The sequence below is a fragment of the Pristiophorus japonicus genome, chromosome 8 (genome assembly GCF_044704955.1).
Source record: "Pristiophorus japonicus isolate sPriJap1 chromosome 8, sPriJap1.hap1, whole genome shotgun sequence".
Taxonomy (NCBI): Eukaryota; Metazoa; Chordata; class Chondrichthyes; family Pristiophoridae; genus Pristiophorus; species Pristiophorus japonicus.
The window spans coordinates 190608024-190668971 of record NC_091984.1 but is presented as its reverse complement, the minus strand read 5'-3'; the positions used below and the strand labels follow the sequence as shown (position 1 = coordinate 190668971).

The window sequence follows — 60948 nt, the reverse complement described above, 5'->3', positions numbered from 1 at the left end:
GAGACCCAAATAGCTTACATTGTAAAATATATTAGAGGCACCCTGAAACCACGGAGACTGGCAAATTACAAACTACGGACAGCCTTCAATGCACCAAGCTCTTTTACGACTTTAACCATGGGACACATCCTCTGGTCACTCTTTAAAATGCTCAAAGTATGTACTGTAACTGAGTCTGAAGATCGTGATGATTGATGGATTGTTCCTGGATTCCTTTTTCTCCATTGCCGGTGTCGGGGTTTGAGTCACCCCCTGCAGGCACTGTCTCTGCTTCCAAAAGCAACATTGTTGACAAAGCACACCAAAAGACGTACCCCAACCCCACGTGAACCCAGAAGCTGCGCACACACCTGACCCCAGCCGGTACGGTTTTCGGTCGTCTTGGAATGTTGTTCGGAACAGGTTCTGCTGACAGATACAGTACTTAGCACTTCAGGTTTTTTTTATCACATCTGCTTCCAAACTTAATTTCTTAGCATTATTTGCAGCTGACTAGGTGGTGATTATAATCTCAGCTTGTTCTTCAAGATTGTTGGGAACATTTTTACAGTACGTGTAATGACTATTTTAAAAATAAACATAGCTGCAAAAAAAAGCACAGCTGATGTCAGTCGCTTAGATGTCCGCAATTGACCAGAAAAGTAGTATTTGTCACATGCACTTGTAAAATCAGTCGGTAAAGTTGTAAATAGATTACAGTTGCAAACAGGTATTAATATAGTCTTGAGCATTGGTGTGTAATATGATTTATCTAGAACAGAGTGGTATAAAATCACATTGTTTTACTACATTAGACATGTGTAAGATGTGCATTTGGAAACATTGATATTTATTCAGTGGGTTTTGGCTGTGAGACCACCTGTTTAGTATTTCATCGAGTTACAAAGAATATTAACAATGTAATTTGAGCTATCGTGGTTTAATTGATAATAGTTTAATATTCAGTGCGATAATATTAATAAAAGACAGAGGAAGAAGATTTCCTTTCTGTGCTAATTGAAGCAAAATCTGTTTATAGAGCAAAGGTTTGGGATTCCAATACACAAAGAGCCGAGAAGAAACCAGCCCTCAGTGTGATGAAGAATGAACTGAATTATAAACTGCTTTGGAATCTGGGTTGCCAGTTACCCATGTGTTTCCAGGATAGTTAAGCAGAGTCATAAAGAGGACTCTGCTTTGCATCTACTTCAAGTGAAGAAGAAATGAGTTCACAAATTTGCTGAGGTATATAATTTTTATTGCGTACGCTTAAATTATTATGATAATCAATCAAATTGAACACTGAATTGGTAGGTATAATTATTAGTAGCCATTTAAATAAACCATAATCGGTGATTATATTAATTACTGCTATAAAACTCAAAGGTTTTGTTAAATGTTTCAACTTCCATGGACTAGAACCTCCACATTTTTGCATGCTTATCGCCCACTTAATGCCCATTTTACCGCTGAAATGACGTATAATGCCCGGATGGCACAAAATGGAAACTGACGGGCATTCTTAGGACACTTATCATGGAGTGTTACTTTCCCAATGGGCTTAACGGCGGGAAAAAATATTACCGACTGCCCACTTTTTTGGGGCGGAATCAGTAGAATGGGCGAAATCAACGCCCATAATATCGCCCAGCGTTACTTTCTGCATGGAATTAACGCCGAGATTCAATATTAACACCCGTCCACTGTTTTTTGTCGTAAAGAGCGTATTTACCCAAACTAGCGGCCATGGAGATCGGCCATCGTCAATTTCAACACCTCGCAAACATATCGCCCACAATATCGATCGCCCATAAAACCGCCCACAAAAAGGGAAACTAACCGTAATGAACACCATCGGTGTGGCTGGCATTTGTTAAATCCCACTCTTATGTGAGGAGCTGATATCTGAAGGATTTGCCTGAAAGAGCGCTGATGTGAGTGACAACGCTGACACACTGCTGTGTGTGTGCAGCTCAGACATCAATGGTGCCCATCATCTTGGTGCCAGTTAAAGTTTACGTTGATTGATGTTAAGTTGTATTTAACCCTTTCATAGTAAGGAATCACCAGTGTAACGGTCCAGCTATCTCAGACAATGCGCAACAAAGTTATGTTCAATAACAAAAATTTAATACCAACGTTGGTCTGAAATCATAAGTATCACAGCCAATAACACCCAACCCCCGCCCACACCCCACTTTTCCCACTATTGACATAAATAACATGTTCAACATGTCCAGCAACACAGAATACAAAGGCAAAGTAGGAGTGTGGTCCCCAGCCCCCATACATTACAACAAATTGCATACACCCAAATGGAGATATAACACAGCCATCACCTGCGCACATGCACCTCACTTTCCTTCCGCCCTCCCCTTATTCTCCCCACATCTACCCCTTCCCCTCCTTGCTCCACGGTGCCTGGCCGAGGAGCTCCTCAGGCGGTGCCTCATTCGGGGGGTGGGGGGGGGAATGAAGGCAGATGTGGTGGTTGCACGGGTACGGGTGCGGGGGCTGCCGAGGGGGCAACATTCTCTGATGCAGATGCAGGATCTTGGTCCTTGCTCTCATCTGTCATCTGCAGTGGTGGGGTGGAACCTAGGGGTGGAGTGCCGCACTCGGGGACCATTGGGAGGCCTGTGGCAGCAGCGTTCCTGGCTATCGCATCCAGGGCCTCCGCCATGCGTGGAATGTACTCAGTCAGGATGGCCAGGTGTCGGGATATGCCCCCCAATGCTTCGATGAGCTGGTCACCAATATCTATAGTCCTCGTGGACAACTGTACCATCTCTCCACTGTCATGTCGCGCTTGTGGAACAGACCTGCCACGTCCACGAGGCCTCTGCGGGGTCGGCGCTGCCCTGGGTACCCTGTGGCGAGGTGCTTGGGGCCAGTACCTCCAGAGTGGAGGCGGGAATGACTGGAGAACCACTAGATGACCTTGGAGCGTGGCGATGCAGGTTCTTCCGTGGAGAACAGACCCAGCGGATTGACGGGCAAGAATCGGAGCTCCATAGCACCAGATGTAGAAGGATCATCTGCTGACTCCTGCCCCGCTCCCCCACCTTCTGGCCTCTGTGGTCTTGCCTGGGGCCGCGCTGTTGGCTGAGCTGCAAAACACAAATGAGGTTATTAGAGGAGAAGGGGGTGCTAGGGTCACAAGGTGAGTCCAGCGCTACACACAGCATATGCACGACAAAAGCACTACCGCTATCAAAATCATCGCAGACATCACATTTCATGACCATTAACACATTGTGCATTGCAATGATTTTCATTAGGCCAGCATTATTTCTATGACAATTTTAGAAATCATCTATCATATATGATTGTTCGGATATGAGTGGGTGTGGCATCTATAGACTTTGCATGACGCAATGGTGTAAGCTTTACTCACGTGGCATCACTTCAGGGTCTGCAGATGCATCCGTGGCTGTCCAGGTGTGCTTCCCCACGAGTGCGAGCACACGCTCCTCCATGTCAGTGATGTCGCTGGGGACTGGTGGCCCTCCACCCGTTCGCCTCTGCATGGACCTCATCGTCGATAGCTTCTTCTGTAAAAGGTGACAGGTCGACATGGCATGAGATCATTGCATGATATCATTGCTAGGTACTGTCACAGAGATTGATACAACCCATAACCGACAGATGTAATCATGATTATTATGATAATTATCATTCTTTACCGAAAGGCGTACACCATGACCGCAGGCTTTGAGTGAAACATTCCCGGTAAAAATGCAAGACCTCACATCTGCTGATAGTCACTCATGACTGTTACAAATCAAATTATATAAATACATAAGGTACATGTAAAGCAATGTAATACTTACTCTTGCGGATCCCACAAGGTCGTTCCATCGCTTGCTGCATTGGTTGCCTTCACGAAACTCATTGGTCGCCGACGAGACCACCTCTGCTATCTCCGTCCATATCTTCTGGTAGACCTTTGGGGTGGGCTTCCCACGCCCTCCCTGTGTCAAATCACACCAGCGTAACCTGACCTCCTGCAGGAGGGAGGCATTTGCCTCGTCCGAGAACTTCCTGGCTCTTTTGCGTCTTCCAATGTGCTCCTCTCCCACCTCACTGCTCTCTCCAGCGTCAGTCTCCACAGTGTGCTGTGATGCCTCCTCCTCTCTCTCCATTATAGGCTAAATTCGGTCAAATATGTGGCTGGTAACACCTACTTTTTGTTTGCCTTTTTGATGTGAAGCTCTTAAGTCTCCATCCTTCCTCCCAAAGCAGCCACACCACACCCAGCCACGCCTTCAGTCCCCCTGAGCTCCCTTTCTGCTTCCTCTCCTGCGCACGTCATGGTGACCCTTGACCTCCAGAATCGCGGGAATCAAGCGTTGCCATGCCGTTGCTAAGGACGGCCACACTTTACGGCAGAAGGTCAGAAAAACTTAACGCTACCAGCCATTTTATATCGCTCACTGTAACGCCCATTTTCAAAATTGGAGACTAAGTGGTTTGAGAATGGGTGAGAAGCCGGCGATCTGAAAACCCTTTTTTACCGCCCATGCCGGAAATATCGCCCATTTTTGGGCGATGACCACAAAAGTGGAGGTTCTAGCCCTATGTGTTGTTGCACTGATTTAAATTTCTGTCATCTAGTTAATCAAAGATGACAATCTGTGGTAGATACTGGAGTTAAACATGCACGATCTGTATTTTAGCACTAAAATTCTGATAAATTAGGTGAATGCCAGTATTTTACTTTCATGTAAATGAGACAGTAATTTTAATTGATGTTTTCTTTCATATGTTAAGCATACGTAAGAGTTTCAGGATTGCAATAATCCTGGAATAAGTATCAATGTAATCCTGTTCCACATGTACTTCTCATCCAGAGAATAACAATGTACTATTCAAATTCATTCCTGTGATATAGATATCCTCCTACGCCGTTCCTTGGCAAGATAATGGACTGGATTTTGCTGTAGAAATAACAGTGAGGCTAACAATGCTCACCGTTATTTACATGGAAATCGGACAGTAACTTGCGGCGACTGCACACGCTCAGTTAAATGTGGAAATCCAGAGGTTGCTGTGCGAAATGAGATGTTCCTCCAAAAGCTTCACAAAAGCGTCATCTCGCTGTCTAACTCACCATTCAAATACATTGGCTGCCATGAAGTTGCTGTACTTACCTCATAGATGTGGACTATACTTGCCAGAAAAAGTTAGGGCTTGTCCATTCCAGTGTAAGTACCATTTTAACAGTGTGGTAAGTCTTAATTACTGCCTGGCACTGAAAATTAACTTTTACAAGTGTGGAGTCTCATTCCTTCAGATTTTAATTATTGTTGGAGATTTAACTGTTTCTTTCTATCTTTTTTATCTCTCTTAATCCCACCTTTTTTCACTCTCTGTATTTAGCTTTCTGTACCTGATTTGACATTGAATTCAATAGTCTAACTGACACTTCCTGGTTCAGATTCTTCATTGCTCAAAAACAATTCTTCAATCTGATTGGTTAAGGAGATGTACAGTTGCTTCCTCTGTTCACACAGGTCCAGATGCCCTGTAGAGGGCGCTACCCTTTTTGGATGGTTGGTTGACGGGAACTTCCAATGCTAAAGCCGATAAAAGTCTATGGAAAAAGTCAAGTCTCACTGAACAAAACATAAACCGGTCGAAATCTACGTGGACCCTGGACCACGGTTTGGAGAGCCATGACCACAGACTCAGTGGGGGCTCCCTTGGTGCATTGCTCAACTGTGAGCAAGTGTTGCATTGGTGTACGCATGACTCCAATTCCGAGTCAATGCCAGGCCACCAAACGTGCGACCTGGCAATAGCCTTCATCATGACTATGCCTGGGCGGGTACTGTGAAGGTCGCGTATAAACGTTTCCCAGCCTTTTTTTGGCAAAATTACATGATTCCCCCATAGGAGACAGTCCGAATGGATGGACATTTCAACCTTGCGTCAGTGGAACGGCTTTATTTCGTCTTGCATTTCCCCTGGGACCGCCGACCAGCTCCCATTGAGGACACAGCTTTTTACTAGTGATAGCACCGGATCCTGGCTAGTCCAGGTCCTGATCTGGCGAGCCGTGACGGGTGACCCCTCACTCTCAAAAACATCCATTACAAGAAGCAAGTTTGCGGGTTGCGCCATTTCCACCCCGGTGGTGGGCAATGGTAGCCGAATGAGGGCATCAGCACAGTACTCAGTGCCTGGTCTGTGGTGGATTATATAATCATACGCAGATAACGTTAGTACCCATCTTTGGATGCAGGATGAAGCATTGGTGTTAATACCTTTGCTTTCTAAGAACAATGAAACGAGCAGCTTGTGGTCGGTTTCGAGCTCAAATCCGAGTCCAAATAGGTATTGGTGCATTTTCTTAACCCCGTATATGCATGCCAATGCTTCTTTCCCAACCATACTGTAGGCTCTTTCAGCCTTAGATAAGCTTCTGGATGCATATCAACCGGTTATAGTTTGCCTGACCCATTGTCTTGCTGTAACACACAACCGACCCCATACGAAGATGCATCACAAGTTAGTATTAAACATTCACATGGGTTAATACAATACAAGTAACTTGTTAGAACATAGCAGATTTCTGGCCTTGTTAAAGGCTGTCTCTTGAGATTTACCCCAAACCCAGTCGTCACCCTTGCGTAGCAATAAATGCAAAGGTTCCAGCAAAGTGCTCAACCTCGGTAGAAAGTTACCAAAATAGTTGAGGAGTCCCAGGAACGAACGCAGCTCCGTCACATCCTGTGGTCTGGGTGCATTCTTGATGGCCTCTGTCTTGGAGTCCATGGGTCTGATGCCGTCCGCTGTGAACTTTCTCCTCAGAAATTCGACCTCTGGCGCCAGGAAAACATACTTGGAGCGTTTCAGCCTGAGTCCCACTCTGTCCAGTCACTTGAGAACCTCTTCCAGGTTGTGCAAGTGTTCGGTGGTGTTGCGACCAGTGATCAAAACACCACGGTGCGCGGAACTGATTTCAGCACTCTCTCCATGTTCCTCTGGAAGATGGCCGCAGCCAAGTGAATCCCAAAGGGGCATCTGTGGTATATAAACAGTCCTTTGTGTATGTTGATGCACGTCAATTTTTTTGAAGGTTCAGCCAGCTCCTGTGTCATATAAGCAGAGGTCCAGCTTGGTGAATGACTTCCCCCCTGCCAGCATTGCAAACAGGTCATCCGCTTTGGGTAGTGGGTACTGGTCCTGTTACGAGACTCGGTTGATCGTTACCTTGTAGTCCCCGCAGATTCTGACCGTCCCATCACTTTTCAACACTGGAACAATTGGACTGGCCCACTCGTTAAACTTGACTGGCGATATGATCCACTGTCGTTGAAGACTGTCCAGCTCGATCTCAACTTTCTCTCGCATCATATATGGAACCGCTCGGGCCTTGTGATGAACGGATCATGGATCAGGGACTAGATGGACCTGCACTTTGGCGCCTATGAAGTTGCCGATGCCTGGCTTGAATAACGACGGGAATTTGTTTAGCACTTGGGCGCACGAGGCGTCATCCACCGAAGACAGTGCTTTGATGTTGTCCCAGTTCCATCGGATCTTTCTTAGCCAGCTTCTGCCGAACAGTGTTGGGCCATCGCCTGGTACAATCCATAGTGGTAAATCATGCACAGCTCCATCGTACGATACCTTCACTGCTGCACTGCCAATGACTGGTATGAGCTCTTTGGTGTAAGTGCGCAGCTTGGTGTGGATTGGGCTTAGTTTTGGCCTTTGTGTCATGTTGCCCCACAGTTTCTCAAAAGCCTTCTGGCTCATAATTGACTGACTCGCCCCATGGAAATTGGAATGCCGTTTAATTTGATTTTTAACATTATCGGCGGGCTTTTGGTGGTGAAGATGTGTACCCCATACACTTCGTCTTCAGCCTCGGGTTGAGTTGCCTCCCTTACTTGTTCAGTGTGATCCGCGCTGGATCGGTCATCTTCTGCTGACTCTGCCACGTGGTGAGTCGCAGCACGTCTGCACGTTCGCTGGAGATGCTCCATTGTTCCACAGCCCTTGCACACGTAGTGCTTGTGTAAAGTCCTGACCCTGCAGTACAGACTTACACGAGGTATATGCTGAAGTCAAGGTCACTCTGGACCTGCACCTTTATTTCACAGCTCTCGAGTACCACACTTGCCTGAGACCTGCCTTTATATACCTGTGTGAAATAGGTATGCAGTGTCTCCTGCAAGTGCACCCCTGGTGGTAAAGTATGCTTGTGGTTACAGGTCACATCTAGTTACAGTCATGTATAGCATGGTAAGATACAGTTATATACAGTAGTGTGAGATACATGACATCACCCTCCCCCAAGGTTTTTTGTCTTTATAGATTCAGTCTCTCAGGTGGTCTACATGTCTCCGGCAGGTTTGGCCATTGTCCATTTGTACAACCAGTAGCCTGTTTCCTTCCTTGCCTGTTACTGTCCCTGCAAGTCATTTGGGACCCCTGCCATAGTTTAGCACAGACACTTTGTCCCCTATCTCATTCCACCTCCCCCTTGAATTTCGGTCATGGTACTCAGCTAGCTTCTGGTGCTTTGCCTCAACAATTTCATGCATGTCTGGGAGGATTAACGAGAGCCTCATCTTTACGGTCCGTTTCATCAATAGTTGCACGGGGGGAACCCCAGTCAGCGAATGCAGACGAGATCTGTATGCCAGTAGCAGTCGCAACAGGTGGCTCTGCAGCGTGGGACCTTGGATTTTTAGCATGCCTTATTTAACGATTTGCACTGCTCGCTCCGCCTGGCCATTGGAGGCCGGCTTGAACGGTGCCGTCTTAACGTGATTTATGCCGTGGTCAACTATAAAATCTTGAAATATCTGTGCTGGTGAAGCACGGACCATTATCACTGACCAATATGTCAGGAATTTCGTGCGTTGCAAACATGGTTCTAAGGCTCTCCATAGTGGTGGAGGTGGTGCTCGAGTTTAAAATGGTGCACTCGATCCACTTTGAAAATGCATCGATGACTACGAAGAACATTTTGTTCATGAATGGGTCCGCATAGTCTACATGCACCTGCGACCACGGTTTGGTGGACCAGGGCCAGGGGCTTAGGGGGGCCACCCTGGGGGCATTACTGAGTTGGGCACAAATGGTGCACCGCCAGACGCAGAGCTCCAAGTCCGCGTCAATGCCAGGCCACCAGACTTGGGATCTGGCTATGGCCTTCATAAGGACGATCCCTGGGTGCTCGCGGTAGAGCTCCCGGACAAACGCCTCTCTGCCTCGCAAGGGCATAACTACTCAGCTGCCCCACATCAGGCAGTCTGCCTGTAGTGATAGTTCATGCATCTGCCTATGGAAAGGTTTTGATCTCCTCAGGGCAGGCATCACGAGCCTCTGCCCAGTCACCAGTTAAAACACATCTTTTGACGAAGGATAACGTGGGGTCGCTGGTCGTCCAGGTTCTGATTTGGCGAGCCGTCATGGGTGAACCTGTGGATATAAAGGCATTGATTGCCATGACCATCTCACAGTCCTGTTCGTTGGACCCTTCCGTGGTCGCCAGGGGTAGCCTGCTAAGCGCGTCGGCACAGTTGTCTCTGCCTGGTCTGTGCCTTATTGTGTAGTCGTAGGATGCCAGCATGAGTGCCCACCGCTGAATGCGCGCCGAGGCGTTGGCGTTTATTGCCTTGCACTTGGAAAGCAGGGACATGAGGGGTTTGTGGTTGGTTTCTAATGCGAACTTGGCCCCGAAAAGGTATTGGTGCATCTTTTTGACACCGTACACGCACGCAAGCACCTCCTTCTCAACCATACCGTATCCGCGCTCCACCCGCGAAAGTGACCTGGAGGCATAAGCAATGGGTTGTAATTTACCCGCATCATTGACATGCTGTAAAACGCACCCGACCCCGTATGCTGACGCAGCACATGTAAGAACTAGCTTTTTACCTGGGTCAAAAAAGGTTAAAACACTGTTGGAACATAGAAGGTATCGTGCCTTATTGAAGGTGCGTTCTTGGGCGTCCCCCCAAAACCAATCGCACACCTTTCTGAGTAGCACGTGGAGAGGCTCCAGCAGCGTGCTCAAGTTCTGCATAAAGTTCCCAAAGTAATTGAGTAGCCCGAGAAAGGCGCGCAGTTCCGAGAAATTCCGGGGTCTGGGTGCCAGACGAATTGCTTTGGTTTTGGATTCTGTTGGGCAGATTCCATCAGCGGCAATCCTTCTGCCCAAAAATTCAACCTCGGGCATGAGAAACAGACACTTGGATTTCTTAACTCTTAGGCCTATCCGATCCAATTGACTTAGTACTTCCTCCAAATTGCGGAGATGGGAGTCGGTGTCCCTGCCCGTGATGAGTATGTCATCTTGATACACAACCGTCCCCGGGATGGACTTGAGCAAACTCTCCATGTTGCGCTGGAATATAGCAGCTGCCGACCTGATGCCAAATGGGCATCGATTGTACATAAAAAGGCCTCAATGTGTGTTGATGGTGGTGAGTAGCTTAGACTCTTCGGTCAGTTCTTGCGTCATATACGCAGATGTGAGATCTAGTTACGAGAAAAGTTTTCCTCCAGCCAACGTGGCAAATAGGTCCTCCGCTCTGGGCAGTGGTTATTGGTCCTGTAGGGAGACTCTGTTTATGGTAGACTTGTAATTTCCACAGATTCGTACAGATCCATCAGGCTTCATGACGGGGACGATGGGACTTGCCCAGTCACTAAATTCCACGGGTGAGATAATGCCTTCTCGCAGAAACCGGTCCAGTTCGTGTTCAATCTTTTCCCTCATCACATAGGGCACAACTCTAGCCTTGTGATGGACCAGTTTAGCATCCTGTGTGATGTAGATTTTAACTTTAGCCCCTTTGAAGGTGCCCACACCTGGCTGAAAGAGATGTTCAAAACGACTTAGAACTGTTGAGCAGGAGGTCAGTTTCTGACGACATGGCGTAAACATCATCCCATTTCCAATTTAGTTTTGCCAGCCAGCTTCTCCCCAACAGTGCTGGGAGATCTCCGGGGACAATCCACAGGGGACGTCGGTTCACCGTCCCTTTGTGTGTGACTGAGAGCATGGCGCTGCCAAGGACTGGGACAATTTCTTTGGTACAAGTCCTTAGTTTGGTGTCGATCCTTGTGAGTTTTGGTCTGTTGCTTTTGTGCGGCCACAGCTGTTCAAATTGTTGGACGCTCATGAGAGATTGACTAGCCCCCGTGTCCAATTCCATGTTGACAGGTATCCTGTTGAGTAGAACCCTCATCATTATTGGAGACATCTTGTTGTAAGAACAGTGGACATTGATCGCGTTGACCCGCTGTACCTCGCCGTCCCGGGCACTGTCCCCACCGTCTTCTGGTCCGCTTTCCGACCCTTCCGATTCGTATACCAGCCGAGCTGCTGTTTTTCTGCACATGCGAGCCAGATGCCCTGTATAGTTGCAGTTTCTGCAAACAGCATGCTGAAATCGACACCCCCTTGTTGAGTGCCTTTCCCCACATCTCCAGCACAGACCGCTTCCATTGTTTCCGAAGGATGAGCTGCGTCTGGCTGATCTCTCTTGAGCTCCTCTCAGTCTGTAGTTGATTGCTCGCATTGTGGATTGATGAGGTGTGAACAGCCGTTCATGTGTCCCTTGATGGCTTCTGGCGCCACTGCCTGCTGTTGAAGGCCTGCTCTCCTGCCTTTGTCTGTGTGTGGGGGTAGCGGCTTGTTTCACGCTGTGAACCCCTTGTTCCGATGTTTCGTTAGTTATCGTACCCGCAGTATAGATCAATCTCGTTTCTTCTTCTCCTGCCAAGAATGTCTGTGCGACCAGTGCTGCTGCCTCTAGGGTCAAGTTCTTGGTCTCTATAAGCTTTCGGAATATGCCTGCGTGGCCTATTCCTTCAATAAAAAAGTCTCTCAGTATTTCTCTCCTTAGTTCTTCGGAGAACTCACATAAACTAGCCAGCCTCCGAAGTTCCGCCACAAAGTCGGGTATGCTCTGGCCCACACAGCGTCTGTAGTTGTAGAACCTGTGTCTGGCCATGTGTAGGCTGCTCGCTGGCTTCAGGTGGTCTCTCACCAGTGTGCTCAACTCCTCAAACGACTTGCTTGCTGGTTTCTCCGGTGCCAGCAGGTCCTTCACTAAGGTGTATGTTTTCGAGCCACAGCTGGTCAAGAGATGGGCTCTTCTCTTATCTGCCTTATCGTCGCCCAACCAGTCTTTGGTTGCAAAGCTTTGATGGAGCCTTTCTATTAAGTCCTCCCAATTGTCTCCAGCATTGTATTTCTCATCTGAGCCGTTGGTAGCCATTCTGTGGATTCTGTGATCCTGTAACTCGTCACCACTGTAAAGTCCTGATGATGCAGTACAGACTTACACGAGGTATATGCTGAAGTCAAGATCACTCTGGACCTGCACCTTTATTTCACAGCTCTCGAGTGCCACACTTGCCTGAGACCTGCCTTTATATACCTGTGTGAAACAGGTATGCAGTGTCTCCTGCAAGTGCACCCCTGATGGTAAAGTATGCTTGTGGTTACAGGCCATATCTAGTTACAGTCATGTATAGCATGGTAAGATACAGTTATATACAATAGTGTGAGATACATGACAGCTTGAATCAACATTGATGGGCTCGATGATTATCCCCGCAACGCCAACATGGTGCTAATGGATTCGCATTCACACCCCACGGCAGACTCTGAGTCATCCTAGGTCTGGCCTTTGCGGGTGTGTAGGCCCTGCCATGTATAGTTCTGCTTGCTGAAGGCATTATTTTATGCACAGTACTTGCCGGTGAGTTTTGATGCTGCAATGACATCTGTTTAGTATTATCTTTCATGGACATAAACCCCTGGGCTATCGTGATGGCCTTGCTCAGATCTAGGGATTCGGCAGGCAGCAGTTTGCGAAGAATGACCTCGTGGCCAATTTCAAGCACAAAAAAGTCCCGCAACACTTGCCCCAAAAATCCAGCAAATACGCACGGTCCCACAAGGCGTCTTAGGTCGGTGACATAGCTCGCCACGTCCTGGCCCTCGGAGCGGTGATGCGTATAAAAGCGACACCTGGCCATCAAGATGCTCTCCTTCGGCTTGAGGTGTTCCCGAACCAGCGTGCACAACTCTTCATATCTGTTCCACGTTGGTTTCGTTGGTGCTAGCAGATTTTTGATAAGGCCATATATCGTCGACCCACAAACGGTGAGGAGAATCGCCCTGCGCTTGACCGCGGTTTCTTCCTTTTCCAGCTCGTTGGCCACGAAGTACTGGTCAAGACGCTCTACTAAGGCTTCCCAATCATCACCCTCAACAAATCCCTCAAAAATACCAACGACAGCCATAACCGCGTGAAAGTTCGTGATCTGTCACTCGTCACTAATTGTTATGTTCAGAATAACTTCACAAGACTGTATATCTTAAGCTCAAACTGTTGTGACCTTGGTCTCTTTATTGTAACTCCAGAGTGGGGAAGCAGCATGGTAGACTGCCTTTTATACCTGCTTGCCCAGGGTGTACAGGTGACCCTTGGGTCTCCCACAGGTGCGCCCCCTGGTGGCAAGGCTTACCACATTGGTAATGTTTACATACATAACATGAGCAATGCCAATGATATCAGGATCGCTAGTAGCACTTGCATGAAGATGGGTGGGAGCACATAACCATCCAGATTCTCTAATGGCAAGATGAAAGGTCACCAACCTGAAATGTTAAGTCTGTTTTTCTCTCCACAGATGCTGCCTGACATTCTGTTTTCCAGCATTTCCTGTTTTTCATTCAGATTTACAGCATTCGCAGTATTTTGCTTTCAGTTTCGTGTTTTTACTGTTGTTTGGAGTGCAGTGGCATAAGAAGTGTAGGTTTATACCTTCTGTTTTGCAGTCTGTGCTACTTCCTAAGGGAGGAGCACCACTTTATTTGCCAAATTCAGAAATGCTACGGAAAGAGAAAAAAGTCTTATTTATTATTATATCCCACCTCTCTGAGATTTCTCAATGCACTTTAAATGCAATGAGTTACTTTGAAATGCGGTGACTGTTATGTGGACAAACAAGGCAACTCTTTTGCATACAGCAATGAGATGAATTAATGTTTTTGGTAATGTTGGTCCGAATACTAGGAAGATAAGTATACGGGATCCTGAGCTGTGCTACAATGGTCTCAGACTAACATCTCATCTGTAGGACAACACTTCTGACAAGGCAGCACTCCCTGAGTACTGCAGTAGACAGTCCAACTAGTTCACGGGTTCAAGATCTAAGGATAAGGGGGAAGCCATTTAGGACCGAGATGAGGAGGAATTTCTTCACCCAGAGAGTGGTGAACCTGTGGAATTCTCTACCACAGAAAGTTGTTGAGGCCAATTCACTAAATATATTCAAAAAGGAGTTAGATGAAATCCTTACTACTAGGGGAATCAAGGGGTATGGTGAGAAAGCAGGAATGGGGTACTGAAGTTGCATGTTCAGCCATGAACTCATTGAATGGCGGTGCAGGCTAGAAGGGCCGAATGGCCTACTCCTGCACCTATTTTCTATGTTTCTATGTTTCTAAGATTTGTAATGGGACATAAATCAACAATCATCTGTCTCAGAGGGAAGAGTGATACAAAATGAGCCAAGCTGACACCTGACTGGCAAACTGTGAGTATAAATGGGTGCTCAGAGGCCTATTTAAATCTTAATTGGGGTGGAATTTCTCCCGCATTCATAGTTAGTGGAGGAAATTCTGGCTTTATGAATGTTGAAAACCATTGCATGTTTGCTATTATATCTAGACCCTAAAATTGGAGACTCTGGGTATATTTCTTTTACTTGCTTGTGTAAGTAATTAAGTCAGTGTGAGAAACCCACTTTATAATCATGTCAAATTGTTCACTAACCTTAGCAAATGATAGAAAGTATACTCCTAGGTCTTCTGTACTTTGGTTGATTGTGCACCAGTTGAAGAGGTGACTAAAGGGGAATGTCCATGGATATTATTTATATGGATTTTCAGAAGGCATTCAATAAAGTTCTTATTAAGAGACTGTGAGCTAAAGTTAAAGCTCATCGAATTAAAGGCAAATTATTGATCTGGTTAAGAAATTGGCTGAGCGGCAGGTGACAGAGAGGAGGGATAATAAGCAGGTACTCTAATTGGCAGGATGTGACTAGTGCTGTCCTGCAGGGATCTGTGTTGGGGCATCAGCTATTCACCATATTTATTAACGACTCAGATGATGGAATGCAAAGCCACATATCCAAGTTTGCTGATGAGACAAAGATAGGCAGCATTGTAAACAGTGTAGATGGAAGCATAAAATTACAAAGAGATAGTAATAGATTAAGCGAATGGGAAAAACTGTGGTAAATGGATTTCAATGTAAACAAATTGTGAGGTCATCCACTTTGGACCTAAAAAGGATAGAAAACAGAATACTTTCTAAATATTGAAAAGCTAGAAATAGTGGTGGTCTAAAGAAACTTGGGGATCCATGTACATAGATCATTAAAATGTCATGGACATATGCAGAAAATAATCAAAAAGGCTAATGGAATGCTGGCCATTATATCTAGAGGACCAGAATACAAGGGGCTAGAAGTTATACGAGAATGATACAAAGCCCGAGTTGGACCACATTTGGTACAGTGAGCAGTTCTGGGCACCACACCTTAAGAAGAATTTTTTGGCCTTGGAGGGAGTGCAGCGTAGATTTACCAGAATGATACTTGGACTCAAGGATTAAATTACGAAGAGAGGTTACACAAACTAGAGTTGTATTTCCTGGAATTTAAAAGGTTGAGGAGTTATTGGATTGAAGTTTTCAAGATATTAGCGGAACTGATAGAGCAGATAGAGAGAAACTATTTCTGCTGGTTGGGGAGTCTAGGACTAGGGGGCATAGTCTAAAAATCGAGCCAGATCTTTCAGGAACTGTCTTCTGCAAATGGCAGTTGATGCTTGGTCAATTGTTAATTTTAAATCTGAGATTGCTAGATTTTTGTTAACCAAGGGTATTAAGGGATTTGGGGCAAAGGCGGGTATATGGAGTTAGGTCACAGATCAGCCATGAACCTATAAACGGTTTAGGAGCAGCGGTAGTCGGAGAGGAGCCAGCTGCTGCAGCAAGGTCAAAAGTAAAAAAAAGAAGTTAAAAGGGATCGAAGTGTGACATCACAATCAAGAGCGTAAGTGATTGGCTGGTTGATTGGTGAGTGTCTTTTTTCTTTTTCTTTGTCAGTAAGAAATCTTTGACATTGTTGCCAAATTAAGTTAATTTAAGGGTTAAGCCATGGCAGGGGAGCCCAGACCCGTGTCATGCTCCTCCTGTGCTATGTGGGAAATCAGGGACACTTCCAGTGTCCCTGACTACTATGTGTGCGGGAAGTGTATCCAGCTGCAGCTCCTGTCAGACCGCATGACGGCACTGGAGCTGCGCATGGATTCACTCTGGAACATCCGCGATGCTAAGGATGTTGTGAATAGCATGTTTAGTGAGTTGGTCACACTGCAGGTAAAGGTTACAAAGGAGGGTGAACAGCCAGTTGTCATGGTGCATATAGGTACCAACGATATAAGTAAAAAATGAGATGAGGTCCTACAGGCTGAATTTAGGGAGCTAGGAGTTAAATTAAAAAGTAGGACCTCAAAGGTAATAATCTCAGGATTGCTACCAGTGCCACATGCTAGTCAGAGTAGAAATAGCAGTAAAGTTAAGATATTACGTGGCTTGAGGAATAGTGCAAGAGGGAGGGATTCAAATTCCTGGGAAATTGGAACCGGTTCTGGGGGAGGTGGAACCAGTACAAACCAGACGGTCTGCACCTGGGCAGGACTGGAACCGATGTCTTGGGGGAGTGTTTGCTAGTGCTGTTGAGGAGGGGTTAAATTAATATGGCAGGGGGATGGGAATCTATGCAGGGAGACAGAGGGAAATAAAATGGGGGCAGAAGCAAAAGGTTGAAAGAAGATAAGTATAAGTGGAGGGCAGAGAAATCAAAGGCAAAAATCAAAAAGGGCCACATTACAACATAATTCTAAAAAGACAAAGAGTGTTAAAAAAACAAGTCTGAAGGCTCTGTGCCTCAATGAGAGGAGCATTCATAATAAGGTGGATGAATTAACTGCGCAGACAGCTGTTAATGGATATGATGTAATTGGGGTTATGGAGACATGGCTCCAGGGTGATCAAGGCTGGAAGGCTGGGAACTCAACATCCAGGGGTATTCAGTATTCAGGAAGGACAGACAAAAAGGAAAAGGAGGTGGGGTAGCTTTGCTGGTTAAAGAGGAGATTAACGCAATAGTAAGGAAGGACATTAGTTTGGATGATGTGGAATCTGTATGGGTTCAGCTGCGGAACACCAAAGGGCAGAAAACTCTAGTGGGAGTTGTGTACAGACCACCAAACAATAGTAGTGAGGTTGGGGATGGCATCAAACAGGAAATTAGGGATGCGTGCAATAAAGGTACAGCAGTTATCATGGGTGACTTTAATCTACATATAGATTGGGCGAACCAAACTGATAGCAATACGGTGGAGGAGGATGTCCTGGAGTGTATAAGGGATGGTTTTCTAGACCAATACATCAAGGAACCAACTAGAGAGCAGGCCATCCTAGACTGGGTATTGTGTAATGAGAGATGATTAATTAGAAGTCTTGTTGTGCGAGGCCCCTTGAGGAAGAATGACCATAATATGGTAGAATTCTTCATTAAGATGGAGAGTGACACAGTTAATTCAGAGACTAGGGTCCTGAACTTAAAGAAAGGTAACTTTGATGGTATGAAACGTGAATTAGAAACATAGAAACATTAAAAAATAGGTGCAGGGGTAGGCCATTCAGCCCCTCGAGCCCGTACCACCATTCAATATGATCATGGCTGATCATTCCCTCAATACCCCTTTCCTGCTTTCTCTCCATACGCCTTGATCCCCTTAGCCGTAAGGGCCATATCTAACTCCCTCTTGAATATATCCAATGATCTGGCATCAACAACTCTCTGCTGTAGGGAATTCCACAGGTTAACAACTCTCTGAGTGAAGATGTTTCTCCTCATCGCAGTCCTAAATGGCCTACCCCTTATCCTTAGACTATGTCCCCTGGTTCTGGATTTCCCCAACATCGGGAACATTCTACCCTCATCTAACCTGTCCCATCCTGTCAGAATCTTATATGTTTTTATGAGATCTCCTCTCATCCTTCTAAACTCCAATGTATAAAGGCCCAGTTGATCCAGTCTCTCCTCATATGTCAGTCCAGCCATCCCAGGAATCAGTCTGGTGAACCTTCGCTGCACTCCCTCATTAGCAAGAACGTCCTTCCTTAGATTAGGAGACCAAAACTGAACACAATATTCCAGGTGAGGTCTTACCAAGGCCCTGTACAACTGCAGTAAGACTCTCTGCTCCTATACTCAAATCCCCTAGCTATGAAGGCCAACATACCATTTTCCTTCTTCACCGCCTGCTGTACCTGTATGCCAACTTTCAATGACTGATGAACCATGACACCCAGGTCTCGTTGCACCTCCCTTTTTCCAAATCTGCCGCCATTCAGATAATATTCTGTCTTTGCGTTTTTGCCCCCAAAGTGGATAACCACACATTTATCCACATTACACTGCATCTGCCATGCATTTGCCTACTCACCTAACCTGTCCAAGTCACCCTGCAGCCTCTTAGCGTCCCCCTCACAGCTCACACTGCCACCCAGTTTAGTGTCATCTGCAAACTTGGAGATATTACACTCAATTCCTTCATCTAAATCATTAATGTATATGGTAAAGAGCTGGGGTCCCAGCACTGAGCCCTGTGGCACTCCATTCGTCACTGCCTGCCATTCTGAAAAGGATCCGTTTATCCCGACTCTCCGTTTCCTGTCTTCCAACCAGTTCTCCATCCACGTCAGTATATTACCCCCAATACCATCTGCTTTGATTTTGCACACCAATCTCTTGTGTGGGACCTTGTCAAAAGCCTTTTGAAAGTCCAAATACACCACATTCACTGGTTCTCCCTTGTCCACTCTACTAGTTACATTCTCAAAAAATTCCAGATGATTTGTCAAGCATGATTTCCCCTTCATAAATCCATGCTGACTTGGACCGATCCTGATTTCCAAATGCGCCGCTATTTCATCTTTAATAATTGATTCCAACATTTTCCCCACTACTGGCGTCAGGCTAACCAGTCTATAATTACCCACTTTCTCTCTCCCTCCCTTTTTAAAAAGTGGTGTTACATTAGCTACCCTCCAGTCCATAGGAACTAATCCAGAGTCGATAAACTGTTGGAAAATGATCACCAATGCATCCACTATTTCTAGGGCCACTTCCTTAAGTACTCTGGGATGCAGACTATCAGGCTCCGGGGATTTATCGGCCTTCAATCCCATCAATTTCCTGAATACAATTTCCAGCCTAATAAGGATATCCTTCAGTTCCTCCTTCTCACTAGACCCTCGGTCCCCTAGTACTTCCTTCGTGAAGACAGAACCAAAGTATTTGTTCAATTGGTCTGCCATTTCTTTGTTCCCCATTATAAATTCACCTGAATCCGACTGCAAGGAACCTACGTTTGTCTTCGCTCATCTTTTTCTCTTCACATATCTATAGAAGCTTTTGCAGTCAGTTTTTATGTTCCCAGCAAGCTTTTCCTCGAACTCTATTTTCCCCCTCTTAATTAAACCCTTTGTCCTCCTCTGCTGAATTCTAAATTTCTCCCAGTCCTCAGGTTTGCTGCTTTTCTGGCCAGTTTATATGCCTCTTCCTTGGATTTAACACTATCCTTAATTTCCCTTGCTAGCCACGGTTGAGCCACCTTCCCTGTTTTATTTTTACTCCAGACAGGGATGTTAAATTGCTGAAGTTCATCCATGTGATCTTTAAATGTTTGCCATTGCCTATCCACTGTCAACCCTCTAATATCATTTGCCTGTCTATTCTAGCCAATTCACGTCTCAAACCATCGAAGTTACCTTTCCTTAAGTTTAGGACCCTAGTTTCTGAATTAACTGTGTCACTCTCCATCTTAATAAAGAATTCTACCATGTTATGGTCACTCTTTCCCAAGGGGCCTCCAATAACAAGATTGCTAATTAGTCCTTTCTCATTACACATCACCCAGTCTAGGATGGTCAGCTCCCTAGTTGGTTCCTCGACATATTGGTATAGAAAACCATCCCTAATACACTCCAGGAAATCCTCCACCGCATTGCTCCCAGTTTGCTTAGCCCAATCAATATGTAGATTGGCTAGGATAGACTGGCGAATGATACTTAAAGAGTTGACGGTGGATAGGCAATGGCAGACATTTAAAGATTAAACAATTGTACATCCCTGTCTGGTGTAAAAATAAAATGGGGAAGGTGGCTCAACCGTGGCTAACAAGAGAAATTAGGGATAGTGTTAAATCCAAGGAAGAGGCATATAAATTGGCCAGAAAAAGCAGCAAACCTGCGGACTAGAATAAATTTAAATTTCAGCAGAGGAGGACAAAGGGTTGAATTAGGAGGGGGGAAATAGAGTATGAGAGTAAGCTTGCAGGAAACATAAAAACTGACTGCAAAAGCTTCTATAGATATGTGAAGAGAAAAAGATTAGTGATGACAAATGTAGGTCCCTTGCAATCAGAATCAGGTGAATTTAAATGGGGAACAAAGAAATTGAACAAATACTTTGGTTCTGTCTTCACTAAGGAAGACACAAATAACCTTCCGGAAATACTAGGGGACCGAGGATCTAGCGAGAAGGAGGAACTGAAGGAAATCCTTATTAGTCAGGAAATTGTGTTAGGGAAATTGATGGGTTTAAACGCCAATAAATCCCCAGGGCCTGATAGTCTGCATCCCAGAGTCACTTAAGGAAGTGACCCTAGAAATAGTGGATGCATTGGTGGTCATTTTCCAACATTCTATAGACTCTGGATCAGTTCCTATGGATTGGAGGGTAGCTAATGTAACCCCACTTTTTAAAAAATGAGGGAGAGAGAAAACAGGGAATATAGACCGGTTAGCCTGACATCGGTAGTGAGGAAAATGTTGTAATCAATTAGTAAAGATGTAATAGCAGCGCATTTGGAAAGCAGTGACAGGTCAGCATAGATTTATGAAAGGGAAATCATGCTTGACAAATCTTCTAGAATTTTTTGAGGATGTAACCAGTAGAGTGGACAAGGGAGAACCAATGTGTGGTGTATGTGGATGTGGTGTATTTGGACTTTCAAAAGGCTTTTGACCAGGTCTCACACAAGAGACTATTGTGCAAAATTAAAGCACATGGTATTGGGGGTAATGTATTGGCGTGGATAGAGAATTGGTTGGCAGACAAGAAGCAAAGAGTGGAAATAAACGGGTCCTTTTCAGAATGGCAGGCAGTGACGAGTGGGATACCGCCAAGGTTCAGTGATGGGACCCCAGCTATTTACAATATACATTAATTATTTAGACAATGGAATTGAATGTAATATCTCCAAGTTTGCAGATGACACTAAGCTGGGTGGCAGTGTGAGCTGTGAGGAGGATGCTAAGAGGCTGCATGGTGACTTGGACAAATGCATGGCAGATGCAGTATAATGTAGATAAATGTGAGGTTATCCACTTTGGTGGCAAAAACAGGAAGTCAGAATATTATCTGAATGGTGACAGATTAGGAAAAGGGGAGGTGCAACGAGACCTGGGTGTCATGGTACATCAGTCATTGAAAGTTGGCATACAGGTACAGCAGGCGGTGAAGAAGGCAAATGGCATGTTGGCCTTCATAGCGAGAGGATTTGAGTATCGGAGCAGGGAGGTCTTACTGCAGTTGTATAGGGCCTTGGTGAGGCCACACCTTGAATACTGTGTACAATTTTGGTCTCCTAATCTAAGGAAGGACATTCTTGCTATTGAGCGAGTGCAGCGAAGTTTCACCAGACTGATTCCTGGGATGGCAGGACTGACATATGAAGAAAGATTGGATCGACTAGGCTTATATTCACTGGAATTTAGAAGAATGAGAGGGGATCTTATCAAAACATATAAAATTCTTACGGGATTGGACAGGTTAGATACAGGAAGAATGTTCCCAATATTGGGGAAGTCCAGAACCAGGGGTCACAGTCTAAGGATAATAAGCCATATAGGACCGAGATGAGGAAAAACTTCTTCACTCAGAGAATTGTGAACCTGTGGAATTCTCTACCGCAGAAAGTTGTTGAGGCCAGTTCGTTAGATATATTCAAAAACCGAGTTAGATGTGGCCCTTATGGCTAAAGGGATCAAGGGGTATGGAAAGAAAGCAGGAATGGGGTACTGAAGTTTCATGATCAGCCATGATCATATTGAATGGTGGTGCAGGCTCAAAGGGCCGAATGGCCTACTCCTGCACCTATTTTCTATGTTTCTGTTTCTAACTCATGGAATGACTAAACAGACTCGAGGGCCTAAATGGCCTACTGCTGTTGCTATGTTCCTAAGTTGTAATGTTTTCTTTTGCAGTTAATTTGTCAGGGGCATCATTACCAACAGTTTTGAATTTCTTTCTTGTGCTGTTAATTATTGGTTATGTTTCTTGCCAGATTCATTAACAACTAATTAAACATGTAATTAAGAGATAAACATGTGGAAAAAGCCTCAAGTCTCAAAGTTTATAATCATAACTTCAGTCTTATATATCAACATTATTTTGTTCAATTTGAATTTGAGCTTCATTTAATCAGATCCAGGGAACATACACACATGCTTAATTAATGGACAGGAAAAGACCAGCTGGTCCATTAAGTCTGCCCCACTCTCGCAATGGCTGGAGCATCATGACTATACACTTCCTCCCCTTCCCTGCAGCCAAGTAATCTCCTGGGAGAGGCCAGAAACCAGAGAAAATCCCAGGGCCAATAAGGAAAGAAATACTCTGGAAAATGTCTCTACGACCCTGTCCTGCAGTCGAAACTAGTCCAGGAGGTGACATGGACCTTAAGACCTATAGGTCTGATATTAGTTATAGGTAAGATGCTTGAAGTGATCATAAAAGATGCTTTGGATAGAGATGGACTCATCAATGACACCCAACATGGCTTCTGGAAATGATGGCTGTGCCTTATCTGTTCGCTAGAATAGGTCGGTGATTGGGCAGATACAGCAGGAGCGGCGAGGTCGGGGCGAAGGTGCGGCAAGAGACTGTAGAGGGAAGTGATCGGGGCTCGGGGAGGCGTGAGTTCGGGGCCAGGTGCCCAAGGGAAACACGGGCCAGCCCACACTGTGATACGTGTGCACACTAGGTCCATGCAGCAGAGCTGGTCTCCAGTCATCTTGGATAATCCTTGCCACTGGACCAAGACCTAGCTCTGTCAAACCCGTGTGGTGGCTGGTGTGCAACGACCACCACACATTAAAAAAATCCACGCACAGGCATCTTCCACCCTTGAGGATGTCGTTCGGGTCCTTCATTAAAACACCTGTGAACTCATCCTTTTTTTGGTGTGGAAGCAAGTCATCCTCGTTTTGAGGGACTGCCTATGATGATGATGAGAATTGTTTGAAGATGTAACACTGTCTACTTGATTTTCAAAAGGCCTTTGATAAGGCACCTCACAATAGATTGGTCCACAGGACAGAATTTTGCAGAATCAGTGGGAAGTTGCTGCAAGAGATTAAGTATGGGCTGCATTCCCATCGATAGAAACATGTTATTAACCAATGTGGATCTGCTAGAAGGCCAGTCACCAGTGGTGTTGCATGGCAATCAGTGATAGGGCCATTGCATGGCGATCGGTGATAGGGCCATTGCTTTTTACTATCTTCATAAGTAACATATATGTATGGGGGGGGGCAAATGATCCATAAATTTGCGAATGGTACAAAACTTTGTGCAAATGTTAGGACTGTGGAGGGAAACAAATTGCTGCACACAGATTTAGATATGCTGGGGGATTGGGCCAAACTCTGGCAAATGATATTTAACCTTGATAAGTGCAATGCTTTGCAGGTCCAATGCCAAGTAGACTTACACTTTACATGGAACATAACTGAAATCAGTTGAGAGAAAAGAATAGAAATGTCCAGACACAAGGAAAATGTACGACGCACAGGAAAAATCAGACGGATAGGTAAACAAGGCAAGGGAGAGGCAGACACACCAGGGGAGATAGAAACATTCCCCATGAGATTTTTTCTCTCTCTATCTCTGCGCATCTGTGGTTGAAAGCCCCTCTATATCTCTTACACAAGAATGTGATGCATTGATGCTCCAACAATCGGCATCAATGTGCCGCTGACATATCCCTGCTGTTGACAGATTAAGAACATGCACTGGCAATTCAACTGTGTTTAGACAAGAAGGATTTCAAGCTTTTACCCTCACAATAATTTACTAGTGAAAACTGTCTAAATCTATTCAGTCATGGTGCCATTCAAGCTCACTTTTGTACTATGACTGTCATAACATTCAGACTCTGGTGTACTTTGCATGTGGATTGGTGCAGCAATTTCCTGTGCCTGAATTGTGAGGCCGAAGTACTCCTGATATTGGGCCGTGGACCTCATTAACATCAAGCTAGCGAGATGCTCAGATCCGACCAGCAAAGAGGGAACAAAGACCAAGCCGCTGTGAGGCTAGAGGACTTTGTCGTCATGTGCTGGGAGGGTCAGAACGTGTGAAGATGAGTCGTGATATGCACGGTGAACAGGGATCGATGCCTGCAGATAGATGGCGGGCCGGGAAGTGCTAGAGATCGGGCTGGGGGTTAGAGATCAGACCTTGGGCTGGGGGGAATGGTACTGACGGGAACAGTACTGGCGGCAGGCAGCTGCCCGCTTTCTTTAAAATTGAGCTCGGAAGACTGCCTCAGGGTAAACCAATCTTGGAGGGGGAGGGGGGCTGCTCAAATAGGTGTGAGCTCCCTTATTTGCATATGTATGCAGGAAGCCAGCCCAATGAGGCAAGTGGCATTTGTGGCCATCTAAGTTCAAATTAAAAGGATCTGTGCAATTTAAGTTAAGTGCTTGCATAGTGTCAGCTATTGCTCAGTTGGTAGCACATTCACCTCTGAGCCAGAGCGCATAAAAAAAATCTAGGTTGACACTCTTGTGCAGTGCTGAGGGAGTGCTGCCCTGTCGCATGTGCCGTCTTTCGGCTGAAACATTAAACCGAGGCCCCATCTGCCCTCTTAGGTGGAGATCCAATGGCACTATTCTGTAGAGCAGTGTCCTGGTCAATATTTATCCCTCAATCACATAACAAAAACAAATGATCTGGTCATTATCACATTGCTGTTTGTGGGAGTTTGCTGTGCGCAAGTTGGCTGCCGCGTTTCCCACCTTACAACAGTGACTTCACTCCAAAAATACTTCATTGGCTGTAAAGTGTTTTGAGACATCCGGTGGTTGTGAAAGGAGCTATATAAATGCAAGGATGCATTCGCATAGATAGAAACATGTTATTAACCAATGGGTATCTGCTTAGAGGCTGGTTACCAGCGGTACAAAAGGACAAGGATTTATTTCAGCTTGATCAAGTTTCAAAATCAATATCACATATTTGTGAGCTTTGACCAAGGTTGGTGCGGAGAAGTAGATATGTCGTACATAAATGAAGTGAAAGGAAAACCAATGTGATTTTACAGGAGTAGGCCATTCAGCCCCTTGAGCCTGTTCTCGACATGAATGGAATGCAAGCAGGATTAATCAATTTGGCACTTCAGAGTCCACTCCCCAGGATACCGCTCTTGACCAGAGGTGGTAAGAAGATTAAACGCTGTCTATTCTACCTGCGGGACCTGGGATTAGATGGAGAAGAAGATAGCACTTAACGGACTCTGACAAGGAAACAGCACCTAACACTACCATGTATCTCGTGGACAACTGAAAGAATGCTTGTAGGAAAATGTTGTCTGTTCCACACATTCTCCTCACCCATACCAAACCCTCACGCAGTATTACAGTTCATTCTTTGCATCGCATGCATGAGGCATACCTCAGGAGGCACATCTTTAAGATGCGATGCTGAATTCTAAACCTTGCCTCAGTACACATGCACTACTGAAAGGAACACTTGGAGTTCTTGCCCCTGATCACCGCAAGTAATTTCAGATTAACCTAGCTGCATGATGCACAGGAACATACTGACACCTCGATTGGTATGCATACGCTCCTTCAAATTTCAATCTTTCCAGATCACTTCTCTTGGACAACCAGATTCACCCTGAGGGCTGGCTTCCTCATCGATTCTCCTGTAACATGCCCAACAAGGATCTATGGATCAATTTACCTGGGTAATGGTGGGCCTGTGCTATCCGCCTCAGATACAGGCTGACATCCCACTGAATCCTCTGGAAATTCTCTCTGTCATCCAGCTCTCAAAGGGCAGGAGGATTTTCAAAGGAATGCCCATTCTAGAAGTGGGGAATACACCACATGACAGTGAAACACCCTTTGAATGTCAGGAAGTAAACAGAGGCCGAATTAAAAATAAAATTCAATCTTCCAGAAGGCCGAGCTGCATGTGCAGCCGGTTCAGGTGCCTGCAGCTGGCCTGGAGTATTTAGAAGATGCCCAATTTCAGGCCGGCCTCAGGCCTCTTTGCTTGGATGTGTGCCGCTCACGCAGTGCCATGCCTGGGCCTGAAAAGCGGCTCAGTTTAATTTCTACCCCCCTGGAATTGTGTGAAGTCACCTAAAATTCCCCCGACTTCATTGAGGGCAATAAAGTCAAACATCAAAGAGTGGCAGCCACCAAGGGTGTTGTGAAAATGGCCACTTTTATCCACATTCTTTATGAAACTCCAAAGTGTCTGGAGAAAGAGTGGCTACTCAGGAGAGAGAAAGTTTTCAAAGATGTACGTAAATGTTATGCAATTTATTATGCTTACTTTTTCCCGTGTTTCCTTTCATACATTGCCTAACACCACATCTCCAATATTAAGCCTATTGTTTACATCCTCATTAAAGTTTATTTCAGGTGAGGAATTCACCACGTGGAGAAAGGTGCCTCATACATCCATTTCCTATCAGTCTGTAGTTAGAAAAATGAGAGAAGAGTCTGTATGAAAAATATTAACTGTAATTTTTGACAGCATTGATACTCCTCCCATAATTGCTCAGCACCCTCTATAAAAAGTTAGGAGATATAACATGGGCTATGAAGGGTGACTAGATTCATTGAGCAGTGTTCTGTGATGTTTACATTCATCGTTTTGGCACTTCATTTTTAAAGTGTTGTCAGCTTCATTATTTTTGATTGTCTAGATTAAGTGTACTTAAAAAAAATGTTGAATATCTCCCTGAACATCTTTTTCTTTGTCACTTTCAAATTACCAAAGTTGGATTTTCGGAATAGGCCACTATCTAGTGATGATTATATTTAAAAAAGCAAGTGTGTGATTAAAAATAGAAATAGAAAGCCACAGAGCAATAATATTATATAACAAAAAATCTAATTATTATTTTTGCAGCATCGATATATTTTCTAAATAGCTTTTTTGTGTCTATCTTTTGTTTAGTGGTGTGAATTAGATCATCAAAATGTTCTCAGTCAGAGATGGATGTTGCCATGTTAAGCTCAACGACTGCCCACACGCACTCCCATTTTTTTTCTCGAAGAACTGGTGGACTCCAGCTGAATGGAAGAACTCCCTCCAGCAAAGCCTCTATAATACTGTCAGGAGAAGATTGACAAGACGCACTAGTGGAATTGACAGTTCTGTGAGCATTCTTCTGAGTCACAAGCGCGGAGCGGAGCAGAGCTGTCCTGACTTTGGCAGCAACATGACTTTACAATTAAGTAAATTTAGTTTTGACTGAGCCCTTAAGGTGCTCAAGCCCACATGCTCAGCTTACAAAGCAGCTTGGACTGAACCTTAAAGGCACTAAAGACCTGCTTGGATAGTAGACTATAGTAGATTCATTACACTCTAGATGATGACGTGTTTGACCTTCATTGCAAATTGGATGATTCCAAGCAAGTCCATTGAATCTGAATATATTATGACAAATCCATCTTTTTGGATCTCAAGGTGAAGAGTGCAATTTTCAGTCTATTGATGGGACCACAATCTAGTTTTCTCACTGAAAACTTTTCATATACACTTCTTCAATAGTCAGGGGAGCAGACAGGCGTTTCTGCGGCCACAGACGTGATTCCAGGATGGTATGTTGCCTCACTGGTGCCAGGGTCAAGGATGTCACTGAGCGGCTGCAGGGCATTCTGGGGGGAGAGAGTGAACAGTCAGAGGTCGTGGTCCACATCGGTATCAATGACATAGGTAGGAAGAGTGATGAGGTCCTGCAGGCAGAGTTTAGGGAGCTAGGAGAGAGATTAAAAAGCAGGACCTCAAAGGTAATAATTTACGGATTACTTCCAGTGCCACGAGCTAGTGAGTACAGAAATAGAAGGATAGAGCAGATGAATATGTGGCTAGAGAGATGGTGCAGGTGGGCGGGCTTTAGTTTCCTGAAGCATTGGGACCGCTTCTGGGGGAGGTGGGACCTGTACAAGCCGGACGGGTTGTACCTCAACAGAGCAGGACCAATATCCTCGTGGGGGGGGGGGGTTTGCTGGTGCTGTTGGGGAAGGTTTAAACTAGCTTGGCAAGGGGATGGGAACTTGAAACTAGATTCAGTAGAGAGGGGAGTAAAGCTGGAATTAGAAAGCAAAAATAAAGTAAGTGAGTTTGAAGGAGAGAGGAAACAAGCAGGAAAAAAGGGTAAAAAAACAAACTTAAAGGCACTTTGTCTAAATGCACGTAGCATTTGTAACAAGATAGATAGATCTGATAGCCATTACAGAGATGTGGTTGCAAGGTGACCAGGACTGGGAATTAAATATTCAGGGGCACTTGAGAATCCAGAAGGATAGACAGAAAGGAAAAGGAGGTGAGGTAGTTCTATTGATAAAGGATGGAATCACTGCAATAGTAAGAAACAATATTGGCTCAAATGATAAGGGTGTTGAAACATGGGTGGAGATAAGGAATAATAAGGGGAAAAAGTCACTGGTGGGCATGGTCTATAAACCCCCTAACAGTAGCAACTCTGTTGGCCGGAGTATAAACCAGGAAATAGTGGGGGCTTGTAAAAAGGGACCAGCAATAATCATGGGTGATTTTAACCTCCATATTGATTGGTCAAATTGTTATGTATTTAAACATTGTAACTGTGTAAGACTTGCCAGCAGAGGGCGCAACTGTTGGTGGCCCAAGGGTCACCTGCACACCTCGTGCAAGGGAGTATAAAAGGTTGTCTGCCATGCTGCTTAGGCACTCTGGAGTTGTATTAAAGAGACTAAGGTCACATCAGTTTTAACTCACAGTTCTCAGTCTTGTGGAGTTCTTCCATACTTAACAATTGGCGACGAGTAACAATTACGAACTTTCACGTGGTCATGACTGCTGTTGGTATTTTAGAGAGATTTGTAGAGGATGATGATTAGGAAGCCTTCTTTGAGCGTCTCGCGACCAGTACTTCGTCGCCAACGAGCTGGATGCGGATGATAAAGTGATCAAGCGCAGGGCGATTCTCCTCACTGTGTGTGGGTCCACAAAATACGGTCTCATCAAGAATCTGCTAGCACCGGAGAAACCAGCAGAGAAGACATATACAGAGTTGTGTACACTGGTTAGGAACCACCTCAAGCTGAAGGAGAGCGTCTTAATAACCACCGCTTCGAGGGCCAGGACGTGTCGAGTTATGTCGCCGACCTGAAACACCTTGCGGAAACTTGTGAATTTGCTGGATTTTTGGGGGAAATGCTGCGGGACTTTTTTGTGCTTGGCATCGGCCACGAGGTCATTCTTCGCAGGCTGCTGTCTGCCGAATCCCTAGACCTGAGCAAGGCCATCGCCCAGGCATTCATATCCACGAGCGATAATATCATACAGATATCTTCACAGCATCGAAGCTCACCGGCAAGTACTGTGCATAAAATAACATCGCTAGCAGGCAGAACTGCATATGGCAGGGTCTACATGTCTGCAGCTGCAAGACCTAGGATGACTCAGAGTCCACCATCGGACATGAGTGCAAATCCATTAGCACCATGTTGGCGCTGTGGGGGTAACCATCGAGCCCATCAATGTGATTCAAGCACTACGTGTGCAAAGGCTGCGAAACAATGGGGCACCTCCAGCGAATGTGCCAGAGTGCTGCGACTCACCACGTGGCAGAGTCGGCAGAGGATGATCGATCCGGCGTAGATCATGCAGAACAAACAGGAGAGGCAACACAACCCGAGGAAGAAGTGTATGGAGTACACACCTTCACCACCAAGAGCCCTCCCATTATGCTGAAAGTCAAATTGAACGGTATTCCGGTATCAATGGAGTTGGACACGGGGGCGAGTCAGTCAATTATGAGCCAGAAGGCTTTTGAGAAACTGTGGGGCAACAAGGCACAAAGGCCCAAACTGAGCCTGATACAGACAAAGTTGCACACCAATCATTGGCAGTGCGGCAGTTAAGGTATCGTACGATGGAGCTGTGCATGATTTACACTGTGGATTGTATCAGGCGATGGCCCAACGCTATTCGGTAGAAGCTGGCTGGGAAAGATTCGATGGAACTGGGACGACATCAAAGCACTATCTTCAATAGATGATGCCTTGTGCGCCTAAGTGCTGAGCAAGTTTCCGTCGCTATTTGAATCAGGCATCGGCAACTTCACAGGCGCTAAGGCGCAGATCCATCTAGTCCCCGATGCAAGGCCCATTCCTCACAAGGCTCGAGTGGTTCCATATATGATGAGGGAGAAAGTCGAGATCGAACTGGACAGACTCCAACGAGAGGGAATCATATCACCAGTCGAGTTCAATGAGTGGGCCAGTATGATTGTTCCAGTATTGAAAAGCGATGGCACGATCAGAATCTGCAGAGACTACAATGTAACGATCAACAGAGTCTCGTTACAGGACCAGTACCCGCTACCCAAGGCAGATGACCTGTTCACAATGTTAGCAGGGGGGATGTCATTTACTAAGTTGGACCTAACCTCCGCCCACAAGACACAGGAGCTGGCTGAATCTTCGAAAAGATTGACGTGCATCAACACGCACAAAGGACTATTTATATACCAGGTGCCCTTTTGGGATTCGCTCAGCTGCTGCCATCTTCCAGAGGAACATGGAGAATCTGCTGAAATCGGTTCCGCGCACCGTTGTGTTTCAAGACAACATCCTGATCACCAGTCGTGACACCACCGAACACCTGCACAACCTGGAAGAGGTTCTAAGTCGACTAGACTAAGTGGGACTCAGGCTGAAACGCTCCAAATGTGTTTTCCTGGTGCCAGAGGTCGAATTTTTGGGGAGAAAGATTGCGGCAGACGGCATCAGACCCACAGACTCAAAGACAGAGGCCATCAAGAATGCACCCAGACCACAGAATGTGACGGAGCTGCGTTCGTTCCTGGGACTCCTTAACTATTTTTGTAACTTTCTACCCGGGTTAAGCACTTTGCTGGAACCGTTGCACATGTTGCTACGTAAGGATGATGACTGGATTTGGGGTAAATCTCAAGAGACATCCTTTGAGAAGGCCAGAAACCTACTTTGTTCTAATAAGTTACTTGTACTGCATGACACGTGTAAATGATTAGTGCTAGCTTGTGATGCATCTTTGTATGGGGTCGCCTGTGTGTTACAGCAAACCAATGTATTAGGCAAACTTCAACCGGTTGCATACGCATCTAGAAGTCTGTCTAAGGCTGAAAGAGCCTACAGTATGGTCGCGAAAGAGGTGTTAGCATTTGTATATGGGGTTAAGAAAATGCACCAATACCTATTTGGACTTCGGTTTGAGCTTGAAACCAACCACAAACCGCTCATTTCGCTGTTATCAGAAAGCAAAGATATAAACACCAATGCTTCGTCCCGCATCCAAAGATGGACACTAACATTGTCCGCCTATGACTATGTTACCCGCCACAGACCAGGCACGGAGAACTGTGCTGATGCCCTCAGTTGGCTACCATTACCCACTACCGGGGTGGAAATGGTGCAACCCGCAGACTTGCTTCTGGTCATGGATGCTTTTGAGAGCGAGGGGTCACCCCGTCACTACTCACCAGATCAGAACCTGGACCAGCCAGGATCCTGTGCTATCGCTTGTAAAAAGTTGTGTCCTCAAAGGGAGCTGGTTGGCTGTTCCCAGGGAGATGCAAGATGAAATTAAGCCGTTTCACCGACGCAAAGATGAAATGTCCATCCAGTCGGATTGTCTCTTATGGGGTAATCGCTGGTTTTGCCAAAAAAAGGCAGGGAAATGTTTATATGCGACCTACACAGTACCCACCCAGGCATAGTCATGATGAAAGCTATAGCCAGGTCGCATGTTTGATGGCCTGGCATTGACTCGGACTTAGAGTCATGCATACACCAGTGCAACATGTGCTCACAACTGAGCAATGCACAAAGGGAGGCTCCATTGAGGCTGTGATCATGGCCCTCCAAATCCTGGTCCAGGATCCACGTAGATTTTGCTGGCCCCTTTCTCGGAAAGATGTTTTTAGTTGTAGTGGATGCTTACTCTAAATGGATTGAATGCGTAACATGTCATCCAGCACAGCCACTGCCACCATTGAAAGCCTTCGGTCTATGTTCGCCACCCATGGCTTGCCCGATGTCCTTGTCAGTGACAATGGACCGTGTTTCATCAGCTCGGAATTCAATGTGTTTATGACCCGCAATGGCATCAAGCATGTCAGGTCTGCCCCATTTAATCCTGCATCCAACGGTCAAGCAGAACAGGCAGTCCAAACTATCAAGCAGAGCTTCAAGCACGTGACGGAAGGCTCCTTGCAGACCCACTTATCTCGGGTTCTGCTCAGCTACCGGACGCGCCCCCACTCGCTCACTGGGGTTCCCCCTGCAGAATTGTTAATGAAGAGAGCACTCAAAACCAGGCTCTCCCTAGTCCACCCGGATCTAAATGATCATGTGGAAACCCGGAGTCACCGGCAAAACATGTACGACGATCGCGCTGCTGTATCACGTGACATTGATGTTAATGACCCTGTGTTTGTCCTGAATTACGGTCATGGTCCTAAATGGGTTGCTGGCACTGTCTTGGCCAAGGAGGGGAATAGAGTGTTTATAGTCAAACTATTGAATGGACAAGCGTGCAGAAAGCATTTGGATCAGACCAAACTGCGGTTCACCGACAACCAGGAACAACCTGAAGAAAACCCTTGGCAACCTGTATCATACCATCACCAGAGGGCCTACCTGTTGGAGTCCCAAGGGACCCCAGCATCCCTTGGGAGCACTGTATATAAGCAGGCCTCCCACGCTGTACCTGCACTCTGGAATCTAATTAAAGGAGCTAAGGTCACACTTACTCATTGCATACAGTACTCAGTTTCATCCTTTATTATGAGCATAATAATTGGCGACGAGTTAATGAATAACCGTGCAAAAATGCAAAGAACTGTTGGTAGTCTGGAGAAGTTCTCAGAAGGGGACGATTGGAAGGCCTTTGTGGAGAGACTCAACCAATACTTCATGGCCAACGAGCTGGAAGGGGACAAGAACACTGCCAAACGAAGGGCGATCCTCCTTACAATCTGTGGGGCAACAACCTATGGCCTCATGAAGAATCTTCCAGCTCCGGTAAAACTAACAACCAAATCCTATGAAGAATTGTGTACGCTGATCCTGGATCACCTAAATCCGAAGGAAAGCGTTTTGATGGCGAGGTATCGGTTCTACATGTATCAACGGTCAGAGGGCCAGGAAGTGGCGAGCTATGTCACTGAACTAAGGCGTCTTGCAGGACATTGCGAATTTGATGGATTCCGTGAACAAATGCGAAGAGACTATTTAGTGCTTGGCATTGGCCATGAGGTAATCCTTCGCAAACTATTGACTGTTGAAACACCGAATCTGAGCAAAGCCATAACGATAGCCCAGGCATTTATGTCCACCAGCGATAACACCAAACAAATTTTCCAGCATAAAGAGGTTTCGACTAGTACTGTGCACAAAGTAACATTGTTTTTGAGCAGGAATATACATGGCAGAATGTACACGCCGGCTGCTGCATGACCTCAGATGACCCAGAGTCCGCCATCAATCGTAAATGCGAGGCAGTTAACACCTTGTTAGCATTGTGGAGGTGATCATCGGGCCCATCAATGCCGCTTCAAGCACTATGCGTGCAACGGCTGCAGAACAATGGGACACCTCCAGCGAATGTGCAGGCGAGCTGCAAACCCTGCAAACCACCACGTTGCAGAGGAAGATCGATCCATGGTGGATCAGGCTGAACCAGAGACTTGAACCAAGGAGGCAGAAGTGTACGGGATACACACCTTCACCACAAAATGTCCACCGATTATGTTAAAAGTTGAACTGAACGGAATTCCAGTATCCATGGAACTGGACACGTGCGAGTCAGTCCATAATGAGTAAAAAGGCCTTTGACAGGCTGTCGTGCAACAAGGCACACAGGCCCAAGCTCAGCCCCATTCACAACAAGTTAAGAACTTACACCAAAGAGCTGATCCCTGTAATTGACAGTGCAGAAATCAAAGTTTCCTATGATGGAGCAGTGCACGAACTCCCACTATGGATCGTGCCAGAGGATGGCCCCACACTGTTCGGCAGAAGCTGGCTGAGAAAAATCCGCTGGAACTGGGACGACATCCAAGCGCTTTCGTCCGTCAATGACGCCTCATGAGCCCAGGTTCTGAGCAGATTTCCATCGTTGTTCGAGCCAGGCATTGGAAGTTTCTCGGGGACGAAAGTGCAGATCCACTTGGTTCCCGGTACACGACCCATCCACCACAAGGCACGGGCGGTACCGTATATGATGCGAGAGAAAGTGGAAATTGAGCTGGACAGGCTGCAGCGAGAAGGCATCATCGCACCGCTGGAATTCAACAAGTGGGCCAGTCCAATTGTCCCGGTACTCAAAGCTGACGGCACGGTCAGAATTTGTGGGGACTATAAAGTAACAATTAACCATTTTTCGCTACAGGACCCGCTACCCAAGGCAGACGACCTATTTGCGACCCTGGCTGGAGGAAAGACGTTCACCAGGTTGGACTTGACCTCGGCCTACATGACACAGGAGCTGGAGGAATCTTCGAAAGGCCTCACCTGCATCAACACGCACAAAGGTCTGTTCATCTATAACAGATGCCCGTTCGGGATTTGTTCGGCTGCGGCAATTTTCCAACGGAACATGGAGAGTCTGCTAAAATCGGTTCCACGCACTGTGGTTTTCCAGGATGACATACTGGTCACAGGTCAGGACACCATCGAACTCTTGAAGTCTCTTGAAGTGGTTCTAAGTCGGCTAGATCGCGTGGGACTCAGGTTGAAACATTCGAAGTGTGTTTTCCTGGCACCAGAGGTCGCGTTCTTGGCAAGAAGAATTGCAGCAGACAGCATCAGACCCACTGATGCCAAGATGGAGACCATCAAGAACGCGCCGAGACCACAGAACGAGACGGAGCTGCGGTCGTTCCTGGAACTCCTCAACTATTTCAGTAATTTCCTACCCGGGTTAAGCACCTTGCTAAAACCCCTACATGTGCTACTGCGCAAGGGAGACGACTGGGGAAAATCACAAGAGGCTGCCTTTGAGAAAGCCAGAAATCTGTTATGTTCAAACAAACTGCTTGTTCTGTATTACCAGTGTAAATGATTAGTGCTAGCTTGCGATGCGTCGTCATACGGGATCGGGTGTATGTTACAACAGGCTAACGAATCGGGGATTTTGCAACCGGTCGCCTGTGCATCCAGGAAACTGTCCAAGGCCAAAAAGGCCTACAGCATGATTGAAAAAGAAGCTCTGGCGTGCATTTACGGGGTGAAAAAAATGCACCAGTATTTGTTTGGTCTCAAGTTTGAGTTAGAAACTGACCATAAGCGCTCATATCGCTATTTTCAGCGAGCAAAGGGAGTAACACCAATGCCTCTGCCCGCAAATAAAGATGGGCGCTCACGCTGTCGGCATACAACTATGTAATCCGCCACAGACCGGGCACAGAGAACTGTGCTGATGCTCTCAGTCGGCTATCATTGCCCACCATCAGAGTGGAAATGGCACAGCTTGCAGACTTGCTCATGGTGATGGATGCATTTGAAAATGAAAAATCACCCGTTACGGATCGCCAGATCAGGACCTGGACCAGCCAGGATCCTTTACTGTCCCTGGTAAAAAACTGTGCCCTCCATGGGAGCTGGTCCAGCGTCCAAGCGGAGATGCAGGAAGCGATTAAGCCATTCCACAGGTGCAAAGACGAAATGTCCATACAGGCGGACTGTCTTTTGTGGGGTAATCGCGTGGTCTTGCCCAAGAAAGGCAGAGAAACGTTCATATGTGACCTACACAGCACCCACCCAGGCATTGTAATGATGAAAGCCATAGCCAGATCCCATGTGTGGTGGCCCGGCATCGATTCAGATTTAGAGTCATGCGTGCACCAGTGCAACACTTGCTCTCAACTGAGCAATGAACCTAGAGAGGCACCGCTAAGTTTGTGGTCATGGCCCTCCAAACCGTGGTCTAGTATCCATGTTGACTATGCTGGCCCATTTCCAGACAAAATGTTCTTGGCTGTTGTGGATGTTTATTCAAACTGGATTGAATGTGTAATAATGTCTGTAAGCATGTCCACTGCCACCATTGAAAGCCTACGAGCCATGTTTGCCACACACGGCCTACCTGATGTCCTAGTCAGCGACAATGGGCTGTGTTTCACCAGTGCTGAATTCAAGGAACTCATGACCTGCAATGGGATCAAGCACGTCACATCTGCCCCATTCAAGCCTGAATCTGACGGCCAGGCAGAACGGGCAGTTCAAACCATCAAGCAAAGCTTGAAACGCATGTCGGAAGGCTCCCTGCAGACCTGACTGTCCCGAGTCCTGCTCAGCCACCGCACCAGATCCCTCTCGCTCACCGGGGTTCCCCCAGCTGAGCTGCTCATGAAAAGGGCGCTCAAAACAAGGTTCTCCCTTGTCCACCCTGACCTCCATGATCACATCGAGGTTAAGCGGCATCAACAAAGCATGTACCATGATCGCGCAAATTTGTCACGCGATATTGAGGTCAATGACCCAGTGTTTGTACTCAACTATGGACATGGTCCCAAATGGCTTGCTGGCACGGTCATAGCCAAAAAATGTAGTATGGTGTTTCAGTTCAAATTGGCCAATGGGCTAACGTGCAGAAAGCTATTTGGACCAAACCATATTGCGGTTCACTAACAGCTACGAGCAACCCAAAGAGGACACCACCAACATCGACACTCCAACATACAATCAAGTGTGGCAACTGACATCACAGTTGACCACGAAGCCGAACTCACCATCCCCAGCAGCCTGACAAGGCCAGCTGCCCAGCAGCCCAGTGCCGAACCAACCAACTCACCCACACCTGCATTTGTATCGAGACAATCGACAAGGGAGTGAAAAGTCCCAGATCGTCTCACTCTGTAAATAAGTGTACTATTGACTTTACGAGGGAGTGATGTTATGTATGTAATCCCTGGCAACCTGTATCACACCACCACCAGAAGGCCTACCTTGGGAGCACTGTACATAAGTAGGCCTCCCACGCTGTACCTGCACTTTGGAGTCTAATTAAAGGAGCTAAGGTCACATTTACTCATTGCATACATTACTCAGTTTCACCCTTTATTATGAGCATAATAATCACCGCCATCAATCCACCAACACACACCCAACCAGCAGTCGACCTCGCTGTCAATCAAGAGAATGAACCCACCATTCCCAACAGCCCTGTCAGACCAGCCACGCCGCAGTGCAGCAATGGTCCGACCAATTCACCCATACCAGAGTTTGAACTCAGATGATCAACCAGGGAGCGTAGAGCCCCAGATCGTCTCAACTTGTAAATAATTTGTATCAAAGACTTTGAGGGGGAGTGATGTTATGTATGTAAACATTGTAACTGTGTAAGACTTGCCACCAGAGGGCGCAACTATTAGCGGCCCAAGGGTCACCTGCACACCTCGTGCAAGGGAGTATAAAAGGTTGTCTTCTACGCTGCTTAGGCACCCTAGAGTTGTATTAAAGAGACTAAGGTCACGTCAGTTTTAGCTTACTCAGTCTTGTGGAGTTCTTCCATACTTAACACAAATCAAATTGGTCAGGGTGGCCTTGAGGAGGAGTTTATAGAGTGCGTAAGGGATGGCTTCCTTGAGCAGTACATAACGGAACCAACCAGGGAGCAGGCTATCTTAGATCTGGACCTGTGTAATGAGACAGGATTAATAAACAATCTCTTAGTAAAAGATCCCCTCGGAATGAGTGATCATAGCATTATTGAATTTCAAATTCAGATGGAGGGTGAGAAAGTTGGATCTCTAACCAGCGTACTAAGCTTAAATAAAGGAGACTATGAAGATATGAGGGCAGAGTTGGGTAAAGTGGACTGGGAAAATAGATTAAAGTGTAGAATGGTTGATGAACAGTGGTATACATTTAAGCAGATATTTCACAACTCTCAAGAAAAATATATTCCAGTGAGGAGGAAAGAGTGTAAGAGAAAAGATAGCCATCCGTGGCTAACTAAAGAAATAAAGAATTGTATCCAATTAAAAACAAGGACAAGTGGCCAAAACTAGTGGGAGGACAGAAGACTGGGAAGCTTTTAAAAGCCAGCAAAGAACGACTAAAAAAATGATTAAGAAAGGGAAGATAGACTATGAAAGTAAACTAGCGCAAAATATAAAAACAGATAGCAAGAGTTTCTATAGGTATATAAAAAGGAAAAGGGTGGCTAAAGTAAATGTTGGTCCCTTAGAGGACGAGACCGGGGAATTAGTAATGGGGAACATGGAGATGGCAGAAACTCTGAATAAATATTTTGTATCAGTCTTTATGGTAGAGGACACTAACAATATTCCGACAGTGGATAGTCTAGGGGCTATGGGGGGGAGGAACTTAACACAATCACAATCACTAAGGAGGTGGTACTCAGTAATATATTGGGACTAAAGGCAGATAAATCCCCTGGACCTGATGGCTTGCATCCTAGGGTCTTAAAAGAAGTAGCAGCAGGGATTGTGGATGCATTGGTTGTAAGTTACCAAAATTCCCTAGATTCTGGGGAGGTCCCAGCAGATTGGAAAACTGCAAATGTAACGCCCCTATTTAAAAAAGGAGGCAGATAAAAAACCATAGGTGATTTTGAAGATTAAAGCCTATGTTTCTCAATATTTGGATACTTCTAGGTTCCAGTCAGTGACGTAGAAATTCAGTCCTTTTTTCCGGTGCCCTACAGTCTCTTAAGCCTCCAATATGGCAACAGGAAGCACACACTCAATACACGCCTGCCATATTAGTAAAGGCCAAAAATTCGTATGCAGTGCCCCTGCCTGAAACAGGTGTTAAGCCCTTTTTCATGTGCAAATAAGGCCCCCATCGCACGATTGATTTGACCTGAGGCAGCCAGCGGTGGCTGCGCTCAGGATAATCAGGCCTACATGTGGCCTAACAAGTGGTCCTTAAAGGGATTGTGTTTAAAATATAATTACTTGAATGTGGAGCCAAGAGGAGCTCTCCTGCTGCTCTAGACACCACAGTAAGAGAACCGGGCTGCTGCCGTTGCTGCTCTACCCCCCAGTGCTGCTTCCTCCCCCTCAGCCCCCACTACCTCCTCCATATAATTTGATGGGACATCCGTCACTTGTAAAAATGGATGAGAGCCTCCTTCCTGTTGCTTCTTGCTCTACGGCTACAGCAGAGAACCTGGAGGAGGAGGGGTGTATGTGGCTGGACGATGTCAAGCTACCTTCTGTTTCAGAAATTTCCTTTCCACTAATCATCATTGAAAAGTGCACCTGCACCCCCTCCCCTTTTAGGGAGTGGCTGACTGTCCTATCAAATTTCCTGTCCTCCCAAGCAGTCAGCTGCCTATACAGAGCACAATTAGTGCTGGCTGCTCACCCGTTGCATTTAAATACACCTGACCATACAAATTGATCAGGCCTCCTGTTGATTGAATTGGGCAGCAGGAGCGGACACCCACCCACAGCCTGCCCGATATATCCCCAAATTGAAAATCACCCTCTCTTGTGACTGGATTTAAAGGATTTAAAGCCACCAAGTCAGAACTTGACAAAAGTGTTTCATTTTTGCCACATATTCTCCTCTTGTAACAAAGGACATATAAGAGAACGAGGAATAACAGAGAAGATTTTTGCCACTCAAGTGGCCACACCACCAGCCACTTTCTGCAATGTAGCATTCAGATACCCTGTTGCTTGCCACATTAAATGGGGTACACGGTCAACGTATTACTATGGAAACATGACACAGTGACCAGGAATAACATGAGCAAGATGAAATAATTAGCAAAGCGCACTGAATTCTCCCTTTGTGATGGTGCAACCAATTTAGAGTGAAGTGCCATTCAGATGTCGTGCAAGGCAACGTTTTAAAATTAAGCCCCTCGTGTTACCTTGGCAATCCTGCTGGCCAAGAAAATTTCTTCTTTAGTGTCAGCTGTGTCTCAGTGGGTAGCACACTTGCCTCTGAGTCGGAAGGTTGCGGTTTCAAGTCCACTCCAGGAACTTGAGCACATAAATCTAGGTTGACCACTCCAGTGCAGTGCTGACGGAGTGGGTGCCGTCATGGGTGCCGTCCTTCGGCTCTCTCAGGTGGACATAAAAGATCCCATGGCATTATTTCGCAGAAGAGCAGGGGAGTTATCCCCAGTGACCTGGCCAAAATTTATCCCTCAATCAACATAACAAAAACAGATTATCTGGTCATTATCACGTTGCTGTTGGTGGGAGCTTGCTGTGTGCAAATTGGCTGCCGCATTTCCCACAATACAACAGTGACTACACTTCAAAAGTACTTAATTGGCTGTAAAGCGCTTTGAGATGTCCGGTGGTCATGAAAGGCGCTATACAAATGCAAGTCTTTTTTTCTTTCTAGTTGCTCTCAGGTTCAGGCCACGTATAAGAAGCATTCACTGGGGCCGAGATTTACTTGCGCAAGAAAGCTGGTGCACATATGAGTTTCCTACCTGTTTTTACTGCAGGGATCTATGAGGCGGCTGGATGATTGATGTGGGGCTTTGAAATTTTTTACCGTCCCACCAGAGGTCGGTCATAGTGGGAGCGGGAGATCGACAGGAAGGGGCTGAATTTTGGTAGGGATTGGGTCGCCGCCGCTGTCAATCAGCGGCGGAGTGGTGGTGACGTCATAGCACGTGTGGGAGTGCCAGGCAACCCGTTGGCGGCCCAGCCGAACCCGTGGGTACTATCTTATAAGAACATAAGAACATAAGAAATAGGAGCAGGAGTAGGCTATACGGCCTCTTGAACCTGCTCCGCCATTTAATACGATCATGGCTGATCCGATCATGGACTCAGGTCCACTTCCCTGCCCGCTCCCCAGAAACCCTTAATCCCTTATCGGTTAAGAAGTTGTCTATCTCTAACCTAAATTTATTCAATGTCCCGGCTTCCACAGCTCTCTGAGGCAGCGAATTCCACAGATTTACAACCCTCTGAGAGAAGAAATTCCTCCTCATCTCAGTTTTAAATGGGTGACCCCTTATTCTAAGATTATGCCCCCTAGTTCTAGTCTCCCCTATTAGTGGAAACATCCTCTCTGCATCCAGCTTGTCAAGCTCCCTTATAATTTTATAAGTTTCGATAAGATCACCTCTCATTCTTCTGAATTCCAATGAGTAGAGGCCCAACCTACTCAACCTTTCCTCATAAGTCAACCCCCTCATCGCTGGAATCAACCAAGTGAACCTTCTCTGAACTGCCTCCAAAGCAAGTATATCCTTTCCGAAATATGGAAATCAAAACTGCATGCAGTATTCCAGGTGTGGCCTCACCAATACCTTGTATAACTGTAGCAAGACTTCCCTGCCTTTATACTCCATCCCCTTTGCAATAAAGGCCAAAATTCCATTGGCCTTCCTGATCACTTGCTGTACCTGCATACTAACCTTTTGTATTTCATGCACAAGTACCCCCAGGTCCCGCTGTACAGCAGCACTTTGCAATTTTTCTCCATTTAAATAATAACTTGCTCTTTGATTTTTTTCTGCCAAAGTGCATGACCTCACACTTTCCAACATTATACTCCATCTACCAAATTTTTGCTCACTCACTTAGCCTGTCTATGTCCTTTTGCAGATTTTCTGTGTCCTCCTCACACATTGCTTTTCCTCCCATCTTTTTATCATCAGCAAACTTGGCTACGTTACACTCAGTCCCTTCTTCCAAGTCATTAATATAGATTGTAAAATCTTGCCGGCCGATCGGGAAGTCGGCTGACAACAATTAATACATGGCGGACACAGAAAGCTGTCGGGGGATCGATATATTTTGCTGAATTTGGGGCGAATTGTTTTGCAGGTGAGGGAGAGCGGCGGTGTGCATTCTGATGATGCGCTTGCGGTGATCATCAGCATCATGGTGGAATCGGGTCCAGGCCAAAAAATCCCCGACCTGAATTTGGGTTGGGTCGGCCAGTTAACCACAAAGTGACGGCCACGGGATTCCGCCGCATGGCCGCTGCAAACGGGCGGTAACGGGTCTCTCTGAGACCCTGAATTTTGGCCCCACTATCTCTATCACTTCCACCCATGCTGTTCTGGCACTGTTCTTTACTGCAGGGTGGCACTGAGCTTCAAAGCTATGCCTCTAATTGGACCAATGCTCCCCATTGCCTGCTTCCAGCAATGTTCCCCCATCAATTCGAGAACAGTACTAAGGGTGGCCAGAAGCCCTTTAAGAGCTTTGGGTACCTGATAATGTGCCCTGACTCTCTGGTGCTCATCGACTGAGCACTGGGCGTGTCGAATGATTATTACATTGTACTGCAAGATCAGCATGATGAGGCAAGGGAGCACTCACTGCCGGAAGAGCAGCTGTCCTAGTACCACTGCGCCAGGGCTGAGTTATCCGCTCTATGTGTGGAGGATCACAGGTGTAAATCTGCACCTTAACACTCTTTAGTCTTCCACTTTGAAATTACAATGCAGTGCACCACCATGCAGTGCATTGCCGTCTTCCTTTTGATAGGTTTGTGCAAAATACTGCTGCTGCAATGGATTGTGTTTTTACTGCATGAAGTGTGCATGAATCATAGAATCATAGAAAATTACGACACAGAAGGAGGCCATTTTGGCCCATCGTGTCCGTGTCGGTCGAAAAAGAGCTACCCAGCTTAATCCCACTTTCCAGCTCTTGAACCATAGCCTTGTAGATCATTAAGTGCACATCCAAGTACCTTTTAAATGTGATGAGGCTTTCTGCCTCTACCCTTTCAGGCAGTGAGTTCCGGAGCCCCACCACCCTCTGGGTGAAAAGATTTTTCCACATCTCTCCTCTAATCCTTCCACCAACTACTTTAAATTAATGCCCCCTGGTTATTGACCCCTCTGCTGAGGGAAACAGGTCCTTCCTATCTACTCTACAGTGCATGGGTTTCTTTCAATTCATGAAGGATATTTGGAGGTGCTGCAGTGTTTTGGAAACCAATCAGGCTATTCAAACATTGTAATGAAAGTAAATAAAGTGAGATAGTATCATGTGACAAGTACCTGGATGGTAAGATTACAGTATTGTGGTTTGATGCTCTACTCTACTGTAATACCATACCACATATTGCTGAACTGACTTGTAATGGATTAATACAGCAATATTTATCAACCGGAGTAAAATATTCCACCTTGTAACCGTAATCTACTAGAAGTAGTGCTTCCTTTGTAAAGCTCTAGGGTAGAAGCATAAGTAGTGAATGTGATTTAATTTAATTGATTACTTACCCTGCCATACAGACACTTTCCCTGACCTTTAAGCCGCATTGAGTAAGATTGCTGTTAACAGAGAACGCTAAGCTTATTCTACAGCCATTAGCGTCTATTTTATTTAGAAATGGAGACAAAAATAAAAGAGATAAATAAGACAGAAATGTGAGCAGATTAACAGGTATGCATCTAAGTAAAGTAACTACTCGAGCACGTTGGTTTATATTTACAGCATAGTAGGTCAGACAATGGTGTTGAATTTAACCTGGAGCGGGCAAGTGGCAGGGTCAGAGCAAAATGTACTCACTGGCCTAAGTTTCAAGTCCGGGGTATTTTAATCACAGGGCCTCATTGAAATGCCAGTGGTCCACAGGTAGGAAGAGGACACAAAGTGGCTGTCTGCATGGGGAGATTGGGTGACCCTTGGCCACCCATCGCATGCAGGAGAGTGATGGGGCAGATGTTTCAGGCGGGTCTTTTGGAAAGAAAGTTGGGAAGTCAGGGTAAGGGGAGGCCTCAACTTTGCTTTTGGGCCTGGAGGAGCACACGTGTGTGACAGTTTAGAATGGGAGCAAGAGAAGCTCCTTAGGCAAAAGTTATCTTAAATAGCCTTTAAAACGTTTTTATTGAACGTTTAAAAAAAATGTTACATTAATATTTATTTTTCTGAAATTATAGTTTTTTTTCATTCTTAAGTTCATTTTTAAAGTGTCTGAAATACAGTATCTCATGGTTGAGGTTGTACAAGATGAATGGAGTTATGCCAAGGATTTGTGTTCAAATCCCTCCATGGCCTTGCCTGTACCTACCTCTGTAAATTCCTCCTACAACCCTCCGAGAACTCTGCGTTGCTCCAATTCTAGCCTCTGTTGCATCCCCAATTTCCTTCGCCCCTCCATTGGCGGCCGTGTCTTCTGTTGCTTAGGCCCTAAGCTCTGGGATTCCCTCCCTAAACCTCTCCTCCTCTCTACCTCTCTCTGCTCCTTTAAGACACTCCCTGCTTCTTTGACCAAGCTTTTGCTTATTTCCTTATGTGGCTTGGTGTCAAATGACGTTTGTCTGATAATACTTCTATGACCCGCCTTGGGACATTTGACCAATTTAAAGACTCTATATAAATGCAAGTTGTTGTTGAGATAAACCGGCCCCTGACCCTATCAGCAGATCTTGGCATACTTCACCTGCTTAAGACCAAGGACAACTGTCTCAGCTTGCTCCAGGTTAGCAGCACAGAGCTTTACTGTCTGCAGCATGGACACCTGCAGTCAACGTACAACATCGGGTAGCACTGCCAGCCTGCACAGTCACCACTCCTCAATTATATCCACGGCTTATTGCTGTCTCCCATTGCAGTATCAGGTAATGTGCTGCCCGCACCTTCATCAAACAGGTGACTGGTATGTAGATCAGCATAGCCAGCACTTATATCTCCTTCCCCACTGATAAGCATGACATGGCTGCTCAACGTCATCACACTGCGGCATTTCCCACAATACAGAGGGGCAGTGATGTCTGGCCTTTAAGGACTGAATGATCTGATATTCTGTGTAGTTCCTCTCATCTTGTGCAAAGCTCAAACCTGTAGGGAGCACGTTTAAATGAGCTTCGTGGGCTGGCCTTGCCATAAGTAATGATGCCAGTTCATCACTTGATACTGGTAGTTTTATTTAGCCAGGATTACCGAAGCATGCCTCAGATTCACTACCATTAGATTACCAGAGAGAGGCACCCATCTACTGAATTTCTTCTGCGATTGATTATATCAATATACTCTTGTGAATATATCAACCACCTGTTCTTTCATAAGTTGTCTCTTCTAATAAGAAATCTTTACCTCCTCTAAGATTTTATAGGACTTTCTCACTATCCGACTAAAGTGCATTTCTCTCCCTGAAAAGGAAAAACCTTCCCAATACAAATAAGGCTTTAAAACCCGTTTATAAAATGCTACCTTTGTTGCACACATGGTGGATGAATGGCCTTGGTGTATTTTATTAAGCACTTAAATGTAAAACATTCCACTTTGATAGTCTTGAAAGGTGTTTATCTTAAACTAAATGCCCATAAGTTTTGCTTTTAAGATTGCCGAAAGCTTTTACTATAAAAACGTATGTCTTAATATCGAACTACAGAAGGGGGCCAGCAAAAATAAAACTTACTCTACACCCTTGAGAACAGAGCTCAATTTGAATATGTTAGCACAGGAACACACACTGCAACACGGAACATCTCTTGGTCCGAAGTAGTTCATAAACAAAATGGAAATAGCCAAAGCTACTGAGCTAACAGCTTAGATGATTGGTGACTTAACACAGTGTCATGTTCCCAAGACTGAGATCTCACTTTGTGATGAGGGTTTTGAGGAAAGCCAGTTCAGGATATTTCTAACTAACTTCAGTGCATCAAAGCATCAAAAGTGAGTGCCACGGTGAGTGGCAGACCAAAGATTGAATAAGGTTTCGGCCAAAATACAGCTTTTCATGAAAACATGAATTCTGGTCACACATGGATCATGCAGCTAAACCTTCATTTTCCCAATTTGTCATTTATTTCTTTTTAAAATGAAGCTTGCATTAGATTATTCAGTTCGGTCTGCCCCTTCCCTTTTCAATACTTTTTAAAACGTTCCATGACATAATTAAGACCGCCTATTTCTACTTCCGTAACATCGCCTCTCCGCCCACCTCAGCTCGTCTGCTGCTAAAACCCTCATCCATGTCTTTTTTACCTCTAGACTTGACTATTCCAACATACTCCTGGCTGACCTCCCACGTTTTACCCTACGTAAACTTGAGGTAATCCAAAACTTGGCAGCCCGTGTCCTAACTCGCACCAAGTCCCGTTCACCCAGCACCCTTGTGCTGGCTGACCTACATTGGCCCTCAGTTAAGCAATACCTCGATTTCAAAATTCCCATCCCTGTTTTCAAATCCCTCCATGGCCTCGCCCCTCCCTATCTCTGGAATCTCAGCCCCCCAATCTCCCCCGAGATATCTGCACTCCTCTAATTCTGTCCTCTTGAGCGTGCCTGATTAAAATCGCTCAACCATTGGTGGCCTTGCCTTCAGCTGCCTGGGCCCTAAGCTCTGGAATTATCTCCCTAAGCCTCTCCGCCTCTCTAACTTTCTTTCCTCCTTTAAGACGCTCTTTAAAACCTACCTCTTTGACCAAGTTTTTCTCCTTATGTGGCTCGATGTCAAATTTATTGTCAATAATACTCTTGTGAAGTGCCTTGGCCAAAGACCGCCCTAAGTGGAGGAAGAGCATCCGGGAGGGCGCTGAGCAACTCGAGTCTTGTCGCCGAGAGCATGCAGAAAACAAACGCAGGCAGCGGAAGGAGTGTGCGGCAAACCAGACTCCCCACCCACCCTTTCTTTCAATGACTGTCGGCCCCACCTGTGACAGAGACTGTAATTCCCGTATTAGACTGTACAGTCACCTGAGAACTCACTTTTAGAGTGGAAGCAAGTCTTCCTCGATTTCGAGGGACAGCCTATGATGGATAATGGAAGCGGCTTGGGACATTTTACTGTGTTATAGGGTCTTTATAAATACAAGTTGTTGTTGTTATTGTTTCTGGCATTTTTAGGGGGAGAAATTGGGGTCATTTGCGCCTCCTGTTAGCACCTTCGGGTCGCTAACGGAGCACAAACAACATTGCAATCGGCGCGGCGCCGCTAACGACTCCTGCTAAATTTGGCGGGTGTTTAGCGGCACTGCTACGATGTTGCGCCCTGATCTCCTGCGTCCAGAGATCGTGACGTCATCACTGTTCGCAGCACCCCGGACCCTAAAGCTGCAGCGGGTGATAACAGTGACAGGGAAGGCCGGCCGCGAGCAGAGCAAAATTTAAATGGGAGATGGCTGGCTGCAACAAAAAGAATACCCGGTTTTCTTGTTTGCACCGTTGCTTCTTTAGACGTGGGATCCGTGTCGCGATTGCTCAGCCCGGCACTCTGCTACAGGAAAGACGGCAGCTAATTTGCACACAAACAGCAATGAAAGAGATGACGAGATAATCTGTTTTAGGTGTTGGTTGAGGGATAAATGTTGACTGGGACACTAGGAAAACTCCCCTGCTCTTCTTTGAATAGTGGCATGGGATCTTTTACTTCCACCAGAGAGGGCAGAAGTAATGTTCACTCAAAATATGGCACCTCTGACAGTGCAGCACCCTCTCAGTACTTCACTGAAGCATCAGCTAAGATTATGTGCCCATGCTTCGGGAGTACGACTTGAACTCATGTTCGTCTGACTCCGGGGCGAGATAGCTACCACTGAGCCAAGGCTGATACTGAAACTATGCAGCACTGGTAAGATTACCAACAATCCTATGGCTACAACCAGCCAACCCATTAGGGTGTTGAATTGCATGGTTACCTGGAACTGAGTGGGAAGAATCTCAGTCCCAAATGATTGGTCTATCCCTCAAGACTGGTTGGTCTGCAGTGTCCTGGAGTACCTGAACCTGCTAGGCTTAGATACGAGATTACCAATTCTGTCACAGAGGACTGATTTGACTTTAATCTTCCACCACTAGACATACCCTCTTGGAGGAAATTTAACCCCAAAGAAATCTTCAATACGTTAAACTTAAATTCTTCTATAAATCGCTCCATGATCTCACCCCACCTTATCTTGGCAATCTCATCTAGTCTTATATCCACTCCTGAACACTGCATCACTTTAACTATGGCCATTTGTGGATCCCCTCCCTTGCCCCATCATTGATGACAGAGCCTTCAGCCACCTGAGTCCTACTCTTTGTAACAACATCCCTAAATCTCTTCACCTTTAAAAATCTTTTCAAAATGCATCTCTGCGAGTAAATTGTTAATTTCCTCTCCTGTTTCTTCTTTCTGGGCTCAGCACCAGTTTCCTTCTAGCGATTTGTCAAGTGCCTTGGGACATTTCTGCACCTTAAAGGCACTATGGGGCACAAAATACGTGCTGATTCTGGTGAGATCGGAACATAATGCTAAAGTGGCAAAATTGAGAGGGTGGGATTTGTGGATGGGACCTGTTTCCACCAATATGGTGTCCTCCTGTCGCCCAAAAATGTTCTGGGTGGTAGGGACCATCTCTTGCATTTGCCCCTTCACCAGTATGCACATGCAAATTACATGCATGACTTAACACATCTGTATTCCCAGCAATTATGCCTCCATTAGACATCAGTTCCATTAATATAACTTACGTGCAAATAAATGAGGTGTATTCTTCTCATGAACTGACTCATCAGCAGAAGTGATCCATTTAAAGGTGTTCATCGCTTGTTTTTCAGATCTGCCTGCATATTTCAGAATTTCTGTTTCTGTTTGGTATTGTTTGTGTGGGGTGGGGTGGAGCTGGTACTGAGCTGTACTTCAAACTATTGGAGTGAGGGGATCTTTGATCACTAGCACATTTTTGACCTCCCTCAAGCATAGGTGTAATGTATTTTTTTATTTGTTCCTGGGATGTGGGCATCACTGGCAAGGCCAGCATTTATTGCCCATCCATAATTGCCCTTGAGAAGGTGATGATGAGCCACCTTCTTGAGCCACTGCAGTCTGCGTGGTGAAGGTACTCCCACAGTGCTGTTAGGGAGGAAGTTCCAGGTTTTTGACCCAGTGACGATGAAGGAACGGCGATGTATTTCCAGTACAGAATGGTGTGTGACTTGGAGGAAAACTTGGAGGTGGTGGTGTTCCCAGGCACCTGATGCCCTTGTTCTTCTAAGTGGTAGAGGTCGTGGGTTTAGGAGGTGCTGCCGAAGAAGAGGATAGTTTTCTTGGTCATTTAATAACTGACAAGCTTGGTTTTGAGCTCTTAGGTACTCAGCACCAGGACCCCTCCTGAGCAGTATGACTCACCATAAAATAAGACTGCTCGGCAAGAACCATCCTCACCACAGCTTGAAACCTGCATCTGGGCCCATCAAACGGTGTTTCCACAGTATTCATAATACACTACAGAGCATTCTCCCAGCAGACCGGTAACACTGTCACTCATTGATATTCAGTGCCTTTGTCTACAATTGCTCTTTTTTTCACTGAAGGGGCTAAAGGACTGCTATTTTATTCCATAATAAAAATAGGCCTGGGGTTTGGCATTCCAGATTACCAGGAAGCAAGGATGATGTACGATTTTAAAAAATCAATCTTAAAAGATGGAGTATAAATGAAAATAAAGATTTAGCACTTGTAGAATATAGTAACCATGGGAACTAAATCATTTCCACCGTATGCATGTAGCACTCCCAGAATTGAATCTGCATTCATGAACTTTGAAGTGGCAGTGGACTGAACTACAGCTATTGTACAGCACTTGTGCAGAAAGTAGTCATTGACATGATGGAATCTGGGAAACTGACAGTTAGAGTGCTGTATAACTGATGTTATCTGTTTTGTGATGCTGTTTCCAGGGATTGTAAACTATGTGGATGGACTAAAATCCACCTTGAATAAGATCCCAAATGATCTCTCCTTGCAAGCAGCCTCAGGATCCCTGTGTGCACCTGCCACGATAAACCCTCCGCACATACCTATGAAAGAAGACAATGAGTGTCTGACTAAGGAACTTGTGGAGCCAGTAGCCCTAGATTCCAGCCACACAGAATGCAGTGATGAGAACTCAAATAGTAACACACAGTTGGCTGTCAGTTGAAGCTTGATCATTGCTTCACACCTGCAGATCAAAATTCAGTGGGATAATTTTAAATGGGATTGCCATAGCCCCAGATCCTGTGAAGGAAGATGTAGTCACTGCTGTTCTGAACTCCTGTGTCTTATGCTTTTAAACTTTCTTGGGAAGACGCAGCTTGTGTAGAGCCTCCTCCTCAGTGTCGTCTTCAAGATTCAGTTCAGTAACATCATGAATTCCATTCCATCCAATAATGCCTATGACCAGAATATCTCTGAGAAATAGTTTTATGGCAAAAAAGCAGAGAACAATGGATGGCGGAGACGGATGGCTGGTAAATGTGCAGCTTTCTGTTCTTTACACTTAGTTGGGAATGGAATAGAATTCACACATGTATTGGACCTACAAGATGTCACCAAAGAGAGAACTCCTGATCTATCTTCTACCAGCAATTTAAAAGCATAAGAGACTTTAACCCAAAGATTCCTTATTCCAATTCTCCACAGAATACAAATTGATGTAACGTGAACAGAAAAAAACAAAAGCCAAACAAAATTAAAATTAAAATAATTGACTGATATCCCTTGCCTCCCATTATCGAATAATCTTCTGAACTATCTCAACTCACAGATGAGAAGGGCCCCTTGGATAGATGCTGAAAGGCACCTGGCATCCGTGGAACTGTAAGGAGTACCTTCAGGGGAGGAGGGCGAACATTGGGGTAAAGAAAGTAATTAAAGGATGTGTAGCTTCAAAGCACCCTGACAGAGGGATATTGCCCCAACATGCTATGTGAAAACATTTACATGCTTACATAAATTACAACTAATGTCTTTACCAATGTCAACAACCTTTTATCAAATGAGTGGTTTTTCAGATAACTGGTGGAACTCACGTGGCCCAGTGTTAAGGCACTCTGGGACATGGAGTGTTGTATTCTATACTGAACTGATAGCATGGGAGGAGTTTTAACATACCTTGCCTGGCAGGAATGGGGCGGGTGTACAGTTTATTAAATAGATGTACAAATACTTACTGCACTGCTCCATTCGATTCCTATCCACCGCTAACTGGGCCCTTCCTTTAGTTGGCTGAGGTGCCTGCGTAATGAAGGCGAAAGTCTCGTTAGAACATGCAAAATTTGGTGATAAATGCCACTCTGATGGCATTTTAATGGTCTACTGAGTGGGATGCCTGCTGTGGGCACTCAACTTAGTAAAACCTAGCAGGGAAAGTGAGGAGGCCTCTAAGGTAAGTCAAAAACTGACCTTAATGGGGTCAAAACAGCCTCTGCTGTCCCAGGCTCCCCTCCCTTCCCACCTATGAAACAGCCCGGCTTTCCCCCCTGCGACTTACCTTGTTGCTGGTGGGCGGCCCCCGGTCATGCGATTTTGACCACCCGCTTCTTTCATTGGCTGTTTTGGGTGAGATATAACTGAGGCCTGGGAATTACAATAGCCCGGTGGTCAAACTGGTGACGTCAGGTGGGTTCGATTTGCCACAACCGCCAACCTCCCTCAACCTGCGTAGCTGAAACATGCTAAAATCCAGTTAAAATCCCCACTACACCCGCCACCATTTTGTTTCCTACTGAGATCTTGAGTTGCTGAGTAAGGACTCTATTTATCACAAGATAACAAGGCATTGATTAAGAAGGTCATTCGACCCATCTTAGTGCAGCCACTCAGAATGACCCTAAAATCTTCCCTTTGCACCATCCAATTGTTTGCTAAATAATCACAGGCATTTTAACTCCATACTCTAGCTGGAAGTCCATTCCAGGTATTAATCACTCTCTGTGTGAAGAAGAACTTCCTGATGCCTGTCCTAACTATACCTTTTACAAGTTTGACCCTGTGTCCCCTTCACTTTTTTTCACAATTTAGTTTGAAGTAATTTTCAGGATTTAACTTTTCCTTACTATTTCCTATCTTATCAAACTCTTTGAGATCAACTTTCAGATGCCTGAAAAGCTCAAGTTTCTCCAGTCTTTCGTCATAACAGTGACCTGAACACTAGGGATCAACCTCTTGGTTCTTCTCTCCATGGACTCAAGTGCTTGAATGTATTTCCTGGATCTATGATGGAGAGCAAATGGGGCAGATGTCCCAAATTCCTACCATACCCTGCAGAGAAATTACCACTATACCCCCTACCCAATCCATGAAGTTTGGGCCCTTAATGTCCACTGTGATGGACTGTGGTGCTTCTTGACTGGTTGGAGCCTCCGTAGCTGTCTTGCCCTTTCCTGGCACTGGGTAGCATTTTCCAATTGGACACAGACAGGCAGAAAGACAGGGAGAGAGAGAAAGAGCAGCATGGAGCAGCCTCCATTTTAGCTAGAATAATCTTTAACTTTTGTTAATCAGAAACGGATCTTCTGTAGTTACGAACCTTCCTAGAAGTACAGTTATGTAAGTAACTTCTGCTTATCCAATCGTTCTGGAATTATTGTATTTTATCTTTGATGTACAGTAAGGGATAAGTAACTTCTCTTTATTGCTGTTTTTTATTCGATTGTCACTGTTGTGTTACAAGAATTCTCGATCTGTCTTTATTCTTTGCTAATAGTTTTACACTGCCTTTATTCAAGGATTCTGAAGTTCTGACCTTTAGCCATATTTCTTGGTGTAGTGTTGAAGCTAGCTGGAGAATCAGACACTCTGACAGAAACAGTACATCCACACCTAAACATAATATTAATGCATTGGAAGGTTTTCTTAAACTGCTACAGCTGAAAATACTGAGTTGAACCCCAATGCTGCTCATTTGTATCTGTGTCTGATCATTGCTTTGGACCTGCACTCTTTTCTTGCCTATTTCACTGTTTTATTGTGTAATATTTACATTACAGAAGAACAATTATTTTGTACTCTTCCATAATAAAAAAATGTGAGTGTGTTGTTGTATTCACTCAATTATATGTGAAGCCTGCTGATCCCAGTTCTAATAAACACTGCCATTTCCCTGAAGGAAATGGTGGAGGAGCAGTATAATCATATATAAGAAGCCAAGAAGCAGACTTTTATATTACATTTCCGGACAAGCCATTCTGACCTACAGTAATGCATTTCCTTAGTAGCTTTGTTTAATTTCAATTTTAAATGCATTGTAAACCCATTAATTTTATGACAGTTTAGCAAGATGCAATTAAAAATATTAAAGATTTTTTTGCATTAATGCAACTCATATGCAGGATGTAGCATTTTATTTCATATTTTTCTCTCCTGTAGAATGAACAATAGTCACCTTCGACAGGCCTTAATGTGTGTACGAGGGAGTGACAGAGAATGGGTTCTCATCCAATATTACCCTTAGGTAAGTTAAATACAAAAGCTTCGATTTTATTTCCCAATGGGAGTCGTGCGGGCGGGACCACTAGGGAACAAATAAAAATAACTTTGTTTTCGGGGCCTCTTCTGGCCTCGGATATTCTTGCCACCAGTTGGTCCGGTGGGGAAGCCACGACAGCTTCCACACTCGGGCCATGGGTTAAAATTGCAGTCAAGCCCTGATGACGTCATCAGAGCCTGACCTGCATATTTAGGGAAGAACCCTACTGTCTACGAATGGGTGTCCCGCTTGCCTGTTCAACAAAACAGGTTAAAGTCGCAACCCGTGGGAAGGCAGCAAGATTGGAGTGGGGTAAGTCGGTTCAACTATTTTAATTGTCTGTCTGCCTCCCAGGTTTCTGCGGGTGAGCTGAGTTAAAATTGGCCCTGAACTCTCACACATTCCGACTGGCTACGTACAGAGCAACATGGGCAGTGAAGGTGAGGTGCTGATCCTTTTGATGGGAATATGTTACAGAGGAAAGAAGTGGACAGTATGCATTTTTTTTAACAAGTGAGGAATGCCTCTCTTTTAAGGCAGTCATCAAACAGACAAATGCATCTGATATCTTACCAGGGAAGAGCGAATTATCTCCAGTTCAGCTATTTAGTTTCATTCATTGAAAACCAGCTCAGGCAAATCAAACACTGAGCAGGAACTGCGAGTTGAACCTGATACTAAATCCAGAAATCAACAGCAAAATGAAAATGGATTTACCAAGTTTCTGGCCAGACTCCCCATCTTCCCACCTTTCTAATAAGAATCCAAGCCCGGCTCAGTTTAGAATTGGCTACAGTGAATTAACCAGACGCAGACTCACTCCACTATCTGTCCAGATATGTGCTCATCTCGTGTGTTGAGAGTGGGTTCCTGCACGACCACAGGTACCACAGTGGAAAGTACCAACATTTAACTTTACATGGAAGATGGTGACTTCATCCAATGCCAATAATTCAACCAATTGTATAATTCGGAATGGCACCTGCCTTGTGGTTATTATGGTGCTTGCGTGAGGACAGGAAGCCAGTCTCACACAGTATTCACCTAGCTTGCATACTAAAGGACAGATTTTCCAATTGTACATTGCCCGTATGGAGAAAACTCATGCATGCAGCCTCCAGTTTCCCATCCATTAATGGGAAATTTCTTGAAATATGCTTCTCGTGGAAGAGGTCCTACACTGGATGTGCATAGAATCATAGAACTATGCAGCACTGAAGGGGACCATTTGTCCCATCGTGCCTGTGTCATCTCTCTGAAACAGCTATCCAAATAGTCCCACACCCCTCCTCTTTCTTATTTTAAATATTTATCCAATTCCCTTTTGAAAGTTACTATTGAATCTGCTTCCACAACCCTTTCAGGCAGTGCATTCCAGATCATACATAAGAACATAAGAAATAGGAGCAGGAGTAGGCCCTAAGGTCTCTCTCTCGAGCCTATTCCGCCATTATCATCGACCTCAACTGAACTTTCCCGCCCGATCTCCATATCCCTTGATTCCCCTAGACTCCAAAAATCTATCTACCTCAGCCTTGAATATATTCAGAGATTCAGCATTCATAGCCCTCTGGGGCAGAGAATTCCAAGGGCTGTATTTTACGGTCCTTTGTGCTCCGGGTTTTACCCCGGAGCGGTGTGAAAGGCGGCGTTCAGGTCTCCTGCGCCCCTTCGCAATACTCCGGTCCGGTTTTGCGGCAGCGCTGAGCAGCACCGCCGGGAAGAGCTGCGCCGGGTGTGCAACGCCTCTCGTTGCGACACCGGCAGGAGTTTGGACTTTTGCCCGACCTGGTCCGCCTGGAAATGCGCCTGCAATGGCCCCCTGGGAAGTCAGTGTGGTCCAGCATAGCCAACGGCAGTGAGGAAGGTGAAGTACTCTGAAGCTAAGTGCAAGTGTTTGTTCTTTTAATTATTTTTATCGATTTGTGTTGTGGTGGTGTGGGCAATGTTTTGGGAATGTTTTTGTGTCTTTTTTTTAAGGTCTGCCCCCCCCGCCCCCCCCGCCCCCCGCACTCTCTCGGAATGCGTACGACCCGACACTTCAGTTTGCGAGTTTCCCATTTTTCCGCCACGAAAAGTGTACAATACCTCACTTCGCACTGCGCCCCCTGGTGTAGGGCCCAGATGCCCAAACTTCTTTACCAAAGCACAGACTATTCCCGGCTGGTAACTTTCTCGCCCCGTCTCTGTTTACGCCCCGAAAACAGAAAAGCCTAAAATCCAGCCCCAAAGATTCACTACCCTCTGAGTGTAGAAATTCCTCCTCATCTCTGTCTTACATGGCCTACCCCTTATCCTGAGACTGCGCCCGTACAAAAGCAAAATACTGCAGATGCCGGAAATCAGAAATAAAAACAGAAAATGCTGGAAATACTCAGCAGGTCAGACAGCATCTGCGGAGAGAGAAACAGAGTTAACGTTTCGTCAGATTTGGAAACTGTTGGAGGTGTAACAGGTTTTACACAAGTACAGAGGCAGGGACGGGGGGGGGGGTGGGCGCGGAGGTGGGGAAGGATGAACAAAAGGGAAGGTCTGTGATAGGCTGGAAGGCAGGAGAGATTAAATGACAAAAGCATTCCAGATCATAACCACTCGCTGAGTTAAAAAAAAACCTCCACATTTCTCCCATGCTTTCTTTTGCCAATGATCTAAATCTGTGTCCTTAAGCAGAAGATTTACTCTCAAGTGCCATTTGTACATTTATTACCTTTTTAATGCCCCACTTCAGAACCTCCTGTGACATTTTGTTGTGAATGTGGACAGACAGACTGCACCCAACTTCTACTTGATACGTCCTTACTATACAGTATAAATGCACACGAGGCCCATGCTTGAGAGAAGGTCAGTCTGTGACCTGTCCTTTATTCCATAGCACTCAAGTGATGAAAGTGGATGGAGCTTGCCCTTTTATATCTGAAGGGCCAGGTTAGGAGTGTCTCCCACAAGTTCACCACCTCGTGGTCATTGTTCTCACAGTGTGCAACTTAGGTCAGATTATCCATGGGTTACATTGCTGGTTGAATACATGACACTACTTTGTGGTGTGTGATGATTACACAGCCTGGAATTTCCATCCACTTCTATGGGTAAGCACCTGGCCTCCATTTGGTGGCTCTCCCTAGAGCAAAGTCGAGATAGGGAACTCAGTGTTTTGAACTACAACTCGAACATGGATCCTACAATTCTATGGCACAGGGCTGCCTGAAAATTATTTTTTAATTAAAAGTATTTTTTTTATTTTTGGAACTTTTGAATTGCCTAGCAACAACTGCAACATGTGAAGAAATCACACAAGTAAGAAAAATACCAATAATTAAACAGTCATCACAATATATAGCTATAATATAGTAGAAAACCTATATCGCAACAATAACAAGCTTAGGATTCATGAATCATGTAGTAGGATCTACTAATGTACCAAAGAACATCCTTCACAAACTGGAATATGACTGGAATTTCCTCAGAGGTGCTCCTGCTCTCCCTAGCATCTGTCTGAGGCCAAACCAGACTGTTTGCAACCTTGGGACTAAAGGTGGATAAGTCCCCTGGACCTGATGGCCTTCATGCTAGGGTCTTAAAAGGAGATGAGTCTAGGATCAGATCAGCCATGATCTTATTGAATGGCGGAGCAGGCTCAAGGGGCCACATGACCTACTCCTGCTCCTATTTCTCAAGTTCTTATGTCCTTATTGGTGTCATATTTGACCCTGAAATGAGTTTCCGACCACATATCCATGGCATAAATAAAACCGGCTATTTCCACCTCTGTAACATTGCCCATCTCCACCCCACCCTCAGCTCATCTGTGGCTGAAACTCTCATCCATGCCTTTGTTACCTCTGGACTTGACTACTCCAATGCACTCCTGGCTGGCCTCCCAATTTTTACCCTATGCAAACTTGAGGTCATCCAAAACATGGCAGTCCATTCCCTAACTCGCACCAAGTCCTGATCACCCATCATCCCTGTGCTTGCTGACCTAAATTGACTCCGAGTTAAGCAACGTCTCAATTTCAAAATTCTCATCTTTGTTTACAAATCCCTCCATGGTCTCGCCCCTTCCTATTTCTGTTATCTCCTTCAACCTCACAACCCTCGGAGATGTCTGCGCTCCTCAAATTCTACTATCTTGAGCATCCCTGCTCAACCATTGGTGGCCGTGCCTTCAGCTGCCTAGGCCCCAAGCTCTGGAACTCCCTCCCTAAACCTCTCCACCTCTCTACCTCTCTTTCCTTCCTTAAAACCTACCTCTTTGACCAAGCTTTTGGTCATTTGCAGTAATTTCTTCTTATGTGGCTCGGTGTCAAATTTATTTGTTTTATCTTACAACACTCCTGTGAAGTGCCTTGGGATGTTTTACTACGTTAAAGGTGCTATATAAATACAAGTTGTTGTTGTTGCTCCTCTGTAACAGGCACTTCCCCCAATGTTATGGTGGCAGAGTGGGAGTGGCTCCAATAAAATTACTGGCTCTCACCTTCTTTGTCCACCACTCAAATCCCTTAAATATCTGGGCCCGAAATTCAGTACCGCTGGAAAGCTGGTGCTCCCCCCCTCTTGTTGGGGCCATTAGCGCTGAAATTATTTCGTGGCTGGGCCACCCCATATTCAGCTCCAAAAGAGAACAAATGGGTTCCAGCGCTAATGAACCCTTCCAAAGTGGATTTTTCAGCGGTGTGGCTGTCTTAATTTGAGCATTATCACCGCTGAGAAATTCAGCATGCAGGCAAGGGTTTCTAATGAGTCAGCTGCTCCCTGGCCTTTTTAAAGGGCAAAGTTTGCACCAAGGCCCTGAGGGGGGAAGGAATTTGGAAGGAGTCTGGAAGGATGGCTGGTGTAAGAGGTGCAAGGAGAGCCAACAGGTTCACTGATATGGAGCTGGAGATACTGATGGACGGTGTGGAGGACAGAAGAAGAATACTGTTTCCTGATGTGGGGAGACCTGGCAGACAGGCAGTACATAATGCATGGAGGGAGATTGCAGGGAAGGTGTCAGGCACCTCCATATATGTGAGGACGCACCCTCCCAGGAGGGTGGTGGCCAGTCTGCACCCGGCCCTTCCAGGGTGGCGATGGGTCGACGCCTCCTAGCTCTGGGACGACGGGGATCCTCCTCCTCCTCCTCAGGTGGTACTGCTGGCTCGACCTCCAGCGGCTGTCCCCTCATGATGGCCAGGTTGTGCAGCATGCAGCAGACCACGATGATTATGGAGACCCATTGAGGAGAGTACTGCAAGGTGCCACCAGAGCGGTCCAGGCACCGGAACCTCTGCTTAAGGATGCCTATGCACTGCTCGATGATGCACCTGGTGGCACAATGAACGACATTGTATGCATGCTCTGGCGGTGTCCTGGGGTTCCGCAGAAGAGTGAGTAGCCAAGTGGACAGGGGATATCCCTTGTCCCCAAGCAGTCAACCGCAATTCTGATTCGAGCCGGTGAAGACGGCAGGCACACAGGTCTGGCGCAGAACGAACGAATCATGGCTGCTGCCTCCCTTGCCCGCTGCCTGTCTGCACGTTGCTGACAGTGACGCCTTCTCCTGCGTGGCGCCCTGCTCCTGACCATGTGTGCCAGGTGTCACCCTCCCAACAATCCTCCCATCCTCAGGGTGAACCCTGCCAAGCAGGTCTCTGCAGCCCACAGGACTCCACTAAAGAGTCAGACCTGAAAGTTGTACAAAAGTACAGGGGTATGTGCAAACCTCTGAGCAGCACTCAGCAGGTTTAATGGAGCCAAAACAATTAATAACATTTATGTCAAAAGCTTAATACTGCAGACCATGGAAAATGAAATGAAAACACTAATAATTAATAAAACTATATCAAAAGATAAATACTGCGGATGCATGCTGAAAAATGAAATAAAAACAATAATAACTAATAAAACTATTTACCTACCAAAGGGCCCGAGCGGTGTCACGTTCGAGCACCACATCGAAAACCTCGCGGGGGCACTGCTGGGAAAAGTCTTACCTTTTCTTCAGTGAATTTTGCTGTGGTAGTCCCTTTCCAGCAGCCCGCACGCTGCAGACCTCTTCGCTGGAAACCCTCCTTTACAGCGGCTTCACCGCGCCGTTTCCGGCGGAAGTGTGCACCGCTCAAATCCTCCCCGAGCTGAATGTGGCTCGGGGAGGGAAAAGTACCCGACCGCGGCAGTAGATCGATTTTTTCGGTCGCCCGCCCAAACTCCGCGGAAGCCGTCCCTTTGGGGACAGTGAATTTCGGGCCCCTGGAGTGACGTGAATGCTGGCAACCAGAATAGCTACAATAAAAGGTAGGGAGCAGTAGAGGGCGCCCCAGCAGAGGCTTCTAGAAGTTGAAATTCTGAATGCAACATTTGCTTGAGCCACCTACGATTCCTGGACAAAGTCTCTGCAGCTCATGGAGTTCTGGAAGTTCTCAAGACTAATAAATGTTGACCATTTAATAGAATAGAAGTGCAACAATTATCAGAGTATCTTTGACTTTGTCATGTTGGTTAGAAGCCAATGAAGAACCAGAAAAACTCACAGTCCAAATCATGGAAGAAAAAGTATGGAAATTTATGAGAAGCCACTGTGTCAGTCCATACACAGGGGCAGGTGAAGCACCCGTTACAGCCTGATCAATTCGAAAATGACCATCACCGTTACTACATATGAGCAAGAAAAAGCAGAATGGTCTGATCCAGGAGGACATCAAACAGTCAAAAAATCAGGTGAAGGAATACCTTGATAAAAGAATGTATGTTGAAAGATCAGAAGTCAATAAAGGAGACAAAGGGTTGGTGAACAACTATGGGAAAGGAAAATTGTCTCCTTCACAAACACATACAGTAATGCAAAATTGCTCAGGGAAGTGTGGTGGTGGCAAAACTCAAGAACACAAGTAATAGGAGCAGGAGTAGGCTATTTGACACCTCAAGCCTGCTCCACCATTCAATACGCACATGGCTGATCTGATCATGGACTCAGTTCCACTTCCCTGCCCACTCCCCATAACCCTTTACTCTCTTATCGCTCAAAAGTCTGTCTATCTTCGCCTTAAATATATTCAATGACCCAGCCTCCACAGCTCTCTGGGGCAGAGAATTTCATGGATTTACAACCCTCTGAGAGAAGAAATTATTCCTCATCTCAGTTTTAAATAGGCGACCCCTTATTCTGAGACTATGTACCATAGTTATAGTTTGCCCCATGAGTGGAAATATCCTCTCTGCATCCATCTTGTCCAGCCCTCTCGTTATCTTATATGTTTCGATAAGATCACTTCTCATTCTTCTGAACTCCAATGAGTATAGACCCAAACTACTCAATCTATCTTCATAAGTCAACCCACTCATCTCCGGAATCAACCTAGTGAACCTTCTGTGAACAGCCTCCAATGC

At 45.7% G+C, this 60948-nt stretch overlaps 1 long non-coding RNA gene across 2 annotated transcripts; it reads left to right on the top strand.

Moving 5' to 3' along the window:
• The first annotated feature begins 358 nt into the window (after positions 1-358).
• LOC139268266 (uncharacterized) lies at positions 359-28366 on the top strand. 2 transcript variants are annotated; one of them, XR_011593997.1, is made up of 4 exons: positions 359-436; positions 1019-1224; positions 4874-5186; positions 27376-28366. It is a non-coding gene; the product is annotated as an uncharacterized lncRNA (long non-coding RNA). The 2 variants fall into 2 exon arrangements; XR_011593998.1 differs by lacking the exon at positions 359-436 and adding an exon at positions 486-549.
• The last annotated feature ends 32582 nt before the right edge of the window (positions 28367-60948 follow it).